Source organism: Calliphora vicina, chromosome 2 (assembly GCF_958450345.1).
Source record: "Calliphora vicina chromosome 2, idCalVici1.1, whole genome shotgun sequence".
In the NCBI taxonomy this organism is placed as follows: domain Eukaryota; kingdom Metazoa; phylum Arthropoda; class Insecta; order Diptera; family Calliphoridae; genus Calliphora; species Calliphora vicina.
The window spans coordinates 108,412,103-108,484,191 of NC_088781.1; the positions used below are offsets into that span (position 1 = coordinate 108,412,103).

At 33.2% G+C, this 72,089-nt stretch overlaps 1 pseudogene; it reads right to left on the reverse strand.

Moving 5' to 3' along the window:
- Positions 1-7,686: 7,686 nt before the first annotated feature.
- LOC135950780 (ras GTPase-activating protein 1-like) lies at positions 7,687-22,270 on the reverse strand (annotated as a pseudogene).
- Between the last annotated feature and the right edge of the window lie 49,819 nt (positions 22,271-72,089).

The following is a 72,089-nucleotide window of genomic DNA, read 5'->3' on the forward strand; positions in this document are numbered from 1 at the left end:
TTTGTTAATAATTATAAACTTATTAATAACAATATTTTGTAAAGGTTTATAAAATAACTAACATACTATTAGTTTGGCTTACCAATAATGAGAAATATTTAAGGTCACATCTAATGTTTTAAGAAAATGTTAGAAAAAATGACAAGTTTCAAAAATGTTCCCAAGATTGGATTTTAATCTATCTACTTTCAAAAGCATTACAATGCCTTATTTTATAAAATATAATATTTTCAATCGTAACCCTATTTGATAAGTGTTTGTCAAGATAAACGTCAAAATGATTGTCAAGATACAAAATTATCAGGTATAGCCTCCATTCATTAGTGTCATTGCTTCGTTATGACAATATTGTTGGTTTTTTGTTAGACAACTTCGTTTTGACATCAAACGTCATTAATTGTTATGATAAATATTTGTCAAGTATAGACAGGGTGTAAAGAATTTATGAAGAATAGTTTGAAATTTGTTTAATACAATTTTTCTCATACGATTTTTGATTTCCTTTAGAGAATGAGTTACAATCTCTAGTTACAATTTTGGAGATGTGCAGTGCGCATAAATAAAAAACAACCGTTACCATCGTACTTTAAAACAAATCGATTATACTTTGTTATTGGTTTCTGTCTTCACTAGCAAAGCGACATCTGTATGTCAAATTATCAAAACTGCCACAGGGAGTTTTTCAACATTTGTGAAATAATGCTAATATCGATGACATTTGATAACACTATATGTATATCGAAACTCAAATTGTTTGGTTTTCTTCTTAATGGTTTGTGTCTTCGTTTGGTTTGTGTCGCAAATACACAGGGTGGTCTAATATGTAACCTACACAGTAGTAGTTTTTCAATGTGGATTTTTCTATATAAAAAAATGCATAATTTTATGATTCTAGTAACTAGAATCTGGTTTCATTATTATAAAATATTTGAAAAACATTTTTAGTATTCTCTCTCACTCATTACCATAAGAACAAAAGTACAATGATAAGAAAGAAAATGTCTGCCTTTTGCATAATCACTCAATCAGGAGTAATTTAATGTTTATTGTCTCATTTACCATTAGAAAAAGTGCCATTCCTAGCAAGGCATATTTAACCAGGTGGCAGCGTAATGACAACTGACTATTTTTTGTTCTATTCATGTTTACCTTCTGAAATGTCAAAAACTTGTTTACAAAAATTTTTAAATTTGTTATAAGAGTAAAAAGATAATTTTATATTTAAAAAGGTATATTTTTGTCACCGCCTTATGTGCGTAAAATATTTTAAAGCGGCAGTTTAGAAGGGTATTGTTATATTGTAATTGTTGTAGTTGCGCTGCCCCCTGGTTAATACATCTTGATTACTAGATCATGTGTTCATAGTTTCATGAATCTAGGTTCATTAATTTAATGAAAAAGTACCATAAAGCCTTACATTGTGTATTTTGACTCAGCACCTGAATGCTGAACTTCATATTTCTATGTCTGTTATTTTAGAAAATTCATAAAGTTCGATTACAAAAAAATTATTCTAAATCGTTATTATAAAAAATTCAAAAGTACAATTAGAATAATAAAAAAGTACATTACTTGACTTCTTTGGATTCTCATTCACTCGCAAACACATACGTTTAGTTTATTGTTTCTATGTCTGTTGATATAAAACAATCAAATAGTACTATTAGTAGAAAAAAGTCGGGATCATGTGTGAAAATTCAAAAAAGTACCATTTGAAGAACGAACAAGTAAGAAAGTAATACCCTACACCAAGTAAATGAGTAAAAATATTTGTCTTTTAAAATATAAATATTTTATATTCGTGAGTGATTTTCGGAAGTGGACCTTATATGGGAGCTATGACCAATTATGGACCGATCACCATGAAATTAGGTCGTGTGATTATTGTCTATATGAATTTTGAATGTTGAATTTTGTGTTTATACCAACATTTTTAAGTGATTTAAGCACGTTAAAGTGATTTTCGGAAGCGGGTTTATATGGGAGCTATGACTAATTATGGACCGATCGTAACAAAATTTGGTGACATGAATTTTGTATATATACAACTTATTTGGAGCGAAATTTGTGTAGATACATATATAAATTAAACATTTATGACCGATAAAGTCCAATTTCGAGAGGACATTTGTATGAGGGCTAGGTGAAATAATGGACCGATTTCAGCCAGTTTCAATAGACTTCGTCCACGGGCCGAAAAAATTATACGTACTTAATCGACTCAGAAAGTGATTCTAAGTCGATCGGTATACTTTAAGGTGGGTGTTAGACTAATATTTGTGGGCGTTATAAACATCTGCACAAACGCATAATACCCTCCCCACTATGGTGGTGTAGGATATAAAAAGTACATTACTTGACCTCTATGGATTCTCATTCACTCACAAACACATATGCATAATTTAATGTTTCTATGTCCGTTGATATAAAATAATCAAAAAGTACTATTAGTAGAAAAAAGTCGGAATCATATGAGAAAATTTAAAAAAGTACCATTATAAGATCGTAAAAGTATCATTAGCATTCCCTTTTGTAACTATATAAGCCAACTAGTAGGTATATAAATTAAATAATTGATTGTAATAAAAAATGTACAATTAGAAGAAAAAGTACCAATTTTCCTTTTTCTTTTTAAAGGCCCTAGAAAATTGCTATTTCAAAGTAATTTCCTAATTCTAGGATCATTATTATAGAAAATTCAAAAAGTATCATTTGGAGAACGAAAAATTACCATTATTTCTCCCTTTTTTGTTTATTTCTTTACTGTGAAGTATTTCAGCCAATTATTATTATTTAATATATGAAAAAAGAACCATTACACTATAGGTTAAACGGCTACCAAAACTGTGCTAAAGTCCAATTTTTCAAATGCAAATATTGCACTTTTTTTAATGCCATTTTGTAACCAATACTCCAAATTAAATAAGTCAGCTTTTTGTTTTTGGTAAATATTAAATTCCGTTTGACAACACGCAGTCAAAGACATTGCATTATAATCACTTAATACATTTTGTCGAAAAGCCTGTATTGCTTTCAAAGTTTCAATTGCATGTTTAAATAATTTCGCGAGTTATAAAGAAGAAAGTGAAAATGGGGAACAATAATTTAAGTAAGTAAGTAAGGTTTTTTGTTAAAAAATGTGATAAAAATGTTTAGCTTGCTTGAAATAAAGCCACTTTTTTAACATAACCTTAAAAGTGCTGCGACTGTTTTCAAAATGTAACTTCTTGGAGCTTTTAAAATTTCGGCAAAGTTCGGCAGATTAAATGCAAACAGAAATGAATATATTGAAATGTTATAAACCGATTTTCATTTACATTCAATAGCCATTTTTAGCCGTTTTCGAATAATATTATATTTTTTAGGTTATTGTTTGAAATTTGGCTTAACGAAAATTCAAAAAAAGAAAAATTTTATGTCGTTTTCAAACATGTAGTGGACAAAATTGAAGTTAACATATTTTCAGATGAAGTGGAGAAGCATATAACCCAAACAATGCATTTTTTATGCATTTGTGCAGATGTTTGTAATGTCCAAGAATATTAGTCTAAGACCCACCTTAATATGGTACATATAATTTTTTCGGCCCAAGGACGAAGCCTATTGAAACTGGCTGAAATCGGTCCATTATTTCACCTAGCCCCCATACAAATGTCCTCCCGTAATTGGACTTTATCGGTCATAAATGTTTAATTTATATAGGTATCTACACAAATTTAGTTATGATGATCGGTCCTAAATTAGTCATAGCTCCCGCTTCCGAAAATCACTTTAACGTGCATAAATCACTTAAAATTGTTGGTATACACATAAAATTCCACTCTCATAAAGAAATTAATCACACGACCTAATTTCATGACGATCGGCTCATAATTGGTCATAACTCCCATATAACCCATTTCCGAAAATCACTCACGAATATAAATTATTGAAATTTTAAAAGAAAAATTATAAAAGCAAATGAGAAAAGTTTCTTTGCAATCTATTTTACAGCATATTGCTGACAAATTTTTTGAGATGCAAAAAGACGCTGTAATGGAGGCGGAGAAGACATATTTTTTAAGCTCTGAATTAATATTAATATTAAGCTGTACCTCAGATCCATTAATTTCCACATAATTTTTATATAGGCGCTTACAAAATCGGAAAAGTTCCACACTTCCACCTGAAGTAATTCACTATACCCACCAAGACGATGAAATTAATGAAAGTTAAGAGGACCTTTTTGATTTAAATTTACAAAATGAATTAGATTTAAGCAATTACTAAAAGCTTTAGTATAATTAAAATAAATTAATGTATTAAGTTTGAATTAATGATTGCAAAAGGGTTAATTTTTGGTCGTTAGTGGGTTAAATTAAATTTTTTTTAATAGAATTATTCTTACTTATGAAATTCTTTAAGGTTTTGGTTTGAATACCATGATTTTGTAGTAGTTATTAATTTTGCACAGAAAAAGTAGTCATTTAACCTATAGTGCATTAGAAGAAAAAGTACCAATATTCCTTTTCACTCTTGAAATTTCAAATTACTCCATTTTGGTGATAAAGTTATATCACATACGACTCAAATCAGTGTTCATGATCTCAAGAAAATTAAATATTCAAAAAAGTGCCAAGTTGTGTAACCGATCTATACCTTTGAACTCGAATTCCAAACAAAACCATGCAACTTAATTGTCTTAATTGTATGACTATAAGAAGAAATGTTTAACATTTATAAAAATTGGCTTAATAATTTTTAATGCAATTTATTTTCGAATTCCAATAAGTACCAAAATAATATTTGGTATTTTTGGATATGTAAATAATACGATTAAAGATTGGTTTATATTCTTATTGGTTTAAGAAATATTGTGCATATGGTTCAAAAAAGTACCAACACCTAGTTTTTACACGTTTTCTTGGAGTGGAGACAGGAAAGAGAGCAGCTCACTTGGGTTCAGGCAATAGGTCCCTTTATATTAACTAAAAATAAAGATAGAAAAGAGGAACAGATAGAAATGAAAAGAGAAGGCTACAGTCAGATGAAATGAAGAAGTAGAAGAAGTGAAGAGGAAGGAGGTCCGAAAAAATAGAGGAGAGGAGAATATTAAGCACCATTCAATTGACGGATATTAGGTCTCTCCGTGGAGATTCCCATGTCTGGCCTAATTAGCCAATTGCTATTCCTGATAAAGACATTGATGGACTCTAACTTCATGTCCGAAAGCTCAGAAAGACAATTTAGGGAACCTTGTGAGTAGATATTCTAATGCCGGACAATGACAAAGAAGATGAAAAATGATCTCATAATCCTCTTCATCTGGACAACTTCTACATAAGTCGTTATAGGGCAGGCAAAGTCTCCTCGCATGTTTACCAAATGAGCAGTGTCCGCCACCACATTACCAAGTTTAATCGGGGTCATATCATTCTGGTTATCGTACAGGTAAAAATTACTAACTTGTAGCTTCAATTTGATAACGAAATCTCACATAGGAAGTCTATGTCTCCATCAGGTACATTTTTTCGCCAAAACATCAGCAACACATTTGCCCGTATTATCTCCACGTACCCATCCTGTTTAAGGATGTCCGGCATTCCTGGACTAAGTTTAATGTTGTGTACACACCTGTCAGAGATTTTATTGCGGCCTGACAGTCAGTATATGTACGTATATCCCTGCCTGATATCTTGTTATAACTGAGCCAGGTAGCCGCCCTTTTCAGCTTGAATAATGCTACATGCATTCGTAATTCTAAAAGATAGCCTAATTTCGAATTCGATCTCCCTTCCTAGAGCCGTCCGTATAGACAGAGAGAGTCGTTGTGTTATGTAAAGGTCCGTCCATTTGTTCCGTGTTATATGGAATTGATAAACCGAAGTACCTCGATAGGAAGGGCCTGGAGACGCAATAATCTGTATTATCTGGAAGATTCTGAATATTTATTTTATATTATACTTCTTTTAGATTATACTTGCGTGACCATATGGAGCATATTTCCATGCACCAATAGCATTTAGCTTGAAGGACGTAGTGAATGCCATTTTTCTGACCATTAGAACCACAAGTATTCAGTTTAATATAGTAAAGAGCGCTTTTGTTGCAGTCGTTGCTTACTTCTGTATAAGTTTAGCAGATATAACATTACCAAATTTACCCGTTTTTACACCCTAAACCTTTGAATTTACAAAAATCCCTTCTTAGTGGAACCTAGTAAAGTAACTTTTGGCTATGGGCTGGAAGATGCTGAATCAGTCAGTCACTCAGTAACGTTAATCTAGATCATCCTTTTAGTTACAATTTTCCTGTTATATAAATTTTTTAACTTTTATTATACAATATATAAACTTTTATTATTTTCCTACTAATTCATTACATTGTTGGCATTTATTTTAGACTAAATAGATAAAAGCAATTGAAATTTAAATACATGAATCATAACGATAGTCATAATACATTAAAATAAACATTAATATAAATTGCAATTATAATTTAAATAATAATACAGAATGAAATGTAAAATAATAAACAACAAATAAGTAAAAAATGTAAATTTTTCAAACTCAGGGAAAAAATTGTACTAAGTATTAAAATCCAACACTATTCACATAACAACCCCCCGCCACTGACAATTTCACACTCACAGACAGACACATCCCTGCCAGCATTTGAAAGTGTATTTGGAACAAATGCGACTAGTACGTGCCTTCTAGATGTATGATCGGTCAAGCCCGACCATATAATATCCTACACTAAATAAAAGAGCAAAAACAATTGTCTTTTAAAATTTCAATAATTTATATTCGTGAGTGATTTTCGGAAGTGGGCCATATATGGGGGCTATGACCAATTATCGACCGATCACCATGAAATTATGTCGTGTGATTTATGTCTCTTTGAAAGTTTACTATGTTGAATTTTGTGAGTATACCAACATTTTTAAGTGATTTAAGCACGGTAAAGTGATTTTCGGAAGCGGGTCTATATAGGAGCTATGACTAATTATGGAGCGATCGTAACAAAATTTGGTGACATGAATTTTGTATATATAAAACTTATTTGGAGCGCAATTTGTGGAGATACATTTATAAATTAAACATTTATGACCGATAAAGTCCAATTTCGGAAGGACATTTTTATGGTGGATAGGTGAAATAATGGACCGATTTCAGCCATTTTCAATAGGCTTGGTCCTTGGGCCGAAAAAATAATATGTACCAAATTTGATCGAAATATCTTCAAAATTGCGACCTGTACTCTGCGCACAAGGTTTACATGGACAGTCAGCCAGCCAACCAGAAGGACGGACGGACATCGTTTAATCGAATCAGAAACTGATTCTAAGTCGATCGGTATACATTAAGGTGGTTGTTAGACTAATATTTTTGGGCGTTACAAACATCTGCACAAACACATTGTACCCTCCCCACTATGGTGGTGTAGGGTATAAAGATGAACATCGTACATAGTAGAAGATAAACATTTTTGGCGATATGTCCATAATTTACCATACAGTTATCGCTCTTTGTACACATTTATTACAAGATTAAAATCATGGTCCTTTATTCCATGATCAATTTAAATTACATGATGAAGGCTCTAAAGATTATGGCGTTAAACGAGCTATTTGAATTCATATATCAAACATTTCTAAGAAGAATAATTATAATTTTAAAACATAAAATATTTAATTAGTAAAATTTAAAGAGTTTCATGGCGGAAAACTCTAAGCAGGGCCGTGTACAAGGGCACACGATCATTATGAGACAGTGCGACGAAAGCTTTGCCGGCATAGAGCTCGGGTTCCAGTAAGAGTTGTTGCAGAGGACCGTATTCTTCGCAGGGTATTATGAGATCATCCAAATAACGCATTCTTAAACGTAAAGAGCCCCATTCACTCATGGGTGTTATGCCGGTTAATTGATACCACTTCTCAGTTTCATGGCCATTCTTCAAGCTGCTCAAGTCAATGGTTAGTCCGGCCAGCTCACGGTCCTTTAGTTAGGGATATCACTAAAAAAACAATACTTTTTTATAAAAAGTTTCTTTATGGTTGATTTTGATTTATACTCACTTCTACACAAATTCTTCTTCCACAACTGGATCGGCTGCTATTTTCACTTTTTTTGACTTGGTTCAAGGAAATACTATAGTATGGATGTGGCACTAATTTAAATTACAGTATATGAGCATCTAATATATGTAAATTTAGGTAACGCAGCTCTCTTAGATGTTTTACTTTCTTCTGGACCTTACTCATCAGAGAGACATTGCGCCTTTAAGGCATTTATCGACTCAACATAACTGTCTTGACTAGGAGGGTAAAACTCTCTCCAGTATCTGTAAACAGAATTGCCTTACCCACAAGAAATTGTGACACTGATAGAGATAAGCACAGGATATATCAATAAGACCCTTGGGTTTAGCCTTTTTAGAATTGTGATAGAAACAGTGTTGAGTTTCAGATCCCTCGCTGATGAGAGCGAAATATAGTTGTTTCCATTTGCCAGTTTTATCCGATTTCTTATTCAAATAACCATGATGTTTGATGCCTTTGATTTTCTTCAAACTAATTTGATCACGACATTAACTTAAGGTGGCATAAATCTTTTCAGTTGCCTTTTCGATCACATGCTGTTGATTGAATTCTGGTTGGGCCATTCACCTCAAAAAATTACATCGTCATTAGTTTGAAGAAAATCAAAGGCATCAAACATCATGGTTATTTGAATAAGAAATCGGATAAAACTGGCAAATGAAAACAACTATATTTCGCTCTCATCAGTGAGGGATCTGAAACTCAACACTGCTTCTATGACAATGCAGTCATTAGTGTGCGGCCACCCATGAGATAGTGTAACCCTTCTTTTCAATGCGAAAACGATGGATTTGATTGTTGATGTGGATGAAAAGAAAATAGTCTCCCGGAGAGTTATTACTGGGACCTACTAGAAAACTGCCAGGACCAGCTTTATATATTAACCGAAAAAGAGAATAAAAATTATTTGAATTTAGGTGAACATTTGATTAATTAAACTCACCCTTAACCAACACATCGATGGCCTCATTTTTCGTGTAATACCGATGGCACCAATTAAACACTGTATTGGGTTCTATGGCCGGATCAAGATCTTCTACAAATTCCCTAAATATCATATCCGGTACGATGGGCGGTCAATCACAGCCAGTCATCGCCCATGTCATTATCGGGTGCCCCGATAGACTAGACGATAGTGTACTGGACTATCAATCCAAGGGTTGCGGGTTCGATTCCTGCCAGAGACTCTGGGTGTTTCTGCAGACAAGCATAACGCTTCGCAGATTGTGGTTGTATTTAAAAAAAAAGAATATGAAAACTCAATTCATCGCTATCGGGTTCTGGAGGTGACGTTCTCTTTTCAAGAGATCACTGCAGGAGGTATAGTAGACCACCAAATCGCTAAGCGATATAAATTGACGGCCACCAATGTTTACTGGTTAGAGAAGATAAAAATAACAATTAAATGTCTGAGAATGTCTATAGAGGTAAAAATACTCTCGACTGGATATTCTTCGATAGAAAATACTGGCTGGGATACATTATGATTTTAATTTCAACACATACTCATACTATTCCTTAAACAGAACAACAACAAATAACAATCAAAAATTATGTGTACATTTTAATTTGTCTAATGTCTCAATTTGAATAAATACCAACCAACAAACGTTAGTAGAAAAGTAGAAAAAGGACAGACTACAAAAAAAAACACCAAACAAAATAAACACGTAACACGGTATAAATTGTTAAAAAAAGCATTCTGAGGGGGATAAAAGGACACGCATATAAAATACACGCATGTTTGGATGTATGGATGTGTAAATATAAGAGAGAGTGTATTTTGTAAGTGTGAAAAAATTTAATCATATTTGTAAGAAACTTTGTGGCTTCTACACAATGTTCAGGCATAAATATATAGAGACACAAACAACACACAAAAAATCCTTCAAATTATATTTAAATGCATAGAAATTAGGAATATACACATATTTTGACAAACCTCTCTGCTGTTTATTAATGTTCTTCTCGTTATTGCCTTCCATGTATCGGAGCATTGAGGAGGATTTTAAAATTCCAAACACTACAAGTGTCATTTTCAATACTAATCTTGTTTAAAGTGGAAAAGAATATAAAGAAAAAATAGGTGGATTTTGTTTGCTTCTTGTTGGAATTTCTGACATTTGTCCTTAGGTTGTTATTGTTTTTGTTGTATTTTGAACAATAATTGTCAGTTATTGAGACCTTTGAGTGGCAACTTACACTGTATCCTGTAAAATTCAAATTGAATTATCTGAATGAATTTGATCGAGTCGGATAAATTCTTAGAACTGAACTAGAACTGAACTAGAACTGAACTAGAACTGAACTAGAACTGAACTAGAACTGAACTAGAACTGAACTAGAACTGAACTAGAACTGAACTAGAACTGAACTAGAACTAGAACTGAACTAGAACTGAACTAGAACTGAACTAGAACTGAACTAGAACTGAACTAGAACTGAACTAGAACTGAACTAGAACTGAACTAGAACTGAACTAGAACTGAACTAGAACTGAACTAGAACTGAACTAGAACTGAACTAGAACTGAACTAGAACTGAACTAGAACTGAACTAGAACTGAACTAGAACTGAACTAGAACTGAACTAGAACTGAACTAGAACTGAACTAGAACTGAACTAGAACTGAACTAGAACTGAACTAGAACTGAACTAGAACTGAACTAGAACTGAACTAGAACTGAACTAGAACTGAACTAGAACTGAACTAGAACTGAACTAGAACTGAACTAGAACTGAACTAGAACTGAACTAGAACTGAACTAGAACTGAACTAGAACTGAACTAGAACTGAACTAGAACTGAACTAGAACTGAACTAGAACTGAACTAGAACTGAACTAGAACTGAACTAGAACTGAACTAGAACTGAACTAGAACTGAACTAGAACTGAACTAGAACTGAACTAGAACTGAACTAGAACTGAACTAGAACTGAACTAGAACTGAACTAGAACTGAACTAGAACTGAACTAGAACTGAACTAGAACTGAACTAGAACTGAACTAGAACTGAACTAGAACTGAACTAGAACTGAACTAGAACTGAACTAGAACTGAACTAGAACTGAACTAGAACTGAACTAGAACTGAACTAGAACTGAACTAGAACTGAACTAGAACTGAACTAGAACTGAACTAGAACTGAACTAGAACTGAACTAGAACTGAACTAGAACTGAACTAGAACTGAACTAGAACTGAACTAGAACTGAACTAGAACTGAACTAGAACTGAACTAGAACTGAACTAGAACTGAACTAGAACTGAACTAGAACTGAACTAGAACTGAACTAGAACTGAACTAGAACTGAACTAGAACTGAACTAGAACTGAACTAGAACTGAACTAGAACTGAACTAGAACTGAACTAGAACTGAACTAGAACTGAACTAGAACTGAACTAGAACTGAACTAGAACTGAACTAGAACTGAACTAGAACTGAACTAGAACTGAACTAGAACTGAACTAGAACTGAACTAGAACTGAACTAGAACTGAACTAGAACTGAACTAGAACTGAACTAGAACTGAACTAGAACTGAACTAGAACTGAACTAAACTAGAACTGAACTAAACTAGAACTGAACTAGAACTGAACTAGAACTGAACTAAACTAGAACTGAACTAGAACTGAACTAGAACTGAACTAGAACTGAACTAGAACTGAACTAGAACTGAACTAGAACTGAACTAGAACTGAACTAGAACTGAACTAGAACTGAACTAGAACTGAACTAGAACTGAACTAGAACTGAACTAGAACTGAACTAGAACTGAACTAGAACTGAACTAGAACTGAACTAGAACTGAACTAGAACTGAACTAGAACTGAACTAGAACTGAACTAGAACTGAACTAGAACTGAACTAGAACTGAACTAGAACTGAACTAGAACTGAACTAGAACTGAACTAGAACTGAACTAGAACTGAACTAGAACTGAACTAGAACTGAACTAGAACTGAACTAGAACTGAACTAGAACTGAACTAGAACTGAACTAGAACTGAACTAGAACTGAACTAGAACTGAACTAGAACTGAACTAGAACTGAACTAGAACTGAACTAGAACTGAACTAGAACTGAACTAGAACTGAACTAGAACTGAACTAGAACTGAACTAGAACTGAACTAGAACTGAACTAGAACTGAACTAGAACTGAACTAGAACTGAACTAGAACTGAACTAGAACTGAACTAGAACTGAACTAGAACTGAACTAGAACTGAACTAGAACTGAACTAGAACTGAACTAGAACTGAACTAGAACTGAACTAGAACTGAACTAGAACTGAACTAGAACTGAACTAGAACTGAACTAGAACTGAACTAGAACTGAACTAGAACTGAACTAGAACTGAACTAGAACTGAACTAGAACTGAACTAGAACTGAACTAGAACTGAACTAGAACTGAACTAGAACTGAACTAGAACTGAACTAGAACTGAACTAGAACTGAACTAGAACTGAACTAGAACTGAACTAGAACTGAACTAGAACTGAACTAGAACTGAACTAGAACTGAACTAGAACTGAACTAGAACTGAACTAGAACTGAACTAGAACTGAACTAGAACTGAACTAGAACTGAACTAGAACTGAACTAGAACTGAACTAGAACTGAACTAGAACTGAACTAGAACTGAACTAGAACTGAACTAGAACTGAACTAGAACTGAACTAGAACTGAACTAGAACTGAACTAGAACTGAACTAGAACTGAACTAGAACTGAACTAGAACTGAACTAGAACTGAACTAGAACTGAACTAGAACTGAACTAGAACTGAACTAGAACTGAACTAGAACTGAACTAGAACTGAACTAGAACTGAACTAGAACTGAACTAGAACTGAACTAGAACTGAACTAGAACTGAACTAGAACTGAACTAGAACTGAACTAGAACTGAACTAGAACTGAACTAGAACTGAACTAGAACTGAACTAGAACTGAACTAGAACTGAACTAGAACTGAACTAGAACTGAACTAGAACTGAACTAGAACTGAACTAGAACTGAACTAGAACTGAACTAGAACTGAACTAGAACTGAACTAGAACTGAACTAGAACTGAACTAGAACTGAACTAGAACTGAACTAGAACTGAACTAGAACTGAACTAGAACTGAACTAGAACTGAACTAGAACTGAACTAGAACTGAACTAGAACTGAACTAGAACTGAACTAGAACTGAACTAGAACTGAACTAGAACTGAACTAGAACTGAACTAGAACTGAACTAGAACTGAACTAGAACTGAACTGAACTAGAACTGAACTGAACTAGAACTGAACTGAACTAGAACTGAACTGAACTAGAACTGAACTAGAACTGAACTAGAACTGAACTAGAACTGAACTAGAACTGAACTGAACTAGAACTGAACTAGAACTGAACTAGAACTGAACTAGAACTGAACTAGAACTGAACTAGAACTGAACTAGAACTGAACTAGAACTGAACTAGAACTGAACTAGAACTGAACTAGAACTGAACTAGAACTGAACTAGAACTGAACTAGAACTGAACTAGAACTGAACTAGAACTGAACTAGAACTGAACTAGAACTGAACTAGAACTGAACTAGAACTGAACTAGAACTGAACTAGAACTGAACTAGAACTGAACTAGAACTGAACTAGAACTGAACTAGAACTGAACTAGAACTGAACTAGAACTGAACTAGAACTGAACTAGAACTGAACTAGAACTGAACTAGAACTGAACTAGAACTGAACTAGAACTGAACTAGAACTGAACTAGAACTGAACTAGAACTGAACTAGAACTGAACTAGAACTGAACTAGAACTGAACTAGAACTGAACTAGAACTGAACTAGAACTGAACTAGAACTGAACTAGAACTGAACTAGAACTGAACTAGAACTGAACTAGAACTGAACTAGAACTGAACTAGAACTGAACTAGAACTGAACTAGAACTGAACTAGAACTGAACTAGAACTGAACTAGAACTGAACTAGAACTGAACTAGAACTGAACTAGAACTGAACTAGAACTGAACTAGAACTGAACTAGAACTGAACTAGAACTGAACTAGAACTGAACTAGAACTGAACTAGAACTGAACTAGAACTGAACTAGAACTGAACTAGAACTGAACTAGAACTGAACTAGAACTGAACTAGAACTGAACTAGAACTGAACTAGAACTGAACTAGAACTGAACTAGAACTGAACTAAACTAGAACTGAACTAAACTAGAACTGAACTAGAACTGAACTAGAACTGAACTAAACTAGAACTGAACTAGAACTGAACTAGAACTGAACTAGAACTGAACTAGAACTGAACTAGAACTGAACTAGAACTGAACTAGAACTGAACTAGAACTGAACTAGAACTGAACTAGAACTGAACTAGAACTGAACTAGAACTGAACTAGAACTGAACTAGAACTGAACTAGAACTGAACTAGAACTGAACTAGAACTGAACTAGAACTGAACTAGAACTGAACTAGAACTGAACTAGAACTGAACTAAACTAGAACTGAACTAGAACTGAACTAGAACTGAACTAAACTAGAACTGAACTAAACTAGAACTGAACTAGAACTGAACTAGAACTGAACTAGAACTGAACTAGAACTGAACTAAACTAGAACTGAACTAAACTAGAACTGAACTAAACTAGAACTGAACTAAACTAGAACTGAACTAAACTAGAACTGAACTAGAACTGAACTAGAACTGAACTAGAACTGAACTAGAACTGAACTAGAACTGAACTAGAACTGAACTAGAACTGAACTAGAACTGAACTAGAACTGAACTAGAACTGAACTAGAACTGAACTAGAACTGAACTAGAACTGAACTAGAACTGAACTAGAACTGAACTAGAACTGAACTAGAACTGAACTAGAACTGAACTAGAACTGAACTAGAACTGAACTAGAACTGAACTAGAACTGAACTAGAACTGAACTAGAACTGAACTAGAACTGAACTAGAACTGAACTAGAACTGAACTAGAACTGAACTAGAACTGAACTAGAACTGAACTAGAACTGAACTAGAACTGAACTAGAACTGAACTAGAACTGAACTAGAACTGAACTAGAACTGAACTAGAACTGAACTAGAACTGAACTAGAACTGAACTAGAACTGAACTAGAACTGAACTAGAACTGAACTAGAACTGAACTAGAACTGAACTAGAACTGAACTAGAACTGAACTAGAACTGAACTAGAACTGAACTAGAACTGAACTAGAACTGAACTAGAACTGAACTAGAACTGAACTAGAACTGAACTAGAACTGAACTAGAACTGAACTAGAACTGAACTAGAACTGAACTAGAACTGAACTAGAACTGAACTAGAACTGAACTAGAACTGAACTAGAACTGAACTAGAACTGAACTAGAACTGAACTAGAACTGAACTAGAACTGAACTAGAACTGAACTAGAACTGAACTAGAACTGAACTAGAACTGAACTAGAACTGAACTAGAACTGAACTAGAACTGAACTAGAACTGAACTAGAACTGAACTAGAACTGAACTAGAACTGAACTAGAACTGAACTAGAACTGAACTAGAACTGAACTAGAACTGAACTAGAACTGAACTAGAACTGAACTAGAACTGAACTAGAACTGAACTAGAACTGAACTAGAACTGAACTAGAACTGAACTAGAACTGAACTAGAACTGAACTAGAACTGAACTAGAACTGAACTAGAACTGAACTAGAACTGAACTAGAACTGAACTAGAACTGAACTAGAACTGAACTAGAACTGAACTAGAACTGAACTAGAACTGAACTAGAACTGAACTAGAACTGAACTAGAACTGAACTAGAACTGAACTAGAACTGAACTAGAACTGAACTAGAACTGAACTAGAACTGAACTAGAACTGAACTAGAACTGAACTAGAACTGAACTAGAACTGAACTAGAACTAGAACTGAACTAGAACTGAACTGAACTGAACTGAACTAGAACTGAACTAGAACTGAACTAGAACTGAACTAGAACTGAACTAGAACTAGAACTGAACTAGAACTGAACTAGAACTGAACTAGAACTGAACTAGAACTGAACTAGAACTGAACTAGAACTGAACTAGAACTGAACTAGAACTGAACTAGAACTGAACTAGAACTGAACTAGAACTGAACTAGAACTGAACTAGAACTGAACTAGAACTGAACTAGAACTGAACTAGAACTGAACTAGAACTGAACTAGAACTGAACTAGAACTGAACTAGAACTGAACTAGAACTGAACTAGAACTGAACTAGAACTGAACTAGAACTGAACTAGAACTGAACTAGAACTGAACTAGAACTGAACTAGAACTGAACTAGAACTGAACTAGAACTGAACTAGAACTGAACTAGAACTGAACTAGAACTGAACTAGAACTGAACTAGAACTGAACTAGAACTGAACTAGAACTGAACTAGAACTGAACTAGAACTGAACTAGAACTGAACTAGAACTGAACTAGAACTGAACTAGAACTGAACTAGAACTGAACTAGAACTGAACTAGAACTGAACTAGAACTGAACTAGAACTGAACTAGAACTGAACTAGAACTGAACTAGAACTGAACTAGAACTGAACTAGAACTGAACTAGAACTGAACTAGAACTGAACTAGAACTGAACTAGAACTGAACTAGAACTGAACTAGAACTGAACTAGAACTGAACTAGAACTGAACTAGAACTGAACTAGAACTGAACTAGAACTGAACTAGAACTGAACTAGAACTGAACTAGAACTGAACTAGAACTGAACTAGAACTGAACTAGAACTGAACTAGAACTGAACTAGAACTGAACTAGAACTGAACTAGAACTGAACTAGAACTGAACTAGAACTGAACTAGAACTGAACTAGAACTGAACTAGAACTGAACTAGAACTGAACTAGAACTGAACTAGAACTGAACTAGAATTGAACTAGAACTGAACTAGAACTGAACTAGAACTGAACTAGAACTGAACTAGAACTGAACTAGAACTGAACTAGAACTGAACTAGAACTGAACTAGAACTGAACTAGAACTGAACTAGAACTGAACTAGAACTGAACTAGAACTGAACTAAGGAGTGAGATCGAAAAATTCTTAACATACATATATGTTTATAAAAAAGAAACCACTAAACTTACAGCTTTAATTTTTTTTTTATTTGATTGAAATTATTATTACAATTTACAAAAAAAATTATTTTTATAGTTTTAATCACTAGTGATGAAATTTTGAACCTTTTTCGGAAACCCTTCCATTAACGTTTTTATAGTGCTGTCTGTCACTTTGCTCGAACATGTAGTCCATCTCCGTTTAAAATCTACCACACTTTTGGACACCTTTTTTGTACTCTTCAATTCTCTTTTAACAAGAGCCCAATATCTCTCCACTGGCCTTAGCTCCGGGCAGTTTGGAGGATTTGCCTCTCTTGGTACAAATACCACATTATTGTTCTTGTACCACTCAAGGGCTTGTTTGCCATAGTGACAGGATGCCAAGTCAGGCCAAAAATAAGTGGACACATTATGAAGTCTTATGAATGGAAGCAGCCTTTTTTGTAAACATTCCTTGATGTAAATTTCGGTATTTATAGAGCCCGTTGTAACAAATGAGTGGCTTCTTTTGCCGCAACTGCATATTGCTTGCCATACCAAGAACTTTCTGGGAAATTTTGTCTGCTTTTGGGTCCTAAACTTTTCTTCAACATTCCCTCGAGCATCAGCAACATAAAATTTTTGACCTGGAAGTTGCGAAAAATCTGCCAGAACATACGTTTCGTCATCCATTATGCAGCAAGAATATTTTTTTATAAAACTTGACTTCAATTTCCGTGCTCTGTTTTTGGCCTCTAAATTTTTAGTAGCGTTCCTGTCAGGAACTTTTTGAGCCTTGTATGTTTTTAAACCTGCATTAGCTTTAACTTTTCGTACCAAATAGTCCGAGCACTGAGCTAACCGGGCTGCTTTCCTACCGGATGTGTTGGGAGCTCTTTTGAAAATGCGTTCTATTTTTTTGGCTTTAGAAACATCATGTGGACCATTCCTTCTACCTGAACCAGGTTTTCTATCAACTGACAAGTTCTCCCGGTACTGTTTAATAACATTGGAAACAGTTTGACGGCAGACCTTTGTATGCTTGGCCAACTTTTTGTAAGACCAAGTTGGGTTTTGTTGAAAATATTTAATAATTTCAGTACGCACTTTTTTCTGGTCACTCATTTTAATCAGATTAACAAAAAAATTAATATAATTGACATTACACATAATAACTGACATGTTTTTCAAAGGTAACTTGATCAAAAAAAAATTCAAATAATACTTGGGTTAAAAAATGTAATGAAAAACGTGTGTTAAGAATTTTTCGATCTCACTCCTTAGAACTGAACTAGAACTGAACTAGAACTGAACTAGAACTGAACTAGAACTGAACTAGAACTGAACTAGAACTGAACTAGAACTGAACTAGAACTGAACTAGAACTGAACTAGAACTGAACTAGAACTGAACTAGAACTGAACTAGAACTGAACTAGAACTGAACTAGAACTGAACTAGAACTGAACTAGAACTGAACTAGAACTGAACTAGAACTGAACTAGAACTGAACTAGAACTGAACTAGAACTGAACTAGAACTGAACTAGAACTGAACTAGAACTGAACTAGAACTGAACTAGAACTGAACTAGAACTGAACTAGAACTGAACTAGAACTGAACTAGAACTGAACTAGAACTGAACTAGAACTGAACTAGAACTGAACTAGAACTGAACTAGAACTGAACTAGAACTGAACTAGAACTGAACTAGAACTGAACTAGAACTGAACTAGAACTGAACTTGAATGGAAACAGTGTACCCTATCTTAAAGTCCATGCATAACACAATACCAATATTATCCTTGTTTTTTGTTGAATATGCCAACAAAAAGTCATGTATTCATCACTTCTTTAAATGTTAAAATATTCTAAAGAGTCCTTAACATTATACAGATAATATTTGTAATGATTATTTTACATTTAATGTTTTTCAAGCAAATTTCTTATTGAATCTCTTGTTTTTTCTTTCAAACAACCCCAACCTTTAACCCACCTCCTACCACTATTTTTTCAATAGTATTGACAATCGTAACAAACGTTGTACCTTAAGTGTCATTATTTTAAATACTTCCGTTACAAAATATTTCTTTTAATGTTACCACACACCATCATCATACTAAATGCTGCCTGCAACATCTTACTTTAGCTCTATTCCAAGCACGTTTTCCGTTGACTTTATGTTAATAAATTCAATATTGAAAAGAAATAATAGAATTTTCACGTGTTTAGAGTTCAGTTTTTTTTTGTTTTTGTTTTTCATTTTAACATTTTTTTACGAAACAAAATTTAGCTGAGAAAATGTAAAATTTCTTTTAAAGTTAAGTTTAACAAAAGGAGTCAGGGGTTAGGGTGTCATATCGAGAATATGTAGAGGATGGATATTGGTTTCTTGAGTTTGTAGACAAATTGATTGGTTGACACTGTAGAAAGCTGCATAAAAGGCGTTGCTGATTGTGCTGTATTGGATGGTTGTCTGATTAAATAACTTAATTTATTTTGACAGTTCTTTTTTTTATTTAATTTTGGCTTATTTTAAGTGATAATAATAGTGTAGTTGTGGGGGAAACATAAGGGGAATTGAGGGTGTGCTAATGTTTTCACAAGCTTAATTTAATATTAAAGAATTTAAAACTAAACTAATTTTTATGTTGGGAATAGATTTCATTGATAATGATTTATGTCCAGAAACCTACATGAGAATATCAGGATAGATGTGCTGGAGATATTGGGAACTACCTTCACATTTTAAACGCTTACACTCTTGTTGATCTGTGGTCGAATATAAATACAGGAATGTTTGTAGAATATCCAGGTACTTGAATTAATATTTGAATATCTTTGAATATGAGTCATATCTCCTTTCTGATGTCGATGATAACTGGATACTGCCTCATTGAGTGGCAATCTCAGCGACTGAATGTGTATTGATTTTTACCAAAGTTACGGAGATGAGAACGAAAATAATATATCTTAAGACTCTAACTCACTAAAGATTGCCCAGGCCAGCCAAAGAAGTTTGAATACCAAGAAATGGAAGCATTACTCCATGAATATTGTTGTAGAACTGAACAAGAGCATGCAAAATCATTGGGAGCTACTCAGGCAGCAATTTCAAAACGTTTGCAAGCAGCAAGATTCATCCAAAAGTAGGGAAATCGGGTACCACACGAATTGAAGGCGATAGAAATGATGCTTGAACGCTATAAAAATCATTTTTGCGATGATATTACGATAACCTGAAGCGTAAGAGATCGTATGTAAAGACCGGCTAACCAGCCGAATCGACACCAAAGCCAAATATCCATGGCTCTAGGGTAATGCTCTATGTTTGGTGGGAACAAAGAGGTTCTGTTTATTATAAACAGCTGACATCTGACCACACCATCACAGGGAATCTGCACCGAATGCAACTGATTTATTTGAAGTGAACATTGGTCCAAAAACGCCCAAAATATGCGGTCTGACATAAAACCGTAATATTCCATCATGACAATGCTCGTCCACATGTTGTAATACCTAAAACGTATTTGGAAAGTTTTGCCTCACCCGCCTTATAGTCGAGATCTTACCCGGTCTGACTATTATTTGTTTCGATCGATGCAGAATGCTTCCTCGGGGATACGCTTTTCTTTGGAACAGATTCAATTCCTTAAACTTTAAACTAATCACCTTGAAATGGTTTTACTTTAACTACAATCTTTCAGAAATTTAAATGAATAATGTTACCTTACAAACAATACATAAAATATAAGCGTGAAAATAACAACCAACCAGTGCAATCTCATCTACTAATAATAAAATTTGAGAATAAATTGGAATACATAATTTATAACTCTCTTTCCTTCTGGGTTTTCAAACACATCAAGCAGCTGTTTCTAATTTAACACCATTTTCATAAAAAATATTCACTTTTTCTGAAAATTTTTGGCTAGAAATAAGTATGAAAACCTTTACTATCTCTCTAACATATTTTTCAAGCTTGATAATACTGAAATAACCCACTCTAGAGCATTTTCGAAAAGTTTTAGATTCAGTTCACCATTTCAACGCATTCATCCTGTTCTGCCTCATCTAATAAAGCCATTCTTTACTAAGAGTGTTAAAATTGACAATAAGTTGGAATATGGAAGTCTTAACTCCATTTCCTTTTTGTTTTATAACTAAATTAAGAATTATTTGAAAGTACTCAGATAGAATTTCTTCACATAACACCATTTTGTTAAAGTTATATAATTTTTATTGCTCCCTAAAGCCAACCATCCTCTTCAGCTTTACTAAAAGTGATTAATTTGAAAATGAGTGGGAACATGGAAGTCTTAACTCTGTTTCCATCTATTCATTTGAATGTATTCTACTAGAAAATTCTCTACAATTAATGAACTAATGCTTAGTAAATTCTCCAGTTCAGACTCACCTGCCACATACAATTTAAAAAGTTTTTCGGAAAAGGTTTCCCGATGATCTGGCCTAAGCAACCCGTGAAATGCGCATAGGAACTAGCTTATCCTTTAACAATAAATGTCAGTGAATTTATCATTAATTAAACTGGGAATTTAGCATATGAAAACTAAATCTTACTAAAATATTAATTTTGTATTCCCGAAATAACTTTTTTAACAAATAAAATTTGGTTGGCTTGAGTATAAGTTGGAATATGGTTATCTTATCTCTCTATCCTTGTGATTTCTAACCAAATTAACAATAATTTGAAGGTACTCATGTATAATTTTCTCACTGAAGACTATTTTCTTAAAGTTATAGAATCCTAGTTCTTCTCTACAGTCAAATATAAAGTTCAGTTTTTTCTTTCTCAAATATGCTTATGGATATCTTAACAGTGTTTCCATCTTGTTTTTGAAGCACATCAATATTCATTTGAACGTATTTAACTAGAAAACCCAGACTTTCGAACATTTTTGAAAATAGCTACAATCAATAAACTTAAATCAAATTTAGTTGGCTTGAGTATAAGTTTTAACTGTGTTTCCGTCTTGTTTTTCAAACACATCAATATTCATTTGAACGTGCTCAACTAAAAAAACCTCACCAGTTCAGACTCACCTTCCACTGACATTTTAAATACAATTTGTTTGGCTTGAGTATAAGTTGGAATATGTATATCTATCTACCAAATTAACAATAATTCGAAAGTACTCAGGTAAAATTTTCTCACTGAAGACTATTTTCTTAACGTTATAAAATCCTATTTCTTCTCTACCGTCAAACATAAACTTTCAGTTTCCTAAAGCCACCCATACATTTCAGTTTCTTATTTTTCAAATATGCTTTACCAAAAGTGATTAATTTGAAAATGTGTTGGAATATGGAAATCTTAACAGAGTTTTCTTCATGTTATTCAAGAACAACAATACTCATTTGCACATTTTCAACTAGAAAATCCTCACTTTCAACTACAAAATCCTCACTTTTGAACATTTTATTATTTATACAATCAAACATAAAGTTCCTTCTTAAATATGATTTACAAGCAGTTGGAATATGGAAATCTTAACTTTGTTTTCATAACTTTGTTACATCAATAGTCATTTGAACGTTTCCAACTTAAAATCTCGCTGTCGAACACGTTTGAAAATATCTATAAATAAACTAATAAACTAAATCCAGTTCAGACTCCTCTTATACAGATGCTTTCAATTAAGTTTGGTTGTCTCAAGACCATCTATTAAGTTATATACAGTGGTTGTTTGTAGTATTTTATTTGTATACTTTTATTAACTTAATTTAACAAAAAAAAGACATAATTAATTAAATTCTAAAAATGAGAAAACAAAATTAAAAGATTTCTTTATTACGGCATTGACAAAACAATGGAAACTTAGGTATTATTTTAACAAATATGGTCTAAACTTTGCAATAACTCAATATTTTGTTGGGTATCCCTTATTTTTTATAACTGCTACACATCGACTATGCATTGAACCAATTAAAGAGTCAATGGTCTCCTTTGAAATATTTTGCCATTCCCTTATAACCGCCTCCGATTAATCTTCCTTCCTGGTGTAATTTTGGGTACTTATTTTACGATCTACACTTTCCCATAGATTTTCTATGGGATTGAGATCTGGCGATTGGGCAGACAACTTCAAAACACGTACCTCGTTGGATTGCAACCACTCGGTTACAACCCTAGAGGTGTGTTTCGGGTCGTTGTCGTGTTGGAATGTCCAAACCAGGGGCATATTTTCCTCAGCATATGGATACATAACATCGTTTAATTCTTAGTTCTGTATCCTATACCTGTCATGGTATATTTTATAATATGAATTTGGCCCATCCTTGCCCTGAAAAACATCCCCATACCATAATATTGCCACCGCCAAACTTTACAGTCTTATTTGTGTACTTTGGATCTAATCTTTTTCCCTTTGGTCGTCTTACAAATGTTCTCCCATCACTGCCTCTTAAATTGTATTTGGATTCGTCGGAAAAGAGGACAGTATTCCATTTCTGTATCGACCAGTTTAAATGCTCGTCTACAATTTGCCAGGGAAAATTGTAGTCGAGCAGAACGGTTCTTTTTAGAAATGAGTGATTTTTTCACAGGACGATAGCAACCAAGACCAGCCTCATTTGCCCATATTTCTAATTTTAGGCTATTAACAACCTCTCGAGGAGTTATTTTTGGGAATTTCTTGAACTTTCTCGCTATTAAATTATCTTGTCTATGAGTAGTCTTACGAGGTCTTCCACCTAAATGTTGAGTTTTTACAGAACCGGTCTCACGAAATATCTTTATACTTTTTGAAACTTCTGATTTATTTATTGAATATTTGTCACAGATACTTTTTTGTTTTAAACCAGCTTTAAAATCGATAATTATTTTATTTTTTAAGTCTTCACAAATCTTAACTTTAGCCATTTTCGTTAACTTTGAAAAAAAGCAATTATGCGAAAAACTTAGAAAAAAAATTGTGAAAAATTACCAGAATTTAAAAATGAAATAAAATAACTGTAAACAGGATGCTTTTTACATCGTTCTTTTAAATATTATTTTCGTTTTACACTTCTTTCTTGCAGAAGTTTAAAAGTTTCCATTGTTTTTAATTTTGTTCTCTTTTTTCAGAATATAATTAATTATGTTGTTTGTTTTTCAGTTAATTTATATAAATAAAACTATACAAGTAAAATACTAAAAAAAAAAATTTTATTTCCAAAAAAATATTTTAAATTTGGAAAAGTTTCCATTATTTTGTCAACCACTGTAATTCTTTTTCTACTGTAAAGCCAAACGTAAACTTCAGTGTCTTCTTTCTCAAATATGCTTTACAAAAGTCATTTATTTGAGAACGAGTTGGAAGTCTTATCTGTCTTTCCTTCCAGTTTTTCAACTGTTTCAATCATCATTAGAACGTTCTCATCTAGGATTAGGGGAACTAAGATATTTTTAAGTCTATCTTTCCTTCTTCTTTTCAAAGATCCACATCAGTTTCAATTTTCTCAAATATTTTATAACACAAGTGATTAATTTGATAATGGGCTGGGAAGTCTTAACAGCTTCATTATGACAATTTAAGAAAAGTTCTAGTACTTCAAATTCATTCAAAGCAAATCATACAGTTGCTTTATGATTGAATCTAATGTTTTCTATAAAGGGTTTGAGCTATCGGACAATCAATTGGAATATGAGCTTTACAACAATCTTTGGCTTGTTTTATGAGGGGAATTAAATGAGACCAATATGTGTAAGTGTTTTGGAATTTCCTCCATTACTTAACCTATTATTTTCTCTTATCCCCTAATATACTAACAAGGTTTAAGGCAATTTTTCACTGTCAACATTTTTCATTATCACTGGAATTAAAGCAATTACTCGTATATGAAGCTTAAGTTCATGAGCAAACAATTATTTAAAATTGAAATAATTAACAAAATTAAATTATAAATCCGGGAGTGTCTTTCTAAAACCCTGAGTTATTCAAGTATTTAAATAATTTAATCCCCTATAAAAAATAGCATGCAGAAACTTAACCAGACCAGGTAATTATTATTAACAAGTAAAAACACTAGAACTCAATTACAAAATAAACACATGAACTTAAATTACTAGCTAAAAAAAGAGTTACTTGCCCATTTGGGAAACCAGCTTAATATGAATATTTTCTGCTTACAATTTAAATACGCCCGAGTTAAAAGTGCATTAAATAACAAACTCAAACTCGTACATCATTAGGTGTCCTGCTTTTGCTTCCTCATTTATGGCAGGCAGTCTTTTTCAAAAACCAAACAGTGTTCGTGTGAACGTATGTCTGGGAATAAGTTTTAGACCCAGGACACAACATTACTTAATTATAACAACCAACAAACTGCTATGCAATAACAAAAACTAACATTTAAGCCAAATAAACCTTTTCTATTTGTATTTAAGGTAAGTAATACAACAATAAAAGGGTTAAATGTTAGTTCATATACATTTGTATGAAGCGTAAGTGAGGCTACACACCCAGGATTGTAACCACTAACAGCTATTGCACGTTTATTTAATAAAACAAAAATCATAAATTTCCACCTTTACTTAATATTTAGCTAAAGATACAGTTGGCGGTGAAAAAAAAGTTTATGATAAAGGGAGTTCAACTGCAAATACTTTACATGATCAGGGGAATATTTTAGAGAATTAACTTTGTCTTGGTGATCTCCTTGGACACTGAAAAAATGCTCATCAACATGACTCTAGACGTGATAATTGAGGCTTTATTGAGTTCATAAGTTAGGAATCTATGTAAATTAAGGAATGGCACTGTGGCCCCTAGGGATTGTTCTCTTGTCTTTTTCGTTGGAGCGTCATTCATGTACACACATGGATACAAGTGTTCGTCACATTGTTCCGGGCCTTTTGAAGAACTTCCGTTTCCACAAAATAATATTATAATACATTTGCTAAATTTTAAAGAAAAAAATCTCCAGTCGAATTTCTAAACCACGTTCAGTCGTTTTTTACATCTGCGAAAGTCCCATTTCGACAATTGCTCGTTCCATTCTTCTGTATGAGGCTCTCGTTTGATGGCATTCTCTGTAAAAAAAACGTATCTGCAAATGATACAAAAGGTCCGGAGAATGGCATCAATGTTTGTTGTCACTTCGCTTTTCACACGACTCTCTTCGGTGAGGAGAGAGTATGAGGCAATTAACTCTGAAATTGTCTATGAGGTACTTCACAGCAAAGTGGGAATACCTGAGTACTTTCTAAGATTCTGTTTCGTAACTCCCGAGTCGTGGTATTTCTTGTAGACAGATAGGTCGATATATCACAAATATTCACGTATTGTAATTTCATCTTCACTAATGCTCCGCCTATTCTTACAATAGATCCCCATTGCGGTGTTTGCATCTTCGTTTCTGAGAACAACAAGTGCCTTGAATGCTTAACGATATGATTGAGTAGTTTGATATAAGGTTTCCGAGGCACAAATACATATAAAAGAATATCGTTTCTGATGAACGTGACATGTTTAACACTGTTTTATTGAGTTGCTTGCGAAGCGATTGGGTGTTGAATACAATGATGTCTCTCAGAGTGGCTTAGTCGAAAAGAAGGAGGAATCATTAAACACTTATTATAAGACTGTCCCGCATTCACGAGGAAATTGTCTTATTGAGTTGCTTGCGAAGCGATTGGGTGTTGAATACAATGATGTCTCTCAGAGTGGCTTAGTCGAAAAGAAGGAGGAAGCATTAAACACTTATTATAAGACTGTCCCGCATTCACGAGGAAATTAATAATCATTTTGGGATCGATTGTCTTCGAGAAACTGTGAGACCAATCACATATTGAATGGGAGAGTAGATTTCAGGTTGGTTCTATAGCTGGAAATCGATCTGATCAGCGTCCTGTGATATAAAAATAGATCAATAGATGTCAATATATTGAAATTGAGTCTTCCCTGGATTTCTTAGTTTGATCTATTGAATAATGACCCAACGTCAGTTCGCTTCTTGATACAGATTAACTGGCAAACTGTCACTACTTAGGTAATCAGTACAGAGTGACTTAATGCTTTTAATAAGATAAAATTATTGGGAAAATGGTTAAGAAAATTATCAGAAACTTTAACTCAAGTGCAGAATTATGTATGTAGTGATGAGAAAAGTTATACTAAGACTAGACTATTGCATAAAATCGTGTCAAAATCCTTATCAATTTATTTAACTTGTGGAATTTTAAATAAATAGTGGTAAATACGTGTTGCTAGAAGGTCGAATGGTCTAATTAATATGATAGTTTAGTAAAGTTTGGAAGGGGTGTACACTATGTGCACTTCCACTCGGAGACCTTGGGATCCATTGTGATTCCCTTCAATAGATATAAATAGTGATGAGAGATTATGAATAAAAGAAGAGTCCAAACTGCCTGGTAAAAAAGAAAAAGAAAGAAAGATTTTGTTACGGATTTGGAATCGCTATAGAACGGCCTTTAAATAGCCACCCTATTCTAATGAAACCTAGTATGTTGCCCAGTTTAAAGCCAGCAACATTACCGAGTTCGTCCAGAAATCTGTGTCATAGCTATTTAAGTCTGTGACCCTATAACCTAGGGCAGTTGCACATGATATGCTCTAATGTCTCTATCTCTCTACATCCCCATACATTCTACAGAAATCCTGTGTGCCATTATCCCATTATCCCATTTAACTATGAAGGCTCCAATTGAGCAATGACCGGTTATCACTCCCACTAGAATCCTGAGATTATACCTATCCATCTCTTTCAGTGTTCTGGCTGCGTTTGCATTTAGTTTTGGCCACAAGGCCCTGGACACTTTGTAATCCGTCCTACTGCTCCAGGATTGATTTGTATAGTCACGGAACATATAGGATCAGAACCATGTATAGCCAGTTCATCCGCTACCTCATTTTCCTGTATGTCACAGTGCCCTGGTACTCAACACAATCTTATTGAGTAGTGGGCCAATAACTCCTCGAGAGCTCTCTTGCAGTCCTCCACTAGGCTGGAGTGAATTAAATGACATAACAAATGACTGTCCACTAGGGTATTCGAATTATTCGATTTTTCTCTTGTTCGAATAAAACGAATAATTCTAATAAGAGGTTTTAACTTGTTCGAATAATTCGATTACACGTTTAAAATTAATCGAATTATTCGAATAATTTAATTTTTTTTAAAAAGTAAAGAATGAAGTTTTGATGTCGGTTTTTTAATATTTTATTGTTAAAGAAAAACAAGAAATAACGTTAAAGTTAACAATTATGTATTGATAATGTTAAAAAACATTCGAACACAAAGTCCATCATTAAATTTTCAATAGAAATATTCTGATCAGATTAACTCCCGAACAATCTACAAAACAATTGACTAAACTCTTTAGTTTCTGTTTTTGGAGCTATGCTTTAAAAAATTTCAGCTAGTTGGACATGATCCTGAATTCAAATACAATATAAACGTTTTAAGAACTTTTTTATGTCGTTCATTAATTCGGGTTTTAAATTGAGTAACTAATACTTTAGTAAATTAATTATTCACTATTTCTAAATTATTTATAACAAATTGTATTATACATCAAGCTCTATCAACGTTGCCGAATCTTTGCTTAATAAAGTTGTCTTGGGGAATTAAACAATAAAGGGAATCTGTCCAAAGATTGATATCATTGTCAGTGAACGTGGCTAATTTGAAATCAGGCAGTGCATGATTGACGCATTTACAAATACGCAAAAAGTTTATTACCATGTTAGACAAAGATGTTCAACGTTGTTCAAAATCATGTATAAGACGAACTCCATGCTTTTCTTGCAACAACACGTTAGTTTGCAATATTTGTGTTTATCGTTCGATTTATTAAATACTTTGCAACACTTACGTACTCGGTTAATAACATCACTTAAATATATCATCACTTAAATATATCATCATCACTTAAATAGATCATGGCCTTTGTCTATTTTAACATTATTTTAACGTTATCAGTTAACATTTATCATCCTCAAGATCACTTTCGACGACCGTTTCAAAATCATATTTTCCATCACACTCAACTCCAATTTAATCTAAGTTAAAATTTTGATTATTAATTGCGATTCTTCTAATATTTAGCCAGCTAAATTATAAATATCCCAGTATGCAAAATGATTCGAAGTTATGTCGAAAATGAATAGTTTTGTCGTAAAATTTTATCGATATCGACTTCGATATAATGTCGAGAATGTGCGTGTTTTCCTAAGTAGAGTGCAGAGCGATAAAGAGTCGAAAATTATTTATTATTCTGATTCTAATTTTTATCGATATACTATACCTTTTTCGGTATTAAAAATGTTCTAAATTGATTCGATTTCGATTAAATATATGAACAATTTCGTATACTTTATACCATCGAGCAATTTCTTCTTGAAATAATGCATATTCAATACCTTTATTATTATCCAATAATGTTGCGTTAGATATGTTTTCATTTTCAAATGCAATAAACTCTGCACATATTTCTGATGTTTGCTGATTATGAAGATTCGAATTGCCAAAAACAACATCAATAATTGGCTGCGCTTTTCTTTTAAGACGTCTTTGATCCATTTTTCGTGTTAAACTATATTTTTATGAATATGTTATTGATAGGATAAGAAATAAAATTTTATTTTCTCACAAATTGACAAAAGAATAATATGTATGTATATGAATTTGTCAATTTGTGCAAAAAAAAAATTTGACATTAAAAAAAACTCGAACATTATTCGCCATTTCTATAAAATAAGATATTCTAAAAAATGTAGATTGGATCATCATAATAAATTCATATTTTGGATTTTAATTCGAAATAAGTTCGATAAAAAGAACTGACTCGAAATGTTGCATACTGGGTTTATTCCGTACCTTTTATTTTAATTGGTTCAAGTCCTATGTTAAAAATTTTGAAACATTTGTTTTTAGAATTGTAACTTCTTGCAGTAATATTTATAGAAGGAGCTATCGGAACACTCATTTACAGTGATCGAAAGTCCTTTTGTCTTAGTTATTTGTCAAATTTCAGAAACAATCTGTCTGTCTGTCTGTCTGTCTGTCTGTCTGTCTGTCTGTCTGTCTGTCTGTCTGTCTGTCTGTCTGTCTGTCTGTCTGTCTGTCTGTCTGTCTGTCTGTCTGTCTGTCTGTCTGTCTGTCTGTCTGTCTGTCTGTCTGTCTGTCTGTCTGTCTGTCTGTCTGTCTGTCTGTCCGTCTGTCTGTCTGTCTGTTGAAATCAGTTTTCTGAAGACCCCAGATATCTTCGGGATCCAAATCTTCAATAATTCTGTCAGACATGCTTTCGAGAATTTTGCTATTTAAAATCAGCAAAATCGGTCCACAAATGGCTGAGATATGAGGAAAAAACCAAGACAACCTCGATTTTTGACCTATTTTTTACCTATATCTGGATTACTAAGACATTAATATAGACAATATGGATATCTAATGATAGATATTTCAAAGACATTTGCAACTACGTATATAAGACCATAGTAAGTTGGACCTACAATGGGTCAAAATCGGGAAAAAAATTTTTAACCCGAATTTTTTTTTTAAAAAAAAAATTTTAAAAACAAAAAAAAATTTTTTAAAATTTAAAAAAAAAAAATTTTAAAAATTTAAAAAAAAAAAATTTTTAAAATTTAAAAAAAAAAAAAATTTTTTAAAAATAAATTTTAAATATAAAAAAAAAATTAAAATATCAATCGAAAAAAATTTTTTTCCAAAAAATTAAAAAAATGGAAAAAAAATTAAATTTTGTTTACCTAAAAATATTTAAAAGTTTGAAGTATAATTTGGTGAAGGGTATATAAGATTCGGCACAGCCGAATATAGCACTCTTACTTGTTCTACATAAAATTGTTCGAATTATTCGTTATTCAAAAATGGCAATTTTTAAATTGTTCGAATAATTATTCGTAAGAAATTATTCTATTAATCGAACGATCATTAGTCGAATGAATACCCTACTGTCCACTTATATAGTCACTGCAGACCCTTTATGGACGTGTGCCTTTATCAACTCTGTGGCTTTCCATATCGCGAACATCTCTGCCTGGAAGACGCTGCACTCGTTAGAGAGTCTATATGAGCGCTTGATATTATTGTCGACCAAATACAACCCGGCCCCTGTACCAGAGTCCATCTTGGATGCATCTGTGAAAACTGCGCACCCATCGAACATTTGATCGGATCCAACCCAATTATCCCTACTGTGAAACTCTACTGGGGGAGATGCACCGAAGTTGAAGGTCTCGAACCTACAGTCACAGATTCCAGATGGAATAATGTCTTAACCTATAAGACCTGCCTCATACAGTATCCTAGTGTGACCTGCCTGCAAAGGTTTTACCAAAGAAGACTCAGATATGATAAAAATCAGTCAATATAAACTGAGCTCACTTTTGTTAAAATATCACATTTTTCTTGTCATTTTATGTATCCTCCATTTCAAGGCTGACTTTATCCTCAAAGGGAGTATCTTTATATATTTACAAAGACTTATGGAATCGCCAATTAACACAAAAATTGTTTTTGTCATTTTATGTATCCTCCATTTCAGGACTATCTTTATCCTCAAAGGGAATAAATCTTTATATACTTACAAGCACTTTTACAGAGTGGAATCAGCAATTAATATGAATATGTGGATGTCAATCGACCTTTCGTTTATATCCTTTCAGTAATTATTTCAGAGAGCTGTTACTCTTTATTCGGTTGTGGGATTAAATGATCTCTTGAGCCCAAATAATTCGAGTCTATTGAGTCGAGTGTGATTTAAATATTGTGAAACCTCTGTTGATTATTTCGGTTCAGGAGGGAATTGGTGTATGAAAAACTCGAAAAATCGACTATTAAACAAGTAAGAGAGCTGTGCCGAATCTTATTTACCCTTCACCAAATTATACTTCAAAATAAAAATTTTAAATATTTTTAGGTAAACAAAATTTTATTTTTTTTCCAAATTTGTTTTTTTAATTTTTTGGAAAAATTTTTTTTCGGTTTTTTTTAAAACTTTGTTTTTTTAATATTTAGCGAAAAAAAAACTTTTGGTCCAACTTATAGACGTCGTTGGAAAGGTCTTTAAAATATCTATCATTAGATATCCATAATTGTCTATATTAATGACTTAGTAATCCAGATTTAGGTAAAAAATACGTCAAAAATGGAGGTTGTCCTGGTTTTTTCCTTATATCTCAGCCATTTGTGGACCGATTTTCTCGATCTTAAATACTAACTGGAAGAGCCGGAAGAATTCCGGAGATATTGATGTATGAGCCGTGTATGTAAGTTATTTTGAGGTTTCGGAAAGTTGATTTCAACAGACGGACATGGCTTAATCGACTCCTCGTTCTATAAGGATCCAGAATATATATACTTTATACGGTTGGAAAATTATATTGTGGAAATTACAAACAGAATGACAAACTTATATGTATATACCCTTCTCACGAAGGTGAAGACAAGACAAGATGATAGTGTGAACTATTAATCTGAGGGTTGCGGGTTCGATTTCCGACGAAGTCTCTGGGTGTTCTGTAGATAAGAAAAAGTAACTCGCTGCTCTTAGAACTAGAATCTAGCAAATATTATTAAAATTTTTAATCGGATCTGATTTTTTTAATGAAGTTCATACTTAAAACAGGTATGTTATATTACACTTCATCGGATGAAGTTGAAATCAAGCAATATTTCCGGAATGTTTATGAATTTTTCTCAATCTTAAAACTTAGTCTTCGGTCTTAATGGATCAATGAAACATTTGTATACAAACGTATAAGAATACGGTTCTTGATAGTCTCGATGTTATAGGATCATGGCACCCAAGGTATAATATTTAGGAAGCATTTCTGCACATAATAATTTCCGTTAGAAGTTCTTAGTAATGATTCGTTATAGACCAATAAGATTTGTCGTTACCAATGGCTAAATTTTGTACAGAAGGCCTAGTGAAACTATTTTCTGCCACTGACTGTATCAAATAAAACATTTACCTCAATTATTCTACATTCATATTATTCTAATACATGATTTTTACATTCTTCTAAATGAATATTGTTAAAAATGTCCTGTAATTCGCACAAACGCCCACCATACCTAGATAAAGTAAGTGCGTATATTGAAACGCGCGAGTAACAAATAATTTTTTTATATTTTACAAATAAAACATAAAAACTTTTGGCATCCGCCACTTATTACTATGTTTATATGTACATCTGTATTTTGGATTGTAACTTCAAAACTCATAAATATTATAGTTACATTTCAATCATACTTTCAAATTTTATGCTTGAATTGTTACACATCCCAAATATACACATCCATGTGTATAAACGTGTGCATTTGGGAGTATTTTATAATAAAATTCAATTGAATTGAAATTTTTATAAAAAAATACATAATTTTCATATAGATGAACGAATGAATGAATACATGAGAACATTTATGTATTGCAGCGATATCAATACAAACCAACAAGAAGTCAATGTCATGTCACATACATAAAGATATGTGAGTGTTTTTACATTCATGTCAATATAAAATACACAACCAGTACCAAAGCAAATGTCCCAGTAAACAGTTTCTATACTCACCACCAAAAAAGATGGGGGTACATTGAGTTTGTCATTCTGTTTTTAACATATCGAAATATTGGTCGTAGAACCAAACAGTAAATATAGTCTGGGTCTTTATAAAATTCTGTTGTTCTTTGATGATCAGATGGATATTCATTGTGAGCGGTATCCACACACAATCCATCAAACATAAGTTTAGCAAACGGATCTATGGATCCGTTCATAATTGGCCATAGTCCCCATACATAATCCACTTTCTAGTCACAAATATCTTAAAACTATCGTTATCAAATAAAATTATTTGCTGGGTAATATTTTCAATAAAAACAATATTTCTACCCCTTTTTATCTTTTTATGATTATGACATTATTTCAATATTGCAATATACTGACTTCTGTTCTATTCATTTTTCGTATGCTTCATAATCTTCCCACATCCCATGATTCCCCCATTTGCAAATCATATTGGGAATATCCTTTTAGCCAAAAAATAAAGGACCTGTCTGTCATTTTACCTGTTTCGTGTTGTGTTTTTTTATTCATTTCAATTTATTGACATTATATTTTTTGGTTGCCAAAAATATTTTATTGACCTCAAGCACGTTTATCTCAAATTGCTGTGTTTTTCTTTTATAATAAAATAAATTTCACAAAAATATTATCCCTTTTTTACCAATAAATTTATGTTTATGTGACATGTCACTCGTATGCAGATAATGTGTCTGGATGTGTGTTATTTTAAGATGAGAGTATAATTTTAATTTTAAATAATAATAAACTCGTATGTATCTATAAATTGTTATATTTTGTAAAAGCTAAAAAAAGTTGTCGTATATTTTTTTTTAGGGTGATTAACCCAATAACCTCAGAACAGCCATCAGAAACTAATTTGCAAATTAAGTTTAGGAACCAGGTGCAAAAATGTGAAGAGTGCCTCAGGTCATTGTTGCCAGTTTAGGTGTAAAAAAAAATAATTATGATACGATTTTATTGAAAAACTAATGAAAAAGAACTAATAAAAAATATTTCGAATATATCGGGCGACTAAAAGTTAGTAAAACTTTGATTTTAAAAAAAACTAAATTTCAAGTGCAAAAATTATGACATCAAAAGTCAGAATGCATTTCTGACATTTTTCCTAATACATATAGGGGATTTCACGTCAAGTGAACCAAAATCAATGTCTTCCGATCGGGATGAAATTTGCACCAAGGTGCAAGTAATTCAGACACAATTGACACAATGGATAGTAATTCAGACACAATTTTTCAACAAGATCGGTTAAGAACTCTCGTAGAACTCTCACATGTTTGGCCAAAATGATTTTTCTCGTCCATGTAACTTATTACCTATTGTTCTTAACAAAATGTGTGCCAAATAGTTTAGTTAGCTATTTCTTGAATCTTTCAAAAAAAAATATTAAAAAAAAAATAAAAAAATTTTAATAGTTTTTTTCCGAAATCAAAAACTTTTTTGATTTTTTTTCAAAATAAGCCCATTTTTTTTTTCACTTAAAATAAAGCTGTGAGTTCGATATCTTTCAAAAAAAATGTTTTGTAACTCAAAACATGCAATTTTTGAATTTTTTTTGCAAAATCAAAAACTTTGTTGACTTTTTGTTCGAAATGGGCCCTCTTTTTTTTAATTTTTTTTTTGCTCAACAGAAAGCTCAGATATTTTCCTTGAATACCTATTTAGTCGCTTAGTGGAATGCGAGTGGGATTTCTTCAAAATAAATGTTTTGTAACTCAAAATATGCAATTTTTGACTTTTTTTTAATTTTTTTTGCTCAAAAGAAAGCTTGGATCGATTCCTTCCTTTAAGACCAATTAGGTTGCTTAGTAGGATGCGAGTGGGATATATAGCAAAATAAATATTTTGTAACTCAAGATATACAACTTTTTATTTTTTTTTGCAAAATCGAATTTTTTCCAAAATGGGCCCTGTTTTTAAACATTTTTTTTGCTCAAATGAAAGCTTAGGTCCATTCCTTTAAGAGCTTTTTAGTCTCTTAGTGGGAATTACTAACCAATTGGTATAACCTTGGCGCAAATTTGAAACCTTGACGTGAAATCCCCCATATGTATATAATTTCTTCTGCAAATTCCATAAAATTTTTTCCCAAATTAGTGCACTTCGGATATGCAAAATGGGTTGTGGTACTTCCAAATCTAAGGTTTTAATATATTACTAAATCAACAAGGATAACTTTAAATTAGGAAACGCCTATAAAATAGGATTTCTATAGATCCTTCTGAATTTAATATGTTTTATATAAAAATTTCGAATTTATGATAAGTTTGGAAAGCTAGAATTCCAAAAAGAATAAGAGTTTTTTTATATATAATAGCGGTATTCACAATCTTGTGGAAATGGTCTTGTATCATTGCAAATGCAAAATTGTATAGGTTTTCATGTGTATTTTTTTTTGTTATTGGATTACTGTAAAATTTTGTTTTTGCAATCCACAAGATTGTGAATACCGCCAATGTTTTCCAAATCATTCATATTATAGATTGTAATAGATTTATGCTCTTTATATGACTAATTATGAACCGATCGCAATAAAATTAGGTGCACTGATTGTTTGTATATGAAACTTATTTAAGTTTTTTTTTTATTTGGATACTTACATATTGTAGAGATTTATAGGAGCTATGGTAAATTATGGTTTGTTCGATCTGTACCGGGTTTGATAGTGTGAGTTAGACGTATGTAAATAAACTTTTTCATCCAAAGATGCATCCAAGTATTTCCTGACAATTAAAATTCAAATGACTGTTAATTTTTTTTTAATTTAAAAAAAATAATGCAAAGTGTTTTTAACAAAGACTAATTTATTTTCAAATATCCAATAAAAGTATGGAGTACTGGCTGACCCGGTGCTGAACCCAATTAGAAGAAAGAAATAGTACTATTAAGTCTGCCTTTGTGAATTAATAATAATTCAGGATAATTCTAGTTTCAAGTTTATTGGTTCATTGTAATGTGGATTCTAGCTTATTCGAAACGTATTATTAGAATTAAAAAAGGACCATAAAGACCCACATTTTGTGTTCCCGCTCAGCATGAATGAATAATTTCATATTTCTGGGACCATTATTATTGAAAATGCAAAAGAAATGTACCACCAAAGTCACATTTTGCGAATTCTAACTCATTCAGAATAGTGTGTGTCTAATTTTTAGGTTTATTATTATAAAATATTCGAAAAGTACTATTACAATAAAGAAATAGTACTATAGCCAACTATTATGTACATAAAAAAAATAATTTATTATAATAAAAAGTACAACTAGAAGATAAAGTACCAATTTTCCATAATTGAGCCCCCGTCAAGTTTGAAATTAAAGTAATTTCCTGATTATTGGTTCAATATTATAGAAAATTGAAAAAGTACCATTTTGAAGAACGAAAAAGTACTCCTTAATTTGGTATCATAATACAATTGAGCCCCCTATTCTTGATTATTTCTTTACTGAGAAGCATATTAGCCAACTTTAATGTACTATATAAGCTAACTAATTTAATATATTATAAAAGTACCATTAAAAGAAATAGTACCAATTTTCCTTTATCCTCTTGAACGCCCCACTGTGGTATGAGAATAAAAAAAGAGGGAAATAAATCTGTAACTTCTAAAAAAATGTTGAAAATTAAATTTTCAAATGCGAATATCTCCTAAGCTATAAGAGATAATTGATAGCTACGACAAGGTTTTATGTAGTGCTCTACGATGAGATTCTATATGTGTAATTTTTTTTAAAATCGGAACACAGACGAAGAAATAGGATCATTTTAAAAATTGAACATGCCCGAGGTGTCCTACTTTGGGAACCCCTGGTCCCGCTCCTGGTGGGCTCATGAGGTCCAAATTCAAAACATAAACTCGACTATACTTCCTCTTTGCGAAATTTCATTCAAATCGGAGTAAGGGCTTAGAAGTTACAGATTTATTTCCCTCTTTTTTATTCTCATACCACTGTGCGCCCGTCAAGTTTGAATTTTAAATTATAACACTTGATATTTAATAAATTATCACAAAACCGACCGAAACCGATCGGTTTTAAATTTTTTAAAACCGAAACCGCGATTTTGAAATTCTTCGGTTTTTTGGAAACTCTAATCTTAACTATATTCAGATAGGCAATAGGATTCGTCCTTGGGGCAATATAAAATCGTGTGCTAAATTTCGTCGAATTATCTTTGAAATTGCGGCCTCCAGTTTCATTACAAGCTGTACATGGACGGACGGACATCGCTGAATCTACTCTGAAAATGATTCTGAGCAGATTGGTATACTTTAAGGTGGGTGTTGGGACATTTTCTTTTGGCACATTACAAACATCAGCACTAATCCAATATGGCGGGGATCGTAAATTAAAATTTAAAAAAAAACTATAATAGGAACAAAATTTTGATTTTTCGATTTCCTTGAGATACGAAGGCGGTCAATAAGTCCGTGACTTTTTGAATGAAACACAGTTTTTTTGAATAAAAACTTTTATTTTATTTTTCAACATAGTCTGCTTTGAGCTTTATACACTCCAACGTCTCTTAAATAAGATTTTTAGAGGTCATCAAAATAGGTATTTGTTTGTGAGATAATTTCATCGTATAGTCACATCTCTTTTCGCCGAGCCATTTCTTTAGGTTTGGAAACAAGAAATAGTCAGTCGGGGCTAAATTTGGAAAAAGGGAGAATGAGGAAGCAATTTGTATTCATGGATTTGTGCATTGGAAACTGTACATTTGTCCACCCGATTGAGAGCAAACGCTCTCAATCATTCATGTTATCATTCAAAATTTAAATCACAGATCCATGTGATATGCCGATGGCTTCCACAATCACTGATCGGCCAACAACATATCGTGAATTTTTTCAATTCACGGAATCCAGAACGTTCGTCATCTTCCATGATTGTGTGGCCACAACGAAATTCAGTAAACCACTTTTTTACCATTGAAATTGATGGTGCAGAGTTCCCATAGTATTTATCAAGCAAAAAAATAACAGATGAAATTTACTTTTTTCTAATTTTTCCACAAGTCTGCTATTAATGGTTGTCAAACAGCTTGTACAAATTTTGACAGGAGTCAACTGACAGATGCCTGTTGACAGGAGCAGTGTGCCCTTTCAGTTAAGAGGCGGGAAATTCAAAAGGTAGCGAACTTATTGACTCGCTCTCGTATGTTGCAAATGGAATTCTGTGTACGAGTATTAATTAACAAAACAATCAATTTAAAGTAATAATAAAAAAATTTAAATAAACAATATTTTTTTTAAAAGCTATATTAAAACACATTAATATTTTATAAAAAGTTTGAACAGAAAACAAAAAAATTTAAATCATGGTTTTCGAGTTTTTAAAATTAACCTCCCTCCAAACAATCCATCCAAGAAGCCCCCTGACCACTCCTCCACTTGGAAAAGAGGATAACATCATGGAAAAGGTTAGGCAGCCCGCCACCCCCTGGGAGAATAAAAAAAAGTTAGGAATCAAAGATCAGCAAGGTTCCCCACCACTACACCAAATACACAGAGGGCGTTGTTTTTAGGCAACGACAGATGGCTGCCCCATTATCCTAGACCAGCTACAACAGACCAATCATCTACTTAGCTTGAAGAACAACCGATTAACGAAACTGACACAAGGCAATAATAACAATAGATTGGATCATATTTCTGAACAACAACCTTTTAAACTGATACAAAAAAAAAAAAACAATGGATCTAATGGCTACAACGTACATGGAGACGCACGATACTCCAATAACTAGGACAGTGCAATCTACATGGGAAATACGCGAAAAACATCTGCAATAATTCGTATAAGATGGAGATGCTTTGTGGAAGCCAAATGCCCCCAAGTGGGGTAATGGAGAAAAAAGAAGGAAGATATGACAACTTTAATTAAAGGTTTAACACGTTTTGATCGGGTTTTAATTAACAAATTATCATTAAAAGAAAAAAGAATAAGAGACCCAATTTTATTGCAGTTAATAAAAGAACACAAATTTTGTTTATAAATTGCGTTAAAAATCTATTATTTTTTATTTCATATTTCTTAAATTTAAACAATTTGGTAAATTAACTAACACCTTTATCTCTCCCCCACTAATTATAAACAATTATTAAGTAAAACTGTGAAATACTGAAAAAAAAAATAACTCAAAATTTAATTAATGGCTGAATGCCTTCAACTCTCGGTACCCTTTTTTAAACACTTCAAACAAACCGTTTTAACAGACATTTCGACAGTTTATTTAAAAATAAACAATTTCCATTTGTTGTAGTTTAAAGAATAATAACATTTTTGTGAATAAATTTACATTGCACTTCAGTTTCGAATGGATGATAGAAAGAAAAGTTTTCGTTAACTAATAAATAGAGTTAAAAAGGAGTAACATAAGGGAGGTTAATAATGGAAGGAACTAGGTGATTGTGAAGAGCTCTATAGTGAAAAATGAAATGGGAGATTCAAAGTAAATTTTTAATGGAAAGTAGTACAAGAATAGGGTAAACTATGCAGACAGCTCATTCAATATTTGAAACATTTTATTATCAGTCAATTTAACTAAGTCGTGGCTACCAATTAATCTTCGAGATAACCACATTTTTAGATGTTTAAATAATTTGACGGTTTTTGAAGGAAGTGAAAAGAATATCTCAATCTGGTTGACTGTAGGGCTCAAAAAACTAACAATGTCTACATAAGAAGGCAAAACATCCCCATCCCCCTTTGGCAATAACATAGATAAAGTTTTTCAAGTATATTCTTCTTTTTTTTTGCTCTAAATAAAACGTAAGAAACATAATTGAAAGTTGAAAAGTTGTAGCAAAGATAATAAAGACAATAAAATAACATTTAAAATAAACTTTAACCCAAAAGGCCTTGTATTTGTAAGATATTTGAACTCAGGCAGCCACACAAAAACAAAAGAAAAAGCCAACAACAAATTGGAGGCGGGTTTAAAACGAAAAAAATAAATAAATATACTCCTCATCATCATGAACTTAAGATAAAAGTTGAAAACAACGGGTGGCTATAAAACCTCTATGTGCCTCGGCACAGTAAGACATCACACAGTTTTGCTTTATCATGGAGCAAATGTCTCTATACAACTGTTATGGTTTTTGCCATCTTGTTAAATGTTGAAATGGTTGGCAATAGAGATGGGGGAGGTTAAATCCCCAGGATGCCATGATTAAGTCATAATAACAGTGAATGTATTCGCACTTGTCTTAAATTGAAGTTTAATTTGTTTTTACAAGCTCAATTATGGCATTTAAATGGAAATTATTTTTTTGGAAACAAAGTTGAATCCTGCAAAAGCACATGAATACACAGTATTTTTTTTTACAAATCCTTTTGTTACTTTATTGTGCTTGGTTAGAAGTATGTATTAATCTTTTTATTTTATTTTCAGCAATTGTTTTGGAGTTTTATATACCTTTTAGTTGCACTTTAGACGTTTTTAATTTGGTTGTTGTTTAATATTTTAAAATGTGTGAGTTTAAATGGCATTTATAGTAATTTTATACTACTTCACTTTATTTACAATAGAAAAATGGTTTTTGGAACTGTTTCTTGAATTTATTGTATGTACAATAAAGATATCGTAAAAATGTTTTGAAGAAATTTAAATTGTATGTCTATTTTACTACTTTCTCTTTTTCTGCTGCCTTCCTGGATTTGAATTTTGATGGGACATCTCAGCAGTTATGCAAGTAGTCAATGTATCCCTTAAGGAATGTAGACAATAATTGTCACTAATGTCTGATCACTTGGCTGACTCCGATATATACAGTGGGGAGCTCAAATGAGTACATGTTTTTATTTTGTGCACTTCTTATGGAATAAAAATAAAACTAATAAAGCAAATCCAAAAATGTTTTCAGTCATTTATTTTATGTTTAATATGTAACAAAATGTATTACAATTCAAAACAAAAAACATCCAGTTCTAAATAAAAAAACAGACAAAACTAAAATAACTCGCATGTACTCAATTTTGCACCGCACAATAACTTTAGGGTAGAATTGCATTTTTTAAAAAATTTTTCAAAATCCTTTATTACGTAAATAAAATTTTACACGCATTGGCATATTTTCTATAAATTTTTCATTAACTTTTTTTGGAATACTCGCTCTCTCGTGCTCAATCCGCTGTTAAAGCTCGTAGAAATTGGTAGGAGTAAATCGGTATTGTTTCAACCGCCAATTCACGATTCACTAAAAATTCTCAATAGGATTGAACTCAGGACATTAAGCTGATAACTGCATTAATAAGAAATTTTTCTAGGAACACAATTCTTTACGATTTTTGACGTGTGTATTGGGTCACCATCCTATTGAAAAATTACTTCTTCTGCAGGATAAGCGTTATAATCTACAAAGTCAAAAGATGAATGTGAAAAATACAAAGATGATTACGTATTGAGGTCGGTATATCGAACTGGGCACTATTTCGGTAGAAATTTTGCTCACTAAACCATTTTTCAAAGTTTTTGATGGGTGCTTTAATTTGCCGTCCTGCTGTAAAATAACTTCTTCGACATGATTGGCGCTTTTATCTACAAAATCGGAATGGCAAGTCTATAAATTCGGTATGATTAGTCTTCAATATACGCAGATAGTCTTCTTAACTCATTATTTCGCCGATTTTTTCAAAATTGGTGACACAGTAAGGAAACAGTAAAACACGGTAATGATATGGGGTTTCTTTATATAGTGCCACCTTGGACCAATGCAAAGAATCAATGAAATAATGGGAAAAGAAAACCATCTGCGTATTTTGCAGACTCACCATACCGATTTTGTAGTCTCATCATCACGTTTTTGTATATAAAAGAGGAAATCCTGCAGAAGAAGTAATTTTTCAATAGGATGGTGACCCAATACACACGTCAAAAATCGTAAAGAATGGTGTTCCTAGAAAAATTTCTTATTAATGCAGTTATCAGCTTAATGTCCTGAGTTCAATCCTATTGAGAATTTTTAGTGAATCGTGAAATGGCGGTTGAAACAATACCGATTAACTCCTACCAATTTGTACGAGCTTTAACAGCGGATTGAGCACGAGAGAGCGAGTATTCCAAAAAAAGTTAATGAAAAATTTATAGAAAATATGCCAATGAGTGTAAAATTTTATTTACGTAATAAAGGATTTTGAACATTTTTTAAAAAATGCAATTCTACCCTAAAGTTATTGTGGGGTGCAAAATTGAGTACATGCGAGTTATTTTAGTTTTGTCTGTTTTTTTATTTAGAACTGGATGTTTTTTGTTTTGAATTGTAATACATTTTGTTACATATTAAACATAAAATAAATGACTGAAAACATTTTTGGATTTGCTTTATTAGTTTTATTTTTATTCCATAAGAAGTGCACAAAATAGAAACATGTACTCATTTGAGCTCCCCACTGTATATGTTGGGTCATTTGACTTGTGCTCCATGTAGTGCAGAGAGAAGTTTACTTCATCAGCTACATAACTAATCATTTTGACCTCAAATAGTCAGTTAAAACGACACACACTGGTATGAGAAAAAAAGAGGGAAATAAATCTGTAACTTCTAAACCCTTAGTCCGATTTGAATTAAATTTCACATGCGCAAAGGGGCAGTGTTGTCGACTTTAAGTTTTGATTCTGGACCTCATGAGCCCACCAGGAGCTGGGCCAGAGGTCCCCAAAGTAGGACACCTCGGGTATGGTCATTTTTAAAAATGATCCTATTTCTTCGTTTTTGTTCCGATTTCAAAAAAATTACATATATAGAAATCGTCTAGCACTACATAAAACCTCGTCGTAGCTATCAATTATCTCTTATAATTAGAATCTGCCCCACTGTGTGTTGTCGGAGGAAGGTTTGTTTACAAGCATTCGGTTATTGGACTGATAATGAAATGTCTTTTTAACTGACTATTTGAGGTTATAATGATTAGTTATGTAGCTGATCAAGTAAACAGTAAGGTAGCTTGTTAATAAGGTAACTGACTCTATGTTACAGATATGCGAATCCAATGCATTGACTACTTTGGACCAATCCAAAGAACATGCACTTGTTAAATTAACTACTCACGTAACTAGTTGTCACATTAAATGATAGGTAGAATCACTAGATCGGGACAGTCTCCTAGAACTGCTGGGATTTAACAACATATATCCACTAGAGTGGCCCTTAATAAACAAAAGTTGGATTTTGGCCAGTTTCAGCGCCCCCCACTTTGGTGAAAATTGGTAAAAAAGTCATGCTGAAAAAATTTTAGGTAAATCAGTTGGGATTAAGACGTGTCGCAAGCCCTCCTAAGTTTTGAGATGCATTTACAAGAGGAAAAAAATGAAATTGTTTCTGTTGTTGTAAAAATTTTGCCATTAAAACAATTTAATTTAAAAGAATAGAAATGTGTTCGTAATTGTCGTTCTAATGAGACATAAAAAACAGAAATTGGTTAAAAAATGTAAGAGTTATTAAAAATTTCCCAGGCCATTAACGTGTCTCTGGCCATATTTTGAGAAATATTAAAATAAAAACTCAGTTTTACTTAAAATATACCCATATTTATTTGTATATGATTGTTTGCTTGGTAGGATACCGTTAACCTCTTCGCAGGTATGACCAAAAAAAATATATTTTAACGGCAATTTCAAAACTCCATTTTCAAATTTTTAAAAATTTTATTAAACAAATTTCAGAAATTTTTTATTATTCTATTTGGGATTTATTGAGAATATAATAGAGAATAAAAATATGAAAAAATTATGAAAATATATCCTATAGTTTTTCCGTACCTGCGATTTCAATTTTGCAATTTTCGAGAAAAACAAATTATTTGACCATATTTTGGCGAATGAGTTCAATTTGCTTAATGCTATGAGTTTTAAGTAGAACCTATTCGGAATATCTAGTCCAGATAATTCTAAATATACTCTGAAAGTTTCACTAAAATTGGATAAGAATAAACCTTAAATCGTGAAGTTTTTAATGGAAAGATAGCGAAATGTTATATATTTTTGGGCCGATTTTGATGAAACTTAAGAAAAATAAAACACGAAGTCAAGTATTTATAATAACAGCACAAAAATGGAAATTAACCCTTCATGGCACTTGGGGTTAAAATTACCCCAAACTTTTAAAATCATAAAAAACCTTGTCAATTTATATAGCCTGTCTATCTTCTGTAGGATGGTGCGGTGACCAATATGGTCATGCTTCTGTCCGCCTGACTCTTTGATTCGTAGAGCAGACTTAGAATAAATGCATTTGATAGATATATATCAAGGGGGATTATATTTAGCATCGTCTCTAGATTGGCTTGAAGTGTGGAATTCATAGAGCCAGTAATTGCAAGACATGGTAGTCTTTGTACCTTGTTTTGGATAGAGATGTGAGTTTTAATGTCAGACAAGAGACCCATTTAATGCCAGACAAGAGCCCCATAGCTTAAAATAGGTCTTACGATCGCGGTAAACATCCAGTGTACAATATATGGTTTAAGACCCCATCTCTTCCTAAAGGTTTTCTTACATATATAGAAGGCACATAATGTCTTCTTTATTCGATTCTCATCATTACATTTCCACGAGAGCTTAGAGTCAAAAATTACGCCAAGATTTTTGGGTTCACTCGAAATCTTCAGAAAAGTAGCATTCAGTCATGGAGGTCTAAATTCTGGAGTTTTATATCTTCTGGTTAAAAGAACCAGTTCGGTTTTGGCAGAGTTGATACCTAGACCGTTTTTCCTGATCCATGATAGATAGCAAAACGCTAAGAACTTCCCTTGAATAAGAAGCACAACATCGTAAGTATATGCGACTACTTTGGTGCCTTAAAAGATTTTATTTAAGACAAGATTCCACAGAAGCAGAGAGATGACACCACTTTGTGGTATGCCCCTTGTCACAACTTTCCTTGTCCTACCAGTATCCATATTTAAGTTTATGGACCTACTCTTTAGCATATTTCACGTCCGGTTCGTTATCTGCAGATCAACTTTGTAAGTTTTAAACACCTTTTACTTTTACTAATGGCTGACTGCGGGAATCGTTTGACCGTTATGGGAATGTATAGAATTGAATTGATAGGTGCCCTGATACATGGATACGGTAAGGCAAAATCGGGATAAAATTTGACGTGGACGTAGACAAGGAGCACTCGAGTATATTAAAATGGACCCTACAAATGCTGCGCTATGGGGGCTCAAAGTAGGGTACCTTCGACATTTAAAATTGTTAAACACTTGCCATTTTTTGTTTCCCATCCGATTTCAAAGATTTTTATATTTTTGGAAAGCGCTCGGCTAGGTAGGTCAAAGGGAATACTGCGATTCCACAGATGCATGGAAAAATTATATTCCTGATATAAGGAGGACCCTTAACTCTTATGGTTCCAAGTTGTCTAATCGTGTGGGTTATGGGTTAAAAGATTCGCATTGATCTCAATATCAATATATGAAGAATGCTGCTGGATCGCAGCAGTACTTTTAAATAAGAATTCTTACAATTAAGAAATAGTTTGGAGTAAAAAATACCATTTTTGGGATTTCGCTACAATTTTTAGGAATTGCAGTATTCCCTTTGACCTAGCCGAGCGCTTTCCTCAAATAAAAAAAAATTGAAATCGGATGGAAAACAAAAAATGGCAAGTGTTTAACAATTTTAAATGTCGAAGGTACCATACTTTGAACCCCCATTAGTCCATATAATTCTCGGTGCCAAATTTCAGCGCTCTTTGACCACTCCTTATAATTTTTGCAAAAAAATGTATGAAGCCATCCCTCTGTGCGCCGCCCCTGCAGCATTTGTAGGGTCCATTTTAATACCTTAAACTCGAAAAATCATTGTCTACGACCATGTCGAATTTTATTCTGATTCTGCCTTACTGTGCAGTGTATTACATCAATATTTCTTCCAAAAAAATTTAAGTCATGTTTTGACTTTTAGAAGCAAATACATTCGGCCCCTAATCATCACTAATGTATACATTGAAGTATTACTTGACATACAATTTTCAATATAAAAAAAAATTAATGTTTACAATTTCGTTAAAAAATTATTTAATTTCTGTGCTTCAATTCAAAACTAAATTTTGAAAACTACTTTTCATCCATTTCCACTGCTTAATAACAAGCTCTGCCTTGTCGTTGATTTGTTAAGTTGTTTTTATTCGTTTTATTTTCTCTATGTCATTGAAATGTTGTTATTTTTAGCTGGCGGCAAATCAAGTGCACTTCCATCATCCTCGCCATTGCCACCACCACCCCACCATCATCATCATCATCACTAGTTGAAGCAACAGTAGCAAGGACAACAAAATACAACAACATGTGTCAACAAATTCGAATACAACGAGTTAAAATTTCAGTCATTCCATTTTCATTTATTATTTTTTGCCAACATTTTCGCTTAAGTTTTCTTTAAACCCTTTGAAACACACATACGCATATTAATGACAATCGAATTTTATTTGTTTTTATATCATCTCTTTTACGATTGTGGACTTGTTCGCGGAACTGTTGTATGCGGTAGTTGTTGTAGCAGTGAGCGGATGTGGTATTAATACGATGATGTTGTTGTTACTTCCGCTATGTTTTGTTTTTATTTTTGTTTGTTTGTTTATGCGTTTTTCCGCCTTGACGATTTTAAATAAAACCGTTTAACATATTGTCACCACTACAGCAACAACAAAAGAGTCCTTTATTGTACCAATACTACTCGTACATATTTCTATAAAGGCTCACACCTACATGTGCTTACAAGTACATGTGGATGTGTATTTGCATGTGTAGCGTATGATGTTTCAAAATATTGTAACAAGGTTTCAATTTCACTTATTTGTACTCACTCCATACACTCCCTGGTGGAAGAGATGATCACTTTTGCAATATAAAATTTATAAAATGTTCATAAAGTACTTTTTGCATTCATTTAGGTACTTGGAAAATAAGAAGGCCGTTATTTAAATAGCTATATTTACCATAAAGTAGAAAAACTTTGCCAGAGATATTTTCCTTTTACTTTCATGACCTTATATATACATGTCCGTCTATCTATTTTTATTCTATCAAAATTGTTTTAGAAAATTAAAAAAAAAATAAATTCTAAAACTTTTTTTGGAAATTGTGGGATTCCTGATAGCAAATTTTTGATTTTTCCATTTTCAATAGAAAAATCTATATACTGTAAAATTTTATTTAAAAATATTCATATATAAAAATTTAATTTCAATTTGAAAAATATGTATCTTTGAAAAAAGCATTTTTTGTCATATTTTTCAAAAAAGTAGTCCATGAATTTTTAATTGTCAAAAGCTATAAGTTGAAAAGTAGACAAAATCCTCTATCCATTGGTATATAACATGTCTTAACATCTCGCCGAGAATGTTAAGTGGGCCCATGAGGTCCAAATTCACTTAAACTCGACGGCACTTTCTCATGTGAAAATCATTCAAATCGGACTAACCGTTTAGAAGTGACAGATTTATTTACCTCTATTTTTATATCCTTCACCATGAGTGGCAAGTGTATATATAAGTTTGTCATTCCGTTCCGTAAAATCTAGAAAAAAAACCCCCTAAAAATGACTGTGATTAAAGGAAAAAACCGGGAAAACCCAGATTTTTGGCCTATTTTTTATCTATATCTGGATTACTAAGTCATTAATATAGACAATACGGATATCTAATGATAGATATTTCCAAGTCCATTGCAATACGTATTTAATAATTTGGACTTACAATTGGTCAAAATCGGGAAAAAATATTTTAACCCAAATATTTTTTTTTACCAAAAAAATTGTTTGTCATACATTTTTTTCACCAATACATTTAAAAAAACCATTTCGAAAAATTTTTTAAAATAAAATTTTTTACAAAATTTTCAAAAAAATAATTTTTTAAATTATGTTTACCTAAAAATATTTAAAATTTGAATTTTAAAGTATAATTTGGTGAAGGGTATATAATATTGGAATATAGCTCTCTTACTAGTTTTTCTATACCACTGTGCAACGCTAGACGATAATCGTCCACCTGAGAAAGCCATCAGTTGAATTATCGATTCGTCGTCGATCTCAGGAATTGGGACTCTGTCCGTCCAGTACGTGGAATGTTTTGCGCAAAGATCTTGGTCTACACCCGTATAAGTTGCAGCTGGTGCAAGAATTAAAGTCATGAGACCATCATATGCGTCGTTCTTTCGCTGATTGGACCTTAGGGCTGTTGGAAACTGACCCGATGTTTTATCGCAAAATTGTGTTCAGCTAGGAGCATTATTTTTGGCTTAACGGATTTGTAAATAAACAAAATTGCGAACAATCCACAACAGACCCTACAGACTCCATTACATCCAGAAAAATACACCGTTTGGTGCGGCTTACAAGCTGGTGGCATCATCGGACCTTATTTATTCAAAAATCGAGATCGTCAATGAAGATCGTTAGCGTGCCATGATCAATTATTTTTTGTTTTAAAATATGGATGCCATTTATCCGAGTGAGGTGTGGTTTCAACAGGATGGCGCTACGTGAAATCCTGCTTATTCTATCGTTTTGTATTAAAATCTCAATTTTCATCACTTAGCACGAAATGGTACTTAAATATAGTATCATAATGGTACTTTTTTAGCTACCCCCAACTTCTTTGCATTTGTTACTAGCACTTGACTGTCAATACTCGCAGCGCTGCATATTGTTTCTGTGTATTTTTATTTATTTCGGGTGTTTGGTGAGAAAACCACAGGTGCCTTCCATAATGAATTTCGCGAATGGTTTTTGAGTTTTGTTATTGTTGCTGCTACAGCTACTGCTGCTTACGTTATTTTTCTCGCATTGTTTTTATTTTGTTATCTATAAACAATTTTACGTTTTTCGGGGGATTAAAAATAAAGTGGTAAAATTTACATACTTATAAATACATACATACATTTATACATACAAACTAACAAGGATACATACATCGGTGGCATCATCGTTTATGATGTATCAAAGTATTTACCTTAAGCTTTTATTGTGGACATGTTTATGTTTAAAGGACATTCATACATATTTATCTATGTGTGTATGAGTACATTTCTACTTAATATGAAGGATTAGTTAACAGGAATAAATAGAGTAGAATATTTGCAATGAATTTGCAAATATGTGTAAACAGTCCTAGAGATAAACTCGTGGATTGTGAAAAAAATTAAACAATTTTAAAGAGAAAATTTAACAAATACTTATTTAGTTTTGTAAGTATAAGATAACATTTAAAAATATCATAAGATTTCATGTGAAGTAATCATATTTTTTACAGAAAAAATTACGACAACTCAATTGTTATATTAATTATTATATTCGTCAACACAATTTTTTTAATTCAAAAGGCACCAAAATAAATAAAATTAAATTTAAATAAAAAAAATGTTTTTATTCAAAAGATCAATACATGGCATTAACATTTGAAAATGATTTCGAGCCTATATATGTATATCTTCTTAGAAATTTTATAGATAACTTAAAAAGAAGAAAAGTACATTTTTTCCAAAAAATGCATATAACGTTGAAGTCGTTCATGATTTCACAATTCTTTTTCTGTTTATCATATACATTTGTTGTTAGTCCAATAAAATAAAAATGGAGAAAATAGGGAAATAGTTGGACCCGCTATTATCAAAAAGTAGGTTGGGTAAAAATGTTGAAAATTTAATTTTAAAATTCGAATATCTCCTAAGCTATAAGATATACTTTATAGCTTTTATAATGCTCGACAAGGAGATTCTTCACATGTAAGTTATTTGAAATTGGAACCCAATCGAAGAAATAGGATCGTTTAAAAATGTAACATACCAGATGTCTCATACTTTGGGGACCCCTGGTAGGCCCATGAGGTCCGAACTCAAAACTTAAACTCGACAACACTTCCTATTTGTGCAAACTTATACAAAAAACTTATATTTACTCTTCAGAAGCTCCACAAACCTTGCCCACTTTCAAAAATGTTAACGTTTTTTCATATCTTGCATCAAGCCGGTCTTGCGTGATCAAGATTGGGTAACATGATGGGTCCGGATCATACCGATAATGATTTGGCCATTCTTTGTTATTGCAGCACAATAGGGAAAGAAGTATTCACTCGAACATACTTTTTTAACACAAAATCTTTGTTTTATCGTCAAAAAATAGTTGGGGTATTCACACGGTTTACTATTTGGTCATATTGTCATAATGTCCTAATATATTATGATAGTTTAAACAAATTTTTGTTGTGTTTCAAACAAAAAAATTCTAAACTAATAAGACTCACAGAAAACTATATTTCAATTCAAACATTTATCACATGTTGAACTGGTTTCAATTATTTCATAATTGAATCAAGTATTCATGTGCTCAAAAACAGAATTTTCTGATATTTTCTATTGAATTTTGAGTTTTGAATTTGATAATTTTGACAATTGAATATACAATTTTCGTTATTGGTTGAACTTTAAATACAAAAATTATTGAATAGATAATTTTCGTAATTGAAAACACAAAAAATAACAAAAATGTGTTTTCAATTACAAAAATTATCTATTCAATAATTTTTGTATTTAAAGTTCAACCAATACGAAAATTGTATATTCAATTGTCAAAATTATCAAATTCAAAACTCAAAATTCAATAGAAAATATCAGAAAATTCTGTTTTTGAGCACATGAATACTTGATTTTTCTTGGACCAGCCCTCAGGGGATGTCCCCTACTCATGAAAAGCATTGTGTTGGAACTAGGAAAATAGGTTGTGGGAGGGAGGAATAGAGCAATAGAAAATCGTTTGTGGACATTTGATTTGAATTTTCCTATATTGAAAGTGACAGGAAAGACTTCAGGAGGAAGCTTATTCCACATACGGACAGTACGGCTAAAGAACGAATTTTGCCTGTAATGTGTTGTGCGATCTACTGTCCAGTCGACAGCGAATTGATGTGCCCTTGCCGAAGGGCGTGTGTTGCGTAAAAAACTACGGGTTTCGGGAACAAGTTCCCTAATTTCAGCAGAGCACATACCATTGTAGTATCAGTAGAACAGTGAAACACAACCCACATTGCGACGATGTTCCAGTGAGTCAATAGAGCTGGACACCTTACTGTCACCTTCGAAGTCCAAAATAGACTTCGAAGCACCGGCCTACACATGAGAGTTGTATTCCATTTTGGGTCGGATATAAGTGGTGTAAATAGTAAGGAGATCAGATGGAGTGAAGTATTTCATACACCTTTTTAGAAAACCAAGGCACTTGAATGCTTCTTTCCACACTCGAAAAATGTGTTTTGTCCAGCGGACATCGCACTGAATACTCATGCCTAGAAGATCAAGAGCATCTGATTCCTTAATATTTACCACCCATAAAAACAGATGGAGCAACATGATCTGTTGTGCGTTTGTGAGTTAACATACAACATTGAGTCTTGCGTGCAGTGCTGCCAGCTTTTTTTTTTGGAGAAATCGTCAATTTTTTAAAAAAAATCGTCAAGTTAAAAAGAACAAGTAAGAAAGTATGGTCGGTCAAGCCCGACCATATAATACCCTACACTAAGTAAAAGAGCAAAAAAAATTTTTCTTTTAAAATTTCAATAATTTATATTTTTGAGTGATTTTCGGAAGTGGGGTTATATGGGGGCTATGACCAATTATGGACCGATCACCATGAAATGAGGTCGTGTGATTTATGTCTATATTAAAGTTAACTATGTTGAATTTTGTGTGTTTACCAACATTTTTAAGCGATTTATGCACGTTAAAGTGATTTTCGGAAGCGGGTCTATATGGGAGCTATGACAAATTATGGACCGATCGTAACAAAATTTGGTGACATGAATTTTGTGTATATAAAACTTATTTGGAGCGGAATTTGTGGAGATACATATATAAATTAAACATTTATGACCGATAAAGTCCAATTTCGGGAGGACATTTGTATGGGGGCTAGGTGAAATAGTGAACCGATTTCAGCCAGTTTCAATAGACTTGGTCCTTGAGCCGAAAAAATAATATGTACCAAATTTGATCGAAATATCTTCAAAATTGCGACCTGTACTCTGCGCACAAGGTTTACATGGACAGCCATCCAGCCAAACGGACGGACGGACATGGTTTAATAGACTCAGAAAGTGATTCTAAGTCGAACGGTATTAAGGTGGTTGTTAGACAAATATTTTTGGACAGCCAGCCAGCCAGCCAGCCAGCCGACCAGACGGACGGACGGACGGACATCGCTTAATCGACTCAGAAAGTGATTCTAAGTCGATCGGTATACTTTAAGGGTGGTGTTAGACTAATATTTTTGGGCGTTACAAACATCTGCACAAACGCATAATACCCTCCCCACTATGGTGGTGTAGGGTATAAAAATATCGTCAAGATATGTAAATAAAGTTATTATTTAATAAAAAAAAATAATTAATTTAATTTTGGTATTATGTGACTTTACTCTGGTTAATTTCTGTGTGACATTTTTTTAATAAGTCATTTTTAATTGCGATATTAAAACACTGAGAATTATTTAACTTAAGATAATCTTTTGAAAACAATATTCCTTGTAATGTTGAAGAATCCAAAGCATATCTGATTTTTGTTTTATTTAAATTTACAATATTAAAAATTCTTTCAACGTTGGCCGACGAATGTGTTAGTGCCATTAAACTCGAAACAAATTGTGTTAAAATTGGGAAGGCCTTTGCATTATTGACTCGCTTTAAAATAGAAATATTTTTCCAATGTTTGGAGTTCGGTGAATTTCATATTACGTAGTTCTCGAACTTCATTCTTTTCCATTTAATAAATTTGCAATAAGTTTGACCAATTCGAAAATTGAATAATTTTTATTGTTCAATAGAGTTTAATTCTTCTAAAAGTTTATCGCCAAAATCAAACCGTTTTAAAATTTGTGAAACCAATTCAATATAAAATTGGACGCTGTCTGCCTTTCAATTTGTACACTGCAAAAGGGGACTTACAATATTTTAATTTTAGGAAAAAAGGTTACCATATGTTTTGTTTTTAAAAAATCGTCATTTTTGTTCGCGGGAAAAATGAAAAATCGTCAATCGTCATTTTAATAAATTTGACTTAAAAAATCGTCAAAATGACGATAAATCGTCAAAGTTGGCAGCGCTGCTTGCGTGCATTGAAATCGACTCTATTCGCACAACCCCATTCAGAGATTGTCACAAGATCTTGGTTGAGCGTATCATTCATATTTTGCCTCATTGCCCCAATCTCCGACAGGCTTGGTCTATAATTGAATGCATATGAATGGCAAATGTTGCTGTCATCTGCAAAAGAGTAGATAGTGTTGGAAGTTTGACGTAGAAGGTCGTTTATAAAGATAAGAAATAGAGTAGGAGAAAGATTCAAAAACTTACGAAATTTGTTTAAATGAAATGAAAAATATATATCATTTTTCTTTTGTTAATTTAACTGAATTTTAAATTGCCAAGAAAAATCAAGTTTTAATGTCAAGAAAAATCAAGCTTTTTCTTCTAAATGTCAAGCTTTTTACCGATTTCAATCTGGCAAGCCTAGGGCCCACTGATTTTCAGAATTTTTGGGGGCCCATAAAAAAAAATTGTCATTAATATGGACAAACTGAGTATAGGGTTTTACTACCCTTTAGTGGTAGAGTCGAACCTATACTGTCATGATCATGTGTTTTTCCAAAAGTTTTCATTTGTAGCATAGTGTAAAATTAGTCATTAGCCAATTAGGTGTCGCACGGTGGCTAATTTCATGGCGATAGGTCCATAAGTAGTCATAGCTCCCATATAATGCCCTCTTCCGAAAATCATTCACGAAAATAAATTATAGTGTAGGGTATTATATGCCGAACATACTTCCTTACTTGTTTTTATCTGCTAATAACTTTTTTAATAAGTATAGCTGATTCAAAAAACAAAAAATTTGCATTTTCATACTAAACGCTATACAAAAATTAAAAGTTCAACTTTAACCTTAAATTGGGCAACAACTGCTGAACAGATTTTAATGAAATTAAAACTGGAGAAAAATTCAAGATGTTATCTGTCCAACAAAAACAAAATGTCTCTATCGGTTCAAAAGTTACAGAGTTTTGGCCGATGAAAAACGAAAACGAGCCACTGTGTGTCGTGGTTTTAAGCATAATAGACTGTTCCAGATTTTATATACATACGTATATTTTTGTAGAGACCCTACATCCATCATTATAATAGTGTCAGTAAATATTATTTTACCTTATTCGTTTTTAAAATAAAACCAAATTAAATTGGATAGAATTACTGGTTACTAGTTAGGGAGTTTATATTTTATACATAAAATTAATCTTATGTGAATATTATATTACAATAATTTATAGATTTCTACCTTAGCTCAACTTCTCATGTCAATATCTTAATCACCTGAGTACTGCTAATTCATTTAAGCACTCAACGACTAAAATTTCCTTATTTGGTTATATTACGCCCTGAAACATTGTTTAATTAATTAAATTTATAACTCAATTTTATGTAGAATTTGTATAACACAAATAAATTACCAAAAATAAACATGCTCGTAAACAATATTGATCATATATCACTCAACTTATCACACAAACTGTTTGTAATTAGATAATAATCATTCATTGGCAATTACACTCAATCAATTGACAGTGTCAATAAATTAATCGTTCAAAACTTTCAAGACAAACGCTAAAGTTTCTGGCTCGCGTGTGCACGAAGGTAAATTAACGAGGAAAGGTATAAGTAAGGTAGAAAAAAAACAGCAAACATCCATCACATGCAACTTGATATATAATGAAGAAAGTAGAAGTCCTTTTACTAAAATTGCGGTATCTTATAGATACGTATACATACTGTTGCTAACTAATAAATATCGCCAAATATTTTATATCCTTACATGCCAATATACAAAAAAAAATAAAAATACATAATTTATTAATCTTTTTATAGATTGCAATGACAATAAATTTGCTGTGGAACACCAAACCAAACAATGAACCTTTTTAATGGCGGGTATCAATTTTCTGTAATAGTAAACACAACAAAATATGTGAGAATATTGCTTGGGGAGCAATTCCAGCGATTGTTATACAATCTAAAACGTATCATCCAATGATAATGATGCGGACATTAAAAGGTAAAAAGGTGGTATAAAATGTTATAACACTGAGAGAAATAGCTAGGTTTAGATATTTAAAATTTTGATGAAATTTTTATCATCCTGGATAGATACACTCAAGTACATTATATTAATCAAATGTTTCAGTATATTTCGACCTTCGTTTAGGAAATAATATCAGCCATGATGTGTTTTAGTTAAGAGTCAGAATTCGTTTCATAATATTTATTTTCTGAAGGAACTTGTAAGATTAGATGTTGGCCTTATTCTTCCACCTATTGTGCGACCACCAAAAGGATCCTATGGACTTCTGCACCGATGATCACAGGTGCACTACGAAGTATGCCATCGCGGGCTTTGTTTGTTATAATGCTGATCTCATGGCCAGAGGCATGGAGGTCTGCGAATACCGGTCATGCCACAATTTTGGAATACGGATCAAATATCCCTACGAATATTGAATTTTGCACAGCCATCTCTTTTCTTGAGAGACTATATTCAGCTGAGGACATTTTCGAAATCTTCGGTTGGGGTGTGTGCAGGCTTTTGCATCCGCCGTTTTCGTAAGGGTGTATTTTTTAGGCTATAGGATCAATGCAGCACTAAAGAGGGCCGTACGTTAATTGGGGCATTACAGGATATTCGGTGTGAATATCCGGATTTATACCAACAGCAAACCAGCAATTCAATGTTTTTCTGTTGTCTACACCACATCCAATTTGTTTATGAATCTCTCAACAAAATGGCGAGAAATTATATCCCGGAATTATGTTGGGGGATACTCCGGATTAACTTTCTAAAGCTCTCTCTCATTTACTGGATGACAAGTTCGACCAGGCTCAATACAATTTTTGGATTCGTATCCAATATCCCTACGAATATTTACTATTGCCCATTCTTCTCCTATTTTTGCAGACGTTTTTCTGCGTCGACCTCGAGCGGATCATGTCCAAGCCGATACACTTTCGAGATCTACATAGTAGTTTGGTGGAGGTGGAGGCTTTTACATCCCTATTTTCGGAAGGGGTCTGTTTTAGACTTCAATTAAAGCTCCCTCTCTGGATGTGTACCCAATATCCCAAATAATATTGCATATTGCACACCCTTCTCCTTCCTGGACATTTTTCTGCTTCGACCACAAGTGAGTTATTTACAAACGGAGTCACTTTCGAGATCTACATAGATGTTTTCAAGTCTTTGACTGGAGTGGGTGGTGGTTTTTACTTCCCCAATTTTCGGAAGGGGGTCTCTCGTCGGATCAACGCTGGATATTTAGTGGGTATATCCGAATTTATAACAATATTAAACCTGCAATTAAATCTCTCCATCTGGTTATCTCTTAATGAAATGGCGTGACATTGTCTCCTGGAGTTATTTTGGGGGCTGGGTCATTCTGATGTACTTGGCAAAGAAACATCATGAACTGGCTAAAGCTCTCTCTCCTTTACAGGAATTCCGTCCATGTGACAATTTTTTGGGATGCTTGTCCAAAATACCTACGAATATTACATATTATACACCATTCTCCTTACTTGACAGTCGTTTTTCTGCTTCGACCAGGAGCGGGAAACGGAGACACTTTCGACATCTACACAGATGGTTGAAATCTTCGACTGTAGTGGGTCGATGCTTTTACATCCCCTTTTTTTTGGATGGCGGTCTGTTTTAGGTGACAGGACCAATGCAGCGTTATTCAGACTGAAATAGCGGACTTCTGGTTAATGTGTTACCGGACATTCACTGGGAATATCCGGATTTCTACCAACAGTAAACCTGCAAATCAAACTCTTTCTGATTGGCATATGAATGCCGGATATCTCCTAACAAGATGACGAGACATTATATCCTGGAGTTATATTGAAGGCTGGGTATTCTGATGTACTTGGCAATGACACTTCGGACGAAGTGGTTAAAGCTCTCTATCCTTTACAGGATGACAAGTTTGGTCAGGGTCAATATTGTGGTGTCATGAAGGTCTGGGAATTCCGTCCATGTGACAATTTTTTGATGCGTAGCCAACATCCCTACGAATGTTGCATATTGCACAGCCTTTTCCTTGATAGATGTTTTACTGAGAAGATGCTTTCTTAGACTGGAGTGGGTGGAGTCCTTTATACCCCATATTTTTGGAAGGGGATCAGTTTTAGGCGACAGGATCAATGTAGCTTTATTCAGCTTTAATTTCGTCCACCTACCTCATCCACCTTACATGATTTTACTTAAATTTCTCTCTGGTGTCTAATCGATATTTACATTGGTATAACTCTTAACGAGATGGTGAGACACTCCTAACTAAATGGAGAGACATTATATTCTGGAGTTATATAGGGGGATGGGTCATTCTGATGCAGTTGGCAATAATACTTCGAACGAACTGTGGGGGCATGAAGGTCTGGGAATTCCGGCCATGTGACAAATTTTTGGATGCGTATCCAACATCCCTACGAACATTGCACAACCTTCTGCTTCCTTGTCAGACGTTTTACTGCGTCGTTTTACACTTTCGAGTCGTTTTGTTTTCAAGTCTTCGACTGAAGTGGGTGGAGGCTTTTACATCCCCTATTTTCGGAAGGAGGTCTGTTTTAGACGACCGGATCAATGCAGTGTTATTCAGGATGAAGTATTGCAGGACATTCAGTGGGAATATCCGGATTTATACCAACAGTAAACCTGTAATTACATCCCTGTCTCTGGTGTCTACACGACATCTATATTTGTATATATGAATGCTGGATACCTCTTAAGGAGATGACAAGACATTCTAAGCTGGTGTTATTCTGGGTGACCGCTCCTTCTGATGTATCTGGCGGACGAACTGGTCGTTTTTCGTTTCCCCCTCTTTAGGTATCTGTTCAGATCAGATGGTCTAATTCAGGGAAAGGCAACCTATACTATTGCATTTTACGATTGTATTAGTTATACACTCTCTCCGCTCTCACCACGAATCGGTGTTGCCAGAAAACTTTCGTCTCTTTTCCCCAATTAAAAATGTAAAATCTCATATTGTTCATCATACATCTTCAAAAGTTGGGACATTTTCTTTTTCACTGGCAACGCTGATTCTTAAATTGTGCGATAAAAAAACGATACACAACCTGCTTGTTTGAGTTCTCAAGGTAGACTGATTAAAAGTTGTTTATTTCTCTACAATGCGTGTGCACACGTACGTAAGAGAAGAGTAAATGAAAAACGCGGCGCCCATGTTTTGCCTTTCCCTGGTCTAATTTGACCAGTGACCGTCGTCTATGATGGATTGACTACGGATCGTGATAGGTGCGTTAAATAATTCTTTCAATGACTTCTGTAGATGATGTCATGATGAAGACGAAGAGGAGAGTGTAGAACATCTTTGTTTTTGATTGTACGACTTAATGAATCTATCGAAGGAGGACGTAAGGAGGATGGATTTGTTCAATAGCACATCAACATGTAAATATCCTGATTTAAGGGACCATAACAGAATCCTTTTGGGTATCGCAAAGGGACCAATCTATAGTCCCCAATTGAGGACCTTTCTTAGGCCACTTTGAGTTGTATCAGATTATAACTAACTTCTCCAGGTGTATGAAGGGCATCCAACTCTACACATATTTCCATGTGGATTCCAATATATTTCAGCTTTTGTTTTGTTGATTATGGACTACGGAGTATGTGACCAATCTAGCGCCATTTACGATTAAGAATCACGATGTGAATTGGGCGTTGGTATATTTGGTTTCAAAGCTCCGTATTGGAAATTGTGTTAGGGAAAAACATTTTGAGAATTCTTCGGGGACAACAGTTGATGAACACCTCGATCGATTTAATATCAAACTGATTTCATACAGGTGTTGAAAATGCTGTCTTTGTTCTCCTGGAAATAGCGTTAGACTTCCATATAGGTCGCAAATAACAAAATATCGTTAAGCCAGAAATTTAGGTTTCCTAATTTTGCTTTTCATTACAAATGTCGAAATAGATATCCTCCTTATTTGGGAACAAAGACTTTGGAAGCGAAATATGGAATAAAACTGGAAAAAATATGACTTTTCTGATGTGTTGTTATGATGCATAAATGAAGTTACTTTCCATAATTTCTTTCTTCATTACTTTCAGTGTAAAATTATCAATGTTACTGCTTATGAAGTAGATGTGGTAGATGATGTTGCTGATGACGACAACACCTATAAACATTAACTTGTCAATATGGGTAATTCATTATGTCTCTCTCTTGTTTTACTAATTTTCTCCCCGCCCAACCACTCAATACACAGCAAGTACCCCCAGGACATCTCGGTTAGTACACGAATGAATACCCGCAACAACAAGTGTCTGCCCTCAAAATACCCCAAACTCTACATAGTATTTCCCTTTGCAAAATGTCATGATGTTTGCGTGGTACGTATACTTGATATATATTTCGTTTTTAATTTCATAAGCCTGGTATGCGATGTTGTTAAAACGCTGTCAGTTATAAAAAAAAAACAGAAAAAACCACAAGTATCTGGTGGCAAAACATGCAAACAACAAATTCTATTTGTTATAGATTCTATTGATGTTGTCACAGGATATGTGGTTTTATAATAAACAATAAAATTATATGTTTTGTATGTTAGGAATAGGTAGGAATTTATTTATGTATGTATAATAAAAAGCTTATATAGTCGACCATTATGTGCCAATCGTTTCGTCGTGTAAATAAATTATTTATTAGGTTCAGCCGCAATGGTTAACAGAAATGTAGAAATGTAACAGAGCTATAAATGAATGATTCATATTTGATGTTGATGTTCAAATTCTTGAGTGCATTCATTTTACCAAAACAATGAATTGAATTAAAATGTGAATGAATTCATCATGAAATACAAATTCTTTGCTAAAAAAAAACATGCTAACCTGGTATTATTCTGGGTGACGGCTCATTCTGATGTATCTGGCGGACGAACTAGCCAAAGATATATTGGGCAATTGTTAAACGTAAATTGGAAAAGAGTGCAGGTACAGTAAATAACCAGATTTTGATGAGCACAAAGTGGAATAAATATGCTGGAATAACGGTAGAAGTGGGAAGAAAAGCTGTGCAGCTATTAATGGAAAAAGCCAACAAATTTATTCTCAATGAAGACACATAAACCTACAGTTATATTTTTTTAAAAGCTTAATAAATTACCTTTAATGTCATGTATAAAATGTTAGCATACGTTGTTTCATTTAAAAGTTATGCTCGCTTTAATCCGTACGGATTTTAAGTGGTCACTTCTTTAGTTTATGTGTATTTTCTTCGACTGTAATGAGTCCTTGGTCGATGGCACGATCGATGGCATTTATGTTTTCTGACTTCTATTTCTAACAGATTCATCAGGTCATGCAAAAAGAGGATTACTAGCGTCTCGAATTTTCGACCTGATGGGATCAGATGTCAGAGAAAGTGCACATCCGTCTCCTTTTCTTGCTCATTCCACATAATTATTATATGGTAGATTCAGTCTCCTAAAGTGCCACCCTAGTAATGCTAATATATTCCGCACTTCATTAGAGAAATCTAACAAAGACAATCATTGGTATAGAATTTTATATACCCAAATTATACTTTAAAATACAAATTTTAAATATTTTTAGGTAAACAAAATTTATTTTTCTCCAAAGTTGTTTTTTTCATTTTTTCGAATTTTTATTTAAATTATTTTTTTTTAAATTTTAAAATTTTTTTTTTAAACTTTTTTTTTTAAAGTTAAAAAAATAAAAAAAATAAAAAAAGAGAGCCACAGACATCACTACAATTGTGTCTTTATCCATAGCCAGAATACAACAGCTACAAACCTGGGGATTACTTAGGAATTACTTTGAATTTCAGAGTTCCATCGTTACTTCTATATAGTATACAAAGTGAGAAATGTCGCATGGTGGTTTAGTATAGTATTTTCTGGAAATAATTCGGTATCTCGGGAACTATTGAAGATATTGTTATGAAATTTAACATGATTGGAGCGGAAGTATTTTATAATTGATTTACAGTAAATCAGCTTCCTAGTCGTAATGGTAGGCGTAAAAGTTGGTCACCTCGGGTCTCAATTTTTTTTTTAATCTCCAAAAATCGATTTATGATACCATTGAGCTGACATTTAAAATATAAATAGTCCTTGAAAAGACCTACAAAAGACGTAGGTTATGTGCAGGTTATCTCTTTTATTAGAAGAAATATTTGGGTTTATTTATTAATTTTTGTTTAATTTTGCGGGTTCTATTTTTGGGGTTTTAGATATGGCGGTCCTAGGGGGGATCGAAATTTTTTAAACTTTGAAAATATCAGCTATATTTGCGATAAGATTCTAAATAAAATGAAAACAATTTTAACAGTTATCTCATCCCTATAAAAAGTTACACGCATCCAAATATAAAACATGTAAAAAGGGCCGTATATTTACGTTTTTTCACAATATATTTTTGCTTTTGTAGAAACAAATTTTCTTCGGGACTATATACAATTTTCATATGATTCGGAGACCGAACTTAATGCAAAAGTGTGTAAAGTAAAATTTGGTTCAGACCAAAATATGCCTATTTTGAAAAAAAATTAGGTTTGAGTAAAAAAGTCTAAAAACGCCAAGCAACGATCGTCGAAAAAGCTCCATATTTACACTGAATCAATTAAGTCTCCGTACAGACATACTAATAATATAAACTAGCTATTTATGGTCACTTTTCAATACATATTTAAACCTTTTTTTAATTCATTTTATAAAAAATCTTATAAACTAGAAAACAACATAAAAAAAACTACAAACATTTTCATTAAAAACATAAAATTTTACATAAATTCAATAATTGTACGAAAAGTATCACCAAAAAAGTCTCCGTACAGTTAAACGTTTTAAGGCAAGGAATCCCAATATTAATCTTAATTGAATTTAATACGTGGTAGGTCCTCCTTTCTGAGCAATTGCAGTATTTTAATGGCTGTGCATGGAATGGACCAGCTTTTTTGTTGTCAGGGAAACTATTTTGTACCACTCTTCCATTACAACAGCTTTTAGCTGATCATTACTCGTTATATTGTGCTGCCAAATCTTTCTTTCCAAGTGATCCCATAGATGCTCAATCGGGTTGAGATCAGGTGACTGAGCTGAGCGATTTAAGTACTTAGGAACATTATAAATAAGTCACTTTACTAATCTAGAGGTGTGTTTGGGATCGTTGTCTTGTTGGAAGCAATAAAACGTCCCAAGCCTAATTTTTCAGAACTTTGTTTTAAATTTTCTTTTAATATATTAAGGTATGCATATTTATCCATCGTGTTTTCAACAAAAATAAGATTTCCCACCCCAGATGAACCCATCCAACCCCAAACAATAACGTTACCTCCTCCATGCTTTACGGTTAGCGTAAAGCATTCGGATTCGTTTCAGTATTTGGCTTTCTCCATAACATTTCTCTTCCATCAGAACCAAAAACATTCAATTTACTTTCATCGCTAAAAATAACTCGATCCCAAAATAAAAAATCTTTATCAATATGCTTGATAGCGTAATCCACTCTCTTTTTCATGTTCACTTTTCGAACAAGGGGCTTCTTACGGCTTACTCGACCATTGTATCCATTTAGTTTAAGAGCGTTTCTTCCAGTTTGGGGGTTTGCCGTTAATTCATCTCTAGTTTTCAAGTTTCCCTCAATTACATATGCATAAATTTTTGGATTACCTTCTACAAAGCGTACAATTCTTCTCTCTAAATGGTGGTCTATTTTTCTTGGATGGTCAGTTCTTTGTTTATTTGCCATTGTTCCGGTTTTTTTGAACTGTTGAATAACGTACTGAATGGAAGAGCGTGGTCTTTTTACAATATCCTTGATTTCGGTTAGATTTTTTCCTTCATTTTGCAAGTTAATAATAATTTTCTTATTTTTGGATTCCCTGACAACAACAAAGCTGCTCCATTCCATGCACAGCCATTAAAATGAAGCAATTGCTCAGAAAGGAGGACCTACCACATATTAAATGCAATTAAGTTTAATATACCTTAAAATAGTTAACTGTACGGAGACTTTTTTGGTGATACTTTTCATACAATTATTGAATATATGTAAATTTTTATGATTTTAAGGAAAATGTTTGTATTTTTTTATGTTGGTTTCTAGATTATAAGATTTTTTATAAAATGAATTAAAAAAAGGTTTAAATATGTATTGAAAAGTGACCATAAATTGCTAGTTTATATTATGAGTATGTCTGTACGGAGACTTGTAGTGTAGTCAGTGTATATAGCCCTATATATTATTTAAATAGATACCAAGTTTTTTTTTACTATCACCCGGTAAATAACTTTACAGTGGTCACTTTTCTAAAAAGTTTTTGGAACACATTTTCTCCGTTTTAGGAATTTTGGTATTTGAAAATAAAAAATGTAAAAAATTATAATGCCATTGTATTAAGGAAATTTGGATTTAAAAGGTTCCAGAAGTTTTAAAATGTAACATTTGAAAGTTTGGTGTAACACATTTTGCATGCAATATATGAAAAAACGAACAATTTTTTTTAAAAAAATAACACAAAAAAGTAAATTTTAATCAAAAACATTTTTTTATTCGAAAGATACATGTTATTAACATTTGAAAATGATTTCGGGTATATGGCCACCGCTGCATTCTGGACGTCCAATTTTGAGCCACGTTTTCATGAATAACAAGAACAATGTTAGCCTCCAAGGCGTCAATTATTGCTGGTTTATCAGCATAATCCAGTGACTTCACGTGGCTCCAAATGGCAGATGCATTTGTCGATGACTGAAAACACCCATTATATCATCTATTGAGTGGTGCCGATAGTTTTATAAGGTAAATATAAAATATAAATAAATATTGAATATTTCTGTCCTCTGAACTCATGAAGCGCGTATCTACATTTGACATCATATATTGTAGTTCGTAGTATTCTTAATCTGCATGGAATGATTCTTTATTGAGGACATTAGTGATCTGGATGGTTAATAATTTCAAAGCCATGGTTGTGCTTTGTAATTGTCTGAGCTCATGATAGAAAGTGACAAGCATAGCTAGGATTTAAAACAAAAGCTTAAGTATTTGCTATAGAAAATATTGTGTTTACTAACATTATCCTTTACATTACATCAATTTCACTTACTTTCAAGAATACTCACTTCAAAAGTTGTTTATACCTCAGCTTGAAAAGAGCATTTCCTTAATAGTAATGTTGTGTATCTCGTATTTATATAAAAATTAATTTGTTCCATTTTTTTAAATTTATTAATCACTTTAATAATTTAGATCTTATTTTTATTGTATTTTCCCACAATTGTCAACGAGAGCGATTAAATCCATTAAATAAAATTTAATTCCACAACATTTGTTTTATTTATTATTAAGAGCAGAATTTACAGTTTGTTTTTTTTTCAAAATATAAAAATAATTTAATAGTTTTGTTTGTTTGTAAATGTTGGGCTCAGCGTTTTTTAATTAAACAGCAGCGCCCAGTTTATTTTTTTGTTTCTTCATATTTTTTTTTTTTTATTCAGTTGTGTCAGTTTTAAATGTACAAATTGTTCCTAAATATGAACATTTATTTGTAGTGGAATACATATACATGACAAAAACAACAAATGAACACTTGCATCAAAGTATTATTTCAACTCATTCGCCCATTCCTCCAAGTTTTAGTTGCAACTAAATATACATATAAGTGTGAACAGAAATGTAGACGACGAAGTACTTGCCTGATATTTGTTGCATGTATCTCAGTAGCCTCATAATTAATGGAACATTTGAGTTGATTATTGTTATTGTTGTAGTCTTTTTTTTTGTTGTTTTCAATTTTAAATCATGCAAAAGTTCGAAAATGTCAAACTGACCATATTGTTGCATGGAGCGTGAGAAAAATTTATTCATTAAATTGAAACAAATCTTAGAAACGAGTTAAGTTGAAAATTATGAAAAGCAAAAACACACAACACAACTAACAAATGATGAAATATTAAGGAGATAAATTTTTATTGATTTTTATGGTTTTGAGAGTGATGTCACAGTGTTTGCAAAGGAATACACGGAGATTAATATGGGAGAGAGTTTCTTTAAGGTTCTGGGCAGATCTATTTAAATTAATTTTTCGAGAGCTTAGGAAGCGTTTATTTTAGGGCTCTTTTGGGGCAAGATTTCCATATCCTTAAGAGACTGAGATTTTTCGAGTGAACTTACAATTCTCCAGGCGATTTTATCAATTCTAGCTTTTAATAGAAGTTTCTTTATGTTTCTGAACTGTAATTGGAATCGTGATATTTTTGGAATTTAGCAAGATAATGGAAGATGATTTTTATATCTGAGGGTTCTCGAGGCCCTATGCTCTTCCTATAAGCAGCATAGGTCCTCGAGGTTTCGGTAATCAGTTGGATGATGAGTAGCTGATTGGGCTTCTGCATTCGATCCTGGAACTGGGGCTACCAGCATGGCCTCCAGGCGGGCTGGCTTAGAAGCCTTACATCACGTTTATATAGCGAGCCGCTTGTTACAAGATCCGACACCCGCTACCAGCCGTCTCTAGCATGAGCGACAGTCGCTGCTAGTTGTTGGCTATTGGTAATTTGAAGGCACCAATCACTCGCCTTGACGTTCCAAGTATCGTAGGCACTCAGAACTTGTTAGGAGTCCGGCACCACCTGGAAACCTTCTGAGACTCTCCACTAGGAACTGCTGATTGTACGCGAACTTTCCGGAACTTTCCACTATCTGCAACCTGTGGATGCGCCCGGTATCATTCAGTTATGCTTCCTTAGGTAGTGGAATGAGCTCACTTGAACAAGACTATAACTCATTTTCTCATTTTCGTGCATTGCTTAATCCTCTATCAATAAGTCCGTGGCTTTTTGAATGAAACACAGGATTTTGGATAAAAAATCATTTTATTTTCCTTTGAGCTCTATTCACTTTATCCAACGTTACTACAATTTGTTTATCCTTTCCAAACTATAAGATTTGTCGAGGTAATCAAGCTAGGTATTTGTTTGTGTGATGATTTGGAGCCAAATCTCTTTCAGTTCTAGTTCAGTTCTAGTTCAGTTCGGACGTGTTTATTTTTACTCCGAGATAACTCGTTATTTTAATGTATCTATCGGAAAATAAATATAAATATCTCCTGTTTATTATTTACGCGAAAGGACGCTTTTTTTTTAATAATATTATTAAATAAAAAATCAAAACAACAACTAAAAGACAAATAAGTAAAAAAAAAAATTCTTTATATTTTTTTTTCTTTTTTTGAACCTTTTTTGTGCATTGACTATTAAATAAAGATCAAGAGTGTTAACGAAAGTAATTACAAATACTCTTAAATGAGTCTCTTCAACGAAAACAGTGAGCGAAGGTTAAGTGTAAACGGCAGAAATGCATACGTTACAGTTAATGTAGACGAAAAAAATATAAACAAAACAAACAGAAGAATAGATGACAACTTGTTTTTAACAGCCAAACCTGTTAACCGCGCTCGTTCTTGTTCCCCCGCATTGACAACAACTAATGATTGTCAAACAAAAGAAAATTCAACTCAATCAGAAAATAAAAATATTTTATCTATGCCTGAAAGTATGCTAGCTATATCAGCTTCAGATACGAAATCCACCACACTAACTACAAATAAAATTAACCCATTAAGCGGCGCTGTACCCAAGATTAGTCAACCATTAAATAATGAAAATAAATCCCAAATACAGGTTGGAATGGACCGGTATATTACAGTTTTAAAACGGGCACGAAGTCCCAAGTCCTCGAAAGCGGCACCCTTGGCCAAATTATATAAGGATAGTGAACCTCATAGACTAAACAATGAAAATCGTTTTTCTATTCTGGAATGTGAAACTAATGAACCAGTAAATAAAATCCATTCTACAAAACCACCCCCCATTTACTTGAGAGAAAATAATTCGAATCCACTGGTTCAGAGCCTGATCTCATTAATAGGAGAGAACTCTTTTTACGTAATCCCAATCAAGAAAGGCACGATTCATGAAACTAAAATACAGGTCAATAGTGAAAACGATTATAGAAAGGTTGTAACATATTTTGAAACTCAAAAGAAAAGTTTTTACACTTATCAGCTGAAAGGAAGCAAGGGTCTACAAGTTGTAATAAAGGGTATTGACTGTAATGTTGAACCACTCGAAATAAAGCAAAGCTTAGAAGATAAAGGCTATAAGACAAAAAATGTGATAAATATTAGAAATCGCGAAAAAATACCCCAACCACTCTTCCGTGTTGAACTTGAACCCGGTGACATAAACCTGAAAAAAAATGAAACACATCCCATATATAACTTGAAGTACTTATTGCATCGTAAAATTACGGTAGAAGAACCACACAAACGATTTGGCCCCGTTCAATGTATGAATTGCCAAGAATATGGACACACCAAGGCATATTGCAAATTGCCACCAGTATGTGTCATTTGCGGGGAGTTGCATAACACATCCCAATGTAACAAATCTAAAGATGATCCTAAAATAAAAAAATGCAGCAATTGCGGAGGTAACCACACAGCAAACTACAGGGGTTGTCCTGTCTACTCAATTGTTAAAAAATCACAAAGCCAGAAACCAAAGATTTTCCCCGCTCAGCCATTAAATAACATCAATTTGAACTACCCCCCGTTGCAACAGACATATGACAACAAAGTAACATATGCAAATGTACTTAGAAACAACCAAACTCAGCCGCAAGTCCGTCAACCCCAAAACGAAAATATGAACCCAGAGGTAAGAGAGCAAACGCCAATTTTCAATTTTACCCGACTAGAATCTACAATAGAAACTCTTGTGCAATCGGTAAATAACTTTACAAACTCAATGAGTAACATGATGCAAGAAATGCTTAAGATGCAATCAATGTTATTGCAGGCTGTGCTTAACAGACCATGAACTGCCTAAGAATATGTTTTTGGAATGCAAACGGCATACGCCAACACAAAAACGAACTCGAATATTTTTTAAGAAACCAACAAATTGATGTAATGCTGGTTTCTGAAACTCATTTGACGTCCAGAAGTTCCTTTCGAATAAATGGATATGTAATATATGACACCAAAGATCCCAGAGGTAGAGCATGCGGAGGCTCGGCAATTTTAATAAAAGCTCGAATAAAACACTACTTAATGTGTGATTTTTGCGAAGATTATCTTCAAGCTACTACAATCTGTCTTGAAGATTTTCATCGAAACTTAGTGATTTCATCGATATACTCACCCCCAAGATTCTCAATTACAGAAAGTCAATATAATAGATTTTTTAAATCACTAGGCCCCCGTTTCCTGGCTGCTGGCGATTATAATGCTAAGCACACATTCTGGGGATCACGACTGATTACCCCTAAAGGTCGTGTTTTGTTCGACTCAATCTCTAAAATGGGTTTGCATGTGCTTTCGAGCGGCCAACCTACTTACTGGCCTACTGACCCACGAAAAATACCGGATGTTATTGATTTTAGCGTGATGAAAAATATCCCTAGAGAAATGATTCAAATTGAATCCTCGCTGGAACTATCTTCAGATCACTCACCCACTATTATTACTTTATTGAGCCCCCTAGAAATTGTATCCCCGACTGGTAATTTAGCGATGGCAGGCACAAGAATAAATTGGCTCAAATATAAAAAATACCTCAGTACACATTGCTCGGAAAACATACCGCTAAGAACACCAGAAAATATCGATCACTCTCTTATCAATTTCGATCAAAATCTCAGAATGGCTGCTCAACATGCTACCCAAACACCCCGAAAATTCAGATATAATAGAATTAATTCTGCAGATGTCGAACGGCTCTTAAATGAAAAAAGAAGATTTCGAAGAGAGTGGCAATTGCACAGATCCCCCCAACTAAAATCGAAGCTTAAAGATTGTATAAAAAGACTTAAAAAGCTCTTGGAATTTCGAAAAATGGAATCATTGAAAAAATATTTAGAAAGCCTGGACGCAACCCCACAATCGGATTACTCATTATGGCGAGCAACAAAAAATCTTAAAAGACCCGTTATATGTAAGTCCCCCTTGCGAAATTCAAGTGGTGGTTGGGCAAGAAATGATACTGAAAAAGGGAATCTGTTTGTTAATCATTTAAAAAAAGTATTTACACCGAACACATCAAACGAAGCAATTGAGTTGCCACCTGTTGCACCCTATTTTGCAGCAGCCGTACCCCTACGTTTTGAGATTCGAGAGATCGAAAATGCTATTGCTGATTTAAATCCCAAGAAAGCGCCTGGTATGGATAAGATCAGCAACAAGATGCTTATGGAGCTACCCCGGATAGCAATAAAAATAATTCTTTTTATTTTTAATGCTATATTACGACTTGAATATTATCCTCCAGAATGGAAGGTTTCACTGGTTACCATGATACCCAAGCCGGGAAAAGATCACACAAAAGTAGAATCATACAGACCCATCAGCCTATTGTCTAATATATCAAAGCTATTTGAGAAGATACTTATGAACAAGTTGTACCCGATGTTAACTGAAAACAATTGTATTCCGAATCATCAATTTGGATTTAGAAGAAAACACAGTACTATCGAACAAACCCATAGACTTGTAAATATGGTGAGAAAAGCGTTTGAAGAAAAGAAATACTGTTCTGCACTCTTCATCGACATCTCTCAAGCGTTTGATAAGGTATGGCATGCTGGATTAATATACAAATTGAGTCAAAATTTACCGGCAAACACACATAAGCTGTTGGAAAGCTATTTAACTGGTCGAACATTTAAGGTTAAAGAGGGAAACTTTTTAAGTACTGCACAACCCATTGAAGCTGGAGTCCCCCAAGGCAGTATCCTGGGACCTTTTTTATATTTGATGTATTCGTCTGATATGCCAACTAACAATCGCACTCATACATCAACATTTGCTGATGATACCGCTATTCTAAGCATTCATGAAAACCCTCAAGAAGCGTCTCGTCACTTACAAAACCACATATTTGAATTAGAAAAATGGTTAAAACAATGGAAAATTAAAGTCAACGAGCAAAAATGTACACACATTACATTTACATTGCGTAGAGAATCATGCCCCCCTATTCATATCAATAACCAAACAATAATTCAACAATCGGAAGTGAAATACCTCGGAATACATCTCGATCGTCGCCTTACATGGAAAAGTCATATAGATGCAAAGTTGACTCAAATGAAATTGAAATCAATTCAAATTAATTGGCTTATTGGCAGAAACTCCACGCTTAGTTTAGATTGTAAACTTCTACTTTATAACATGATCATAAAACCGATATGGTGTTATGGCATACAGTTATGGGGCACGGCCTCAGCGTCAAATGTAGAAAAGATCCAAAGACGCCAAAACAAGTTTCTAAGAATGATCACAGTTGCCCCCTGGTATATCAAAAACGCGAATATACACAAAGATCTAAACGTGCCCATTGTAAAAACTGAAATCTCGAAAAACGTACAAAAATATTTAAAAAAACTTGAAGTTCACCCAAACCCGCTGGCCCGCAACATATTAGATAACCGTGGCCACACTCGATTAAGAAGGAGGGACACAGCAGACCTAATCTAGAAGGAAGAATGCCAATTTAACCAAAACAACCATGAACACAAAATTTTTTCGTCCGGCACTGGCTGGACTAATTAAATAATAATATTAGATATAAGATTTGAACCACTTATTGTTAGTTCATTAAATAATGAAGATACAATAAATAAATGATGAAAAAAAAAAAAAAAAAAAAAAATCTCTTTCCGCCAAGCCATTTCTTCAGGTTTGGAAACAAGAAATAGTCACTCGGGGCTAAAACCGGAGAATAAGGTGGATGGGGAGCAATTAGTAGCCTCATTCTTGGAGTTTGGCCATGGAAACTGCACCCTTGCGGTTTTGCTCTAATGTGAGCAAACACAGCATCCATCTTGCAGAAAGCTTTCTCATACCCAAGTTATCATTCGATATTTAAGCCTTTGGCTTCCACAATCTCTCTCTCGAACCTTCAATCTCCGATCGGCCAACATCATATCGTATCGTATCGGATGTAAAGACCTCAACTGGGCGTCCAGAACGTTCGGCATCTTCCTGGCTTGTACGGCCACAACGAACTTCAGTAAACCACTGATAACTGTTGATATTGAGAGTTTCGTTGACAATATGCAGAAAGAAATTTTGTCAGAATTGGTGATTTGTCCAAAAGTTGATGCTTGAGGCCCACAATTTTCGTTTTAGGAAATGCGATTGAAATACCAGGGTAATTGG